This window comes from Arvicola amphibius, chromosome 6 (genome assembly GCF_903992535.2).
Source record: "Arvicola amphibius chromosome 6, mArvAmp1.2, whole genome shotgun sequence".
Classification (NCBI taxonomy): Eukaryota; Metazoa; Chordata; class Mammalia; order Rodentia; family Cricetidae; genus Arvicola; species Arvicola amphibius.
In genome coordinates this window covers 88,449,988-88,521,673 of record NC_052052.2, presented here as the reverse complement: position 1 = coordinate 88,521,673, position 71,686 = coordinate 88,449,988, and the positions used below count along the sequence as shown (strand labels likewise).

Here is a 71,686-nt window from a genome sequence, read left to right as displayed (position 1 = left end):
TTAATGCTAAGCATCCTACTCCTCAATCGGATAGATTTTCCTAGCCAATAACAAGATGAATGCTGCATGGTTCTGGAGAATTGGCCAAGAACGTATTCAAAGAAAGGGAACAGGAGGATGCTGGCTGAGTATGTTTAGCTCTTTGTCTCAGACTTGTCAATCAGGTGCCACTGGCCCCCTTGCCAAAAATAGAAAGAGTGGAGAGAAGTCTGGGACATTTCTCCGCTGCAGTATGCTATTCTTCATGGGAAGAGCTAGGATCCTCTCCAAGGCTCCCATTAGTCAGTTTTCCATTGCTGTCATGAAATACCTGAGACAAGCAAACTTTATATAGAGAAAAGGTTCACATAACTCAGCGTTCCAGAATTTCAAATGCTCTCATCTGGTGCTGGTATCCTTGCTGGCAGAGTCCCTAAGCAGCAGTTCATGGCAGAGATCTTTGCCTGTGTATGTATATGTCTTCTTATAAAGCCAATATGATTCAATCATGAGGGATCTGTCCTAATGACCTTATCTAACCCCAACCAATTTCCAGAGGTCTCACCTCTGAACACCACAGACAGATTGTGTTTTCACACTCTTAATACCTCATAATGGAGATTTGATGTCAATACATGAAGACTTGGGGGACACAATCAAATTCTATCTGAAACATTGCCATCCCAGCCCCACTTTTAAAAACTTGAGAGCCATTCTGCTACGCTTATCCCACTGTTATTTTGACAGATAGCGGGAATCTGCTGTGCAACTTGAAAACAGAGAGATGAAAATGTATAACTCACCCATAACACTGATTCTCAGGTTCATCCAATTTGTCTACCAGGGTCATACAAGTATTCTCATGACTTCACCATTGCTTCACACAGCATACAAGAGACAGAAGTTTCCCTGGTTACAAAAGCTATCAATTGGAACAAAGCGACTTCAACATTGGAGTTGGATTTTCACATAGGACATCACATGATCAGGGCCATGGATCTGGCAAGCAAAATGCACCATTGAAACCTCAAGTTAAGGATACTGGTATACCCCAAACAGACAAAGCTTCGATCTGGGCCCACTAACATCCTGGACACATCCACAAACAGACAGACCCAAGCTTTCAGTTGGGCCATGCAGCGCAGTTCACCCCAAGCTCAGGAGCAGACACTGGTCCCTGCTCTGAGGAGAGCTCCTTTTGTCAATCACACCAATTGTCCACCAGCCTCACGGGAGGAAAGGCTCAAATCACAAGAGGCTGGTAGAAATCCGGTTCTGTGTTTACGTTTCCTCTTCCTTGAGAGTGTGTATATGTGTATATACACTATAGGTGTGTGCGTGGGCGTGTGCATGAACACGTGTTACTGTACATGTGGAAACCAGAGGTCAACATCAGAGACTAGATGAAGAAAGAGTACATATTACATCAATCTCTAACGTGCAGACACACATGTAAGATTGTTAATGGACGTATTAAGCGGGACTGCATGAGCACACGTGCACAGCCACACCGATGGCAGTCGCAGTGCGTGCATCCTGCTGGGAAACGGCTGCTCAGCGTCGGTGGAGGTGAGAAAGGAAGCGGATCAGGGACTTGACTCCCAGTTCCTGCTCCTGGTTGAAACAGTTGTCTGGCCTTGGAAAACCCATTGCCTTTATCTGTAGAGATGATAAAAGCTTCTCTCGTCACAAAAAGACTCTAATAAAATGGGAGCTCAGCCTCCCTTTTGTGAACGGAGACAGGAAAACTATACTTATCTGGAAGCTTGTGCCATTTGGTCCCAAGTCAAGTATACCACTTTGAAATATGTGGTTTGAATTAAGTTTCACATCATTTGATCAGATAAACATTTTCTTTTCTTTTTTTTTTTTGTAGTTTGTGACATTCATTAATTGTGAGCCATCATAGGCCTCCCATGCCATTTTTTTTAAACAGGAGTACCAGTACTCTAAGGTATTAGAATAAGTGGAAGCTTTTCTTAGCGCCACCTGAGAACCCACTCTATTTTTCATCCTACGGAAAACTGAATTTGACAGCTAATGGATCTGTTTTGTTCTAAAACTACCATCTGTTTCTAGGGCACTTTTTAAGGTTTCTATCACTTCTATTATATGTGAGACACATAAATATGTATTCATAATTACTCATTTCCAAGAAAAAAGGTAAAAGCACAATTACAGTTAAACACAAAGAGATAATATTTAAGACTGTAGCTAAGTTTAAATTTCAGCAAAAGAAGCAATTCCTATACACACTGACCCTGCAGCTAGACACACAGTTATCGCCTCTGTAAACAAAGGATTGCCTTACTGCAGCAGAGTCATAGGCAATGCTGGGGTGATTGCATGATCATAGCTTCTGAATGTGTGCCCACTCAATGCACTCAATGGGAGCCACTGCACTCCAGACGGACACCAAGTCTGCAGGGGAAGGTCTTGGGGTACTCGAATCTTGGCCTCCACTAGCTCTGTGCTTTGGTTTACCTGGCTTGTCTCTTCAACTCCTTCAGTTCGGTGATCCAATTAAATATTCAACCAAGGTACCTTAAATCAGCTTTGTCATTTGTAGACATCCTGACTGCTTACTGTATAGAAAATATCAAAAACTAGCTGCCTTTTGTTGAGCTTCTGTGCTCTTTGTTGTCCAGCGTACCTAGTCACGGTATGGGCTCATGAGGAGCCAGTTACGGTTTATTACCCCTGAGCTACACCGATGCCCTGGAATTAAGCTTGGCCTCAAAGTGTAGGAGTGCAGCTGCCTTCACCAGGGGAAGCCAGGGTGCGCAGCTGGAGGCCCATTGTTCTCCAGGGATTTGAGTGCTGCAAATCTAACTTGGGGCTGCTCTTCTAGAAAGGAGAACCTGTTCTCTTTTCCTGAGCTGAGAGCAAGTTTTGGAAGACTCCTTGTGTCACATGCAAACGGCACTTGGGAAGCCAGTCGGGCATCAGGCACCAAGGGCAAAGAGTTGCTGGTGCTTCCATGGCTGGGCAGCCAGCCAGAGGAGAGCACGCTGGGCCCTCATGCTGGACCATTGGAGGGAGCTCAGCAGAGCAGTGCAGAGAGGAAGAGTCTGTGGGGGGCAGTGAATGGCTACAGAGAGATGGGCTGTCCTCTGAGAAGGGAGGGGCTGGTAGTCTGTGCGGCCTTGGGTCAAGAACTTCACTCCAGGACTCTTGGGAGCTGGAAACGTGGATGGACAAAGTCTCTCTGTTAATTTGCGGAGCAGCGGGTGGTTCAGAACAAGATTTCCATCAGACCGACTCAGCTCTGCAGGAATTATAAGATCAAGTCAGGAGGAATGAAGAGCAACCTCCAGATGGGAAAGTATTGCCAAAGTTGCAGGGATGTGTAGGAAGAGGTGGCTGGAAGGATGTAGACACCGGATTTAGCCTTCTCTGGCTGTGAGAAGAGGAAACAGCAGGAGGATGAGGGCTGAATTTGCCTCAAAGCTGGAAGTCTCAGACGTGGTGTCCTTGGGTCACATGACCCATAACATGAAAGAGTAGAGGGCAGCTGGGCAGACTGAGTATCACATCTATGATTGATGGCTGTGATATGCTTCTGTTTCCATAGACTTATGAAAGCCAGACCACACTGGATTTCATGTCTGCCCCACTTCCTAAAATTTAAAAATGTTTCTACAGCTTATGAGAATAGATAATGAAAACAACTGAGTTCAAATCTGACATCAGATTTGGTTATTTAACTTTGCAAATAGCCCCAAAGAGAGAGGAAGAATGAGAAAGGACATCTTCATAGAACTCTTGGCAGAAAACAAAGGTGTGAAGTGGCTCCTCAAGGAGTTCTCGGAACTGAGCGGCTGATTCCTAGATCAAGGCAAGACAGAATGAGTCCTGACACTGCCCAGTGGTTTGCTCAAACACTTACTGAATGGGAGGAAAAGTCAGTTTTTACCCCTTCAGAATTCTTGTCTTTTGCCCCCTCAGAATTCTCATCTGTGAAGCTGCTGTCTCTCAGATTTTGAAGTACTGTTTGTATCGGTGAGCAGCAGCCTGGAAGAAGTTCTCTGGAAAGTTCGGTGAAGACAGAGATGATGGCAATTAAAAAGACCATCCATATTTTATCTCTTGCAAATGTTATTTATTAGAGACCATGATGGTTTGGATGTGAATTACCCTGCTTGGGATAATATTTTCATGCCCTGTCTTCAACTTGTGGTGTTACTTTGAGGGCTGTGGGAACATTTAGGAGATAGGAGCTGGTTGATGGAAGTGGGTCATTAAGAATAAGCTTTTTTTTTTAAAAAAAAAAAAAGCCTCTATCTATCTCTCTATCTCTCTATCTCTCTATATCTCTATCTATCTATCTATCTATCTATCTATCTATCTATCTATGGTGTGTTCCACCACACCCAGTCCAAGTGGGGGGGCTTTCAAAGATGACATCGTCCTCTCTGTGACTCAAAGTTGGATTCTACCTTTGTAGTCTCTGTAAATATCACTCTTCCTGATCCCTTGACAAGGTAGATCTGGAACCTGGGCCAACACGGCAGGTAAAGGGCAATTTCATTGCTGTTGGTCTGAATTTGTATAAGACGTGAAGCCTCAAGCTAACTTTGAGGAACCTTTGCCTCTATTGATTTTCTTCCTCTACCTCCATGGCATCAAATAAACCTCCCAGCTTCAGGAGCACACGTGCACAGGCACGAGGCATCTGGGCATCTTTTAGGGAACTACTTAGAGCATGGGCCGTGACCCTTCCCTCCTGAAGGCTGCCACTGTCAGCCCCAGAATCGGAGGCACCCTCCACTGGAGCATCAGCGAGGAGCGATGGCGGCAGCAGCTCCGTTATAGTTCATTCTACAGAGAGATGCGGTCTGCTCTGTAGCCTTTTTAAGTCAAAGCATAAAGGAGGCCTGTTGCCACGGGCCAATCATTACAGGAAGGGCTCGTGTGATTGATGCCTCCAGATCCATCTCTTTCTAGTCCCCTAGGTATAATTTACTGATCTTGCTGTCAGCCCAGAGCAATCAGCTGCTTCCTCAAAAGGCTCATGGCCTAGGTGGGCGCTTTTTTCCCTCCGTCAGACAGTCATGAGATTGTCTGCCTCTACTATCTCCACAGGCTTGATGGAAGAATTGCCTGTTTGCACTGGGACAACTTTCTGAAGTGGCTATATTTAAAAAGGAGGGTACCCCTTCATCCTGTCTTGTAATTGAGGCAGGGTGCCCTCTCAATTAAGTGTCTGCCTTGCTTCTGTCCTACTCCATCTTTGTGTGGTTCTGGACCTGACAGTTACAAGTTGACATTGCAGCACTGCAGCCCTGAGACCTGGCAGGAAATGGGCTGCACCCACACCTTGTGCCAGGGGAGCTCCCAGGAGCTGAGGAAAATGCAGCCTTATCCTTAATGATTCAATCATAAAAAGTATGACAATGAAAATTGAACCCCACCTAGCTCTCCTTCCCACCCATCCCATTGGCTGTTTAAAGGACAGAATACAAGACAACCAGCGCTGGCAGGAATGGGGGCGACTGGACCCCTCCAGGGCTGATGGGGCTGTAAAGGGATGCAGCCGCTTCAGAAAGTTAAACATAGAATTAACCATATGATCCAGCAGTTCCTCTGCCGGTATATACTGAAAGGAATCACAGGCGGCACTTTTAAACAGACACTTTCTCAGGACAAACAGGGTGCTTATATAATTGACATAAAACACAGTGCATACGGGAGTGCCAGTCACAATACCCGCCAACACGGGCAGAGAGACTGTGGCTACCAACAGACAAGTGGATGGATAGGACGACATATTATTTAGCCCTAAAAAGGAATGATTACTAACACGAGCTGTAGCAGTACACCAAACAAGACACCAAGGCAGAAGCACCTGATTCCACTTGTATGAGAGATGCAAAAGAGGGTGTGAATGGGGTGGGCAGGAGACGGTGGAGCTATGGGTTAATGGACAGAGTTTCTGTTTGGGAAGGTGAGAATTTTCTGGAAATGGGCAGAGGTGAGGGCTGTACAGTACCGTGAGGGTACTGAGCCCAGCACCATGAGTGTACTGAGCACAGCACTATGAGGGTTCTGAGCCCAGCACTGTGAGGTTACTTACTGGTGAAATAGTTAAAACAGGATAAAACAGAAAGAATAGACATAGCTAAATTTCCTTTGCCCAGGTCCTTGCCAAGGTTTGAGGTGTCTCAGCTCTGTCTGGAATCTTCTGCCCAGGGAGGGGTCTGCCAGCCTGTCCTTACCTGGTCAGGAAGTCTAAGGATGCATCAGGACCTCACAGCAGGGAAGACTAGATGTTTGTTTCCTGAATGGGGATTTGCTGAACACTTTAATGTATGCAGCTGGTCAAATGACTTCATAGACTTTAAGTTCATTGCTGCATGAGCCCATTTTTCTGCCTCTGCTGGGCTAGTGAGTTGTGCTAGGCCTGGGTTTCCTGCTCTCCTGGGAGAAAGCTTTTAAATGACTAAAACCTGCCTGAGCAGTCAGACTTCATGCTGGTCCTCCTCCACCTCTGCAACCTTTTGTTTTCTCCTGCGCTTGACAGGCATGATGACTTTGCTCACAAGCCGGCTCTGATTCCTGTGAAGGCGAGGACAACGTGCTGTCAATCAATCCCATCTCACCAGTTTAATTTAGGCTCTAATGATTAGCAATGGCATGCTACCCAGGACTCCACACGGGCCCTTGTCCTAGCTGCACACAGACAGATCTTTACAATGTCATGGTTAAATTGGGATGGGGTAACCTAACAGCCCTGACAGGTATACACTCCTCACCAGAAAAGGAAGTCCCTCCTGAACTAGCAGGGTGTGGCGACCCACAGCTTTGGAGGTTGACAGATGAAGCTCAGCCTCTGCAGCCAGCAGTTTGCTGGGTGCTGTCCTCAAGCTGTTAGAGCAGCCTGCTGCGGCTCTCACTCTGGTAGGAAAGGACCAACATGCGTGAGCGTCGTGCCAGCCAGCTGTCTGTCATTACAATGATACATCTGACACAATTTGTTGTAAAAAGGTTTATTTGGGTTCACAGTCTTATTTATTTTTGTTGTTTGTATTGTCTCCCTGGGTCTCACTATGTAGTTCTGGTTGTTCTGGAACTCACTATATAGACCAGGCTGGTCAAACTCACAGGTACTGCTCTACCTCTGAGTGCTGGGATTAAAGGACTGTACTACCACACCTGGCTCATGGTTTGACAGACTCTGGTCCATCATTCTTTTTTCCTCTTGATTTTGGATCTATGGTGAGATGGCACATCTTGGTGGGAAACGGCAGAGAACACTCATCTAATAAGCCAGGGCTAAAAAGAAAGGACAGAGACAGGGCTGGAGCCCCTCTGTACTCTTCAGGGAGCCCCACCTCCTCAAGCGTCTACCTCTTCACTCTTCAATGCACGGGCCTGGCCTGAGAGATCCAAATTCTAGCTTGTACCGGATGTTCAAAGAGTCCCTGTTGAACCGTGTTAAGTTAGAAGTGGAAACGCGCATGCCCAGAAAGCATCAGGCAACGCGCATGCCCAGGAAGCTTCAGGCTAACTCCTAGTTAGGAGACTAAAGGCGGGGACAGCATTTGGAGGAAAGTGTTGCGCTGTATTGAGACCGCTGCAACCACAGCTGGAGGAACATCAGGCTCTCAGCGTGGCAACACCTGTGCCCCTGTTTGCTTCTTCCAAGGGACTTCTCACTCACAAACCCTCACCAAACACAACCAAACACTTCCGTTTCCAATGCATTCTTCTTCCTTCTCATGCCAGGTTCTTCCTGAGCTGCTCTCTAAACTGACAGCGTGATCCACACAGGATGGTACCAACTTGTATTTGGTATATGGTGTTTCCCATGAGATGCTGGCTTTACTTCATATGGGGATTTTTGTCCAGAATGAATGTAGGCTCCCAGTGTGGGCTCAGAGCATGGCTATGGATGAAAATCTGATAAATGGAGGTGCCTGGTAATTGAGCCTGTGAGGAGTTCACACAGAAGGGTTTCTTCCTGGCAGCCATGGCATCAACTCTGCATTACCAAGGGACACTTACGTCAGAGGTCAGAACACCCCAACCTTTCCTCTTCTACATGCCAAGGCCTTTTCCTCATAAAGAAGATGATGTTTCCTAGCAGTCTATATAGAGATACAACAAGGTGTGGGAATGTAGCTTTAGGGTAGAACATTACTAGGCATGGATGAAGTCTTGGGTTCAATTCCTTATAAAGCTAGAGAGAAGGGGGGAGGAAGATAGTAAAGTCTGTTCTTCCCATGATCCCCTGTAGATGAGAGAATAGCATTGAAAGTGTCATTTAGTCACTGGAGAGCAGCAGTTCACTTCCTCCAGCACTGTGCTGTGACATGCCAGCTGCTTCACTCTTCTAGCTCTTTGTCCTAAACCCTGGGAAGGTGCTACATAAAGATGGCCACACTTAGGGCATATCGGCTCGGTACTGAGGGACTCTGTGTAATGTCTGTGGTTTGTTGTTGCATAGGGAAAATGAGGCTCAAACATCTAAACTGATTTGTCTAAAGACCAACAGAAAATGTCAGCATTGCAACCCAAAGCAAAATGTATGGCTCCGGAGTATGCATGCTTCTCCTACAGGGGATGTCACCAGAGGTGTCTGACAACCAGGGAAAATGGAAAGCACTCAGCTCCTCAGGTAGGACAGCTGGGGCGCAGGGGTTGAGGAGCAACTGCTGAGGTCACAAACTGCAAGTTACATGTATATCAGAATTCTAGAATTCATTTTAAAATATAGATTTGTAAGACTTTAGTACCTAGTTAGTCACCGCTATTACTTTTGCCAAATAATCCCTACATTTGCTGATCCATTTTTTAGTAGTTTGACTATGGCACTGCCAGGCTCTCTCTTTTTCTTTTAAACATTATTTGTTGACATTTTCATATATTTAAATAAACATTATATTCACCCCATTGACACCTCTTATCTACCTCCCACTGCCTTTAAACTCCTTCCTCTCCCCAGTAAACTACTCTACTGTCTTGCCCCCACCCCAAGTAACCGACTGAACTTAGCTGTGGCTACTGGCATGAGCATGGATGTAGGTGGTCTGCTGTAGAAGGAAGCGGCGGGCTGTGTCCCGCCAACCGGCTAGCTTTGCCCAAAATAATTACACGGAAACTGTATTCTTTTAAAACACTGCCTGGCCCATTATCTGTAGCCTCTTATTGGTTAATTCTCACATCTTCCTTTAACCCATATTTAGTAATCCGTGTAGCACCACGAGGTGTGGCTTACCAGGAGAGATCTTAACCTGCGTCCATCTCAGAGAGAAGAATCATGGCGACTCACTATGGCGACTGACCTGAAGCGTCTCCCCAACTCTGCTTCCTTTTTCCCACAATTCTGTTCTGTCTATTCCGCCTACCTAATTTTCTGTCTCTTAAAGGGCCAAGGCAGTTTTCTTTATTAATTAACCAATGAAAGTAACATAGACAGATAACTCTCCTCCATCAGTCTGCTACTTCACAGACAACTTACATTGGCTGACCCACTCAAGAAAAACCACTTCTCCTTCCCAGCAGCCACCATCTGCCAAGGACTCCTCAGTTAGGGGTGGGGGCTCATGAGCCCTTCCCAGGACCTTTCTCAGTGGCTTAATGTGCAAAGGCAGGATGTCATGGGTCTCGTGCCTTTAGGACACTCAGGCTGGACAGCAAGGGAGGTCTTATGCCTTGGAGAACATTTGCAGGGCATGCGTGCTTGTATCAAATCTTACGGCAAAAGTGTCTGTGGTGGCGGGGACACAAGATGGAGCACATTACTGAAAAGTGCGAAGGCTTAAGTCTTATTGAAGAACAGTGGTCATAACTGCAAAGTTAAAGATGCTTCGTGATATTTCTTTTAAACTCTGGATAAGGCAGGCACTTCTAATACCAGCGGCAGGTTATCTGCCTTTACGGAAAAGAGGAGATTTTGTTTCCACAAAGCAGTAAAGCTAGTGTTTGTGGGGTTCCTTTTGTTGTGTTTATTTTAGTTGTTGTTCTTTTTCTAAATGCTATAAAGTCCCAGGCGGCAGCTGTGGGCAGGCAGCGGACTCTGCGAGCAGCCAGTCCCAAGGAAGAGGCAGCTGCCAGTCCCAGAGCGGGTCACCCAAGATCCCTGGGCGGTTGCGGCGGGTCCCAGGCAGGCGAGCTGGTCCCACCATGTGGCGAGCGGGAGAGACAGCTCTCGGCAGGTTTGGGAGAGCTGGCTGCAGGTGTGCACATGCGGTGGGTAAAAGGCACATAGACACAGTAGGCAGACATAAAAGTAGACTTTTTTAACTTAGAGGAGAGAGAGAGAGAGAGAGAGGAGAAGAGAAGAGAAAGGGGAGAGGGGAAGAAGCGGTGAACACCTGTGCTCCAGGAAGAGGACAGCAAGAGAAGAAATTCAAGATGGTGACAAGAGATCAGAGGTTGCTGGGAGTGGGCGTGGAAAGGGGCAGGTGTTGTTCTTTTAAAAAAATGCTATAAACGTCCAAGGTGCAGCTGTAGGCAGCAGAAATGCTGTAGGTCCCAAATGGTGGTAGTGGGCCATGTGGCGGCAGACAGCAGGCCCTGAGAGCAGCCAGTCCCAGGCAGAGATGGCTGCTGGTCCCCAAGCAGTGGCTGGTCCCAGGCAGGGAGACACATGGCGGGCAGGCAGAAGACAGAGACATGGATAGAAACGTCTTGCAGAGTGAGGTTGAATATTTATTCAGGGGGTTATGAAGGGGGAAGGGGGAAGGTGGTGGGGGTAGAGAGAGAGAGAGAGAGAGAGAGAGAGAGAGAGAGAGGGAGGAGGGAGGGAGGGAGGGAGGGAGTCTGGAGGGAGGGAGGAGAGAGACGAGTAGCGAGCGATGCGAGAGCGAGAGTCTAGAGAGAGAGAGAGAGAGGAGAAGAGGAGAAGAGGGACAGGGGGAAGCGGAGAAGTGGGGAGAGAGGCAGAAGCGAAGCTGCCTTTCTGAGAGGAAGATCGAAAAGAGAGCGAGCTCAGGCCAGAAGCTGAAGATCAGCCTGCCTCAGCGGATTGGGAGGGAGTGGGCGTGGCTTGTCTCTTAAAGGGACCAGGGACCAAACCATAACAGCGGGGACCAAAAGAATAACATTAGTGTCTAAAGTTACATGTAAGAGCTGACCTGTCTTGGATCAGCAAAATGGCTCAGCAGGTAAAGGTACTTGCTGCACAGCCTTGAAAACTTGATTTGATCCCTGGGACCCATATGGTTGAAGGAAGAACTGACTTTCCCAGGTTGTCCCATCTCTGTACTTGTATGTGCCACGGCACATACATCTATACCCACACCCACAGTAAACAAATAAATATGAATTAAAAACTTTCAGGGAAGGAAAATAAATCTGGATTTTAATTTTTGCTACTATTATTATTGTTGCTGGAAAGGGAACCCAAATCTGTATGGTAGCAGCAAGAATTAGTAACTAGGAAATTCATTATATTTCAAGTAAACCTTTAAAATATAAACCCCAAAGGCTTCTGAACCCTCATCTTTCCCAGGGACACTTATACCTCCAACACACATTTTTAAAAAATAATAGATAAGTCTTTAAAATATAAAATTTATGATAACCTCAAATTTAGATGAGCCCACTGACTAAATAAAGCAGGACTACCCACAGAAAAGGTATCTGTTTGGCGGTGCTATGTCCAAGGTAGCATCCTATGATGGCTTCACAGTCTGATGCCTAGTGAGGGATGAGAGGTGGCACTGGGTTTAATACCACATCTGTGGTTCATTAGTTATGGTAAACTCTAGGTATTTGGTGGTTTCAGCAAAAGTCTTAATTCACATTCCAGGCATCAAAAACTTTAGGGAAAATGTCATAGACCAAAGAATGAATGCACACATTGGTCAGGGTAAAGCAAGAATTGCTGGCAGTTCTAGCTGATCTGGGAATTGCTCTCAAAGCATCCTTTCAGGAAGTTGCTACAGGTATCTATGTACAAATGAAGGCTGAGTGCAGAGAGGAGGCACCCATTAGGAGCTTATCAGTTGCTGATTGGGAAGAATGCAGCCAGTGGTCAGAAAGAGGGAGGGGCACATAGCAAAGGATACATTGCCCCAGCTAGCAGGAACTCAAAGATTCACTTTCAGCTAGAAAAGACTGTTACTTTTAGTTCAACAGTACCTTTTCATTTATTTATCACTCTTGCCCAATCATATTCCATACATATCAGCTATCTTTCTACAAACTGCTAATCTTGTCTTGTTCATGCAGTATTTTCTTTAGAGAACGTGATTTGTTGTTGTTATATTAAACAGAACACTGGCATGTGGTCTGCTTGATATACAGAGCACCCAGGCTCACAAAAAGCTTAAGAAGATGACATTTGACTGGCTTAAAGCAGAACATAACCCCACAGATTTGCTTAAATTTATTTTAAATTTATTTTTATTTTAAATTATATGAATATGTCTGTGGGGGGGGGGGGGTATATGCGTACGACTGCAAGTTTCCAGAGTCCAGGGGTGCAAATGCCCTGGGAACTGGAGTTACAGGTGATTGTGAGCCCTTTGATGTGTGTGCTGGGAATTGAACTTGGGTCCTCTAAAAGAGCAGTATATGTGCTTAACCACTGAGCTATCTCTCTAGCTCCTCACCAGCCCCTGCCACTACCACCAAAGATTTAAAGTGAGTGGACAAAGAATTCAAAATCTAAACATTTCTGAAAGTGCTGGTTATTTGGGGCTTTTGCTTGAGTAACCTGGTTGGTGGCTAGGCAGTACCTTAAGAATGTTTGTTATTGTTTTTTATTTACCTGCTTATCTTGGTTGTTTTCCCCTGGTTTTATACTTGGGATTGAATCCAGGGCCTCACACAGCAATCATGTATTCTTATACTTTCTGCCCTGGCTCGTATTTTATGAAGGTGACTGATGTTGATACCAAGAGGTTAATGTCACAGAAAGAAAGGATTCAGGTGACAGGAAGAGTGAGTCATGCAGGGTCATGGGGGAAACTCTGGGTCAGAAGGTGGAGTTCTAGGGATGACCTCATCATCACCCTTGATTGGGGCTTCCTCCTAAGAGGCCTAGCCAGGCAGGGCATGACTCCCTGATGGCTAGTCAGCTCCATCTCAGAGAGATTTGCAACTGACTTAGTTACCCTGAGCTGTCTGTCACCTGACTAGCTTGATTTACTGCAGGGAAATACTCGGCCAGGCAGGGTGTGCAGGTCAGAACAAGACGTGGCTCGGAGTTTGGGTACCAGTCAACCACAGGCAGATGTAACTGACTTTGTGCTTTTGGTTTGATCTGTGACTAATGGCTGCCAAATAGATACAGACTCAAACACAAGAGGATTTAAAGAACTTTCCTTTTTTCGGGGAACCCAGATTTTAACAGTTGAGTCAGGCATTATGACAATTAAGAAAATCCAGGACTAGGTTAAAATGCTTCTAAGAAAAGCCCAAGTACTGGAGTGTGGTTCTCCAGAAATGCACAGAAGGGCCCAGTAGGACAACCCAGACAGGGACTCCCCAGAGCAAGCTGGCTAGTAAAACTAGCTAAAAGGTAAGCTCGGGGTTTGATCAAGAGACTCCTGCTTCAATAAATAAGATGGAAGAGTCATCAAGAATGACTTTCAACTTCAACCTCAATCAATTGCCATAACAAAATCACAACCCAAAGCAACTTGGGTAGAAGGCGCTCATTCAGGCATATGCTTTATAGACCATCACAGAGAGAGGTCAGAGCAGTGACTCAAGACAGGGCACTGCAGGCAGGAACTAAGTAGAGGCCATGGAGGAGTGCTGCTTGCTGGCTTGCCAAGCTTGTTTTCTTACACCACCAGGACCATCCCACATCAATCATTAATCAATAAAATGCCCTACAGACTTGCCTATAGGCAATCTGATGGAGGCATTCTTTTCAGTTGAGGTTACTCTTCCCGGATATGCCTAAGCTTGTGTCAAGTTGACAAAAAACAGCCAGCACACTCAGGTCTCCATATGCAAACATGTACACATGTGAACATGCACCATCACATATGTGACCACACATTTGCATTCATATACATTCATACAAAAATGGTAAAGAAATAAAAAAAGGAAAATCAAAAGTGGTTATCCTGAAATGCTAGTGGCTTGTTATGCTTGGACCTTAACTATGCCCCAAAGGCTCGTGTGTTAAAGAATTGGCCACCAGCCAATGGTGCTGTTGGGCCATGGTAAAACCTTTGGCAGGTAAGGCCTGGGAGAAAAAAAGTTGGGGTATTGTCTTAGTAAGGATTCTATTGTTGTGAAGAGACACCATGACCATGGCAACTCTTATAAAGGAAACATTTAGTTGGGGCTGGCTTACAGTTTCGGATGTTTAGTCCACTATCTTTATGGCAGCATGCAGGCAGACATGATACCGGAGAAAAAGCTGAGAGTTCTATATCTTGATCCACAGGCAGCAGAAGCAATTCTATGCCACACGGAGCGTAGCTTGGGCAAAGAAGATCTCAAAGTCCACTCCCACAGTGACACACTTCCTCCAACAAGGCCACACCTCCTAATAGCACAACTCCCTATGGGGACCATTTTCTTTCCAACTACCACAGTCATCAAGAGCAGGACTTTGTGGGGGATATTTAGGCCTGACCCCTCCTCTCTCTTTTGACCTCTGGTAACCATGAAGAGGTTAGGTTTGTTTCAGGGTGCACTTGTCTTCACGGTATTATCTCCTTTCCAACACAAATAGAATAATTACTTCAAAATCAAACAATCCCATAAGCATTCTACCCTCATGAATATGGAAGGAAAGAGTCTGGCCAATGAGAAAGACTAAAGGAAAAGTGTTGCGGGGCAATTCATTCAGCCAATAGACTTTTGGATACCAGCCCATTAGGGCGTGGTCTGAGGTATTATAAGTGCAGACAGAAGCATGTACTTGCTTGGTTGGCGGTCAGAGTTCTATTTGCTGTTTCTAGCAGCCACAGAGGACCACAGCTCTCTACCCTTATTGTGAGTTTGTCCCCCAAATTAATAAATAGTTGTTACCTTTTATTCCAGGCTCTTGTGGATCTCCTTAATTACAGCTACAGAAAAGTAATTTCTACTGCCTCTCCACCTTAATGTCATTTTGTCTTGCTTTATGCCACAAATTTAACAAAAATCTATCTCATATTCTCTTATTAACAGAAGCTTTTACTTTATTTTATTTTTGACATGGAGCCTCATGTAGCCCAGGATGGCCTCAAATTCAGTATATAGCAAAAACTAGCCCCAGGATAACCTTGAACTTCTAATCTTCCAGTCTCCACTTCCAGGATTACAAGTAAGCCTCCTCCGCAAGTTGCATGCAGGGATAGAGATGGAATCCAGGGTAAGTTCTCTGTGAACAGAACAGCATTCCCAACCCTGGGGTGTTCTTACTATAATATTTGGTAAACAGCTTATTTTTGTTTGTTTGCAGTGTTGGGACCACAAGAATACTAGTAGGTATTTCACCTCTGCATGCCACCCTTCAGTTGTCACATGATTCCTGCTTTAATTTTATTTACATTTGTTTACCTGGTTGTGTGTGTGTGTATGTGTCTGTGTGCATGTGTGTGTGCGTGTGTGTGCATGTGTGTGTGCGTGTGTGTGTACGCGTGCGTGTACGTGTGTGTGCGTGCGTGCGTGTGTGCGTGCGCGCGTGTGTGTGTGTGTGTGTGTGTGTGTGTGCACGTGTGTGTGCATGCCATAGTGTACAAACTGAGATCAGAGGGTAACTTACTGAAGTCGGTCCACCCCTTCCACCGTTGGAGCTCTAGGATCAGAACCAGGTTGTCGAGATTGACAGCAGGAACCTCACCTACTGAGTCATCTTGCAGACTCCCACGTAGTTCCCATTTCAAAAATAAAGTCACGTGGAATTAAAAAGTACTGAACTAATTTTGATTGATTCTTGATCGACTGGTGTTAGAAAGGAAAGAGGGAGCCTGAGGTCCCCTCTACTGTTGGTCATACCTCTGTCTGGCATCTCTCTGTCCTAGGGAGATACCAGCCAGCCACAATCATTCCCAGGAGAGGCCAGCACTCAAGAGTTTTCCTTAAGAGTCTGGCAAGGCATGACTGAAGGCAGGCCAGGGGTCTTTGGACTGTGGTCCCCACCACCAGCCAACAGCAGCTCTGCCATGGTGAGAGCTGACACCGTCTGGGAGGTGGGGAGTAACTGTTCTCCCATGTAGCCCAACATGGGAAAAATCTGACGCATAGATAGCCAATAATTAAAAGTGGCTTTTCCCCTCCTGCCAGTAACCATGCGGATTTTTTTAAAGTATAATTGAAAAGGTTTATCTCTCTTTAGTCCCAATGTTTGTGAAATATGTTTCAGTGTTAAGTCTAAGCCATCATGGAAGACAGTGCTGTGGACTCTGCTTGTTCACACAGTGATGCCAATGGCTACTGCATTCCCAGTGCATGTTAAACTCCAATCATTCTATACTCTCAGCATAGGTTATTTCTATTTGGTTGGAAGTGTCACCCCAGCACCCCAGCACCTCGCATCCAGATATCCAAAGAGTCTGGAATGTTCAGGTGGAAGTTCCATCCCAAGTCTCCTCCCCTGGGAGTTGCCTCAGTTTAGACTCCAGCCCCGAGAAAGCCCGCCAAAAGATGACCTCTCACCAGAGAAGCTTAAGACCACTCCAACAGGGTATTTAAGCTGCACCTGAGAACAATCACAAGGTTTTCCAGTCTTCTTCCCTGGCTCCTCTGGGGGTGGGAGGGGTGTGTGGGGGGGGTAGGGAGGCGGGACTGGAAAGCCACCCTGGAGTGTTGGTATCCATTAAACCTGGGCTTTTTCTAAATTGGTTTAATTTGATCTAATTTGGATTATTGCATCGCTGGAGAGGTTTATCAGGATGCAGAAACTTTTCAATTTCCAGCACATTTTTTTTTTTCTGGCTCTGTACATTGAACCTAGGTACTCTACACATGGTAGGTGTTTCCAGTTTTTGTGCTTGCTCTAGTTCTTGCATCTCAAAGTTTGCTGTGTTCAGGAATGGTCTGGATATTTGGAGGGCAGATTTCAGAAACTCACACACACAATGAGAACTCTGATCATGTTGTTTGTTAATAAAGCCAGGAAGCTACTAGCCAAACTCTTTCCGTGGCTTCTGGACTAGAGAACACTTCAGGAAAACTGATTCTAGTTTATAGTAAACTAACAAGGGAGTCCAGTGTCTGAATGGCTGGAACACATATCAATATCTAATCAAGCATTATGGCACTGTTGACACAACGCCCTTTCTTTTCTGTACATAACCACCGTTGCCTTTCCACAACAAGTCAACAAGCAGGAAACAAGCTTTTATCAAGAACATTCATCTTTTTAAACAAAGATGACAATTGGGAATGTTTTACAGACTAAAGGCAAAAAAAAATCAGAGACTATCTAAATTAACCAAAGGACGCTTTGTGGTCGTCAAAGAATCTGAAGGAAGGGTGCACACGGGTTGCTCTAGAGCCTTGAGAAGCCATCAAGTTAAAGAAGCCAGGGCTTCGTCTTTTTTATTTTAATTTCCTTAAGCAGACTCTTAAGTATTCTTTCCCTAGTCATTTGCACATCTGCCCCATGACTCAATAATCTAAGTTCCTTCCTGAGTCTGTGAAATCTCTTCTCCAGGATTCAGAGGAAGGTGGGGACACTGAGCATCCGGGCTGGGACCCGGCATGTCCTCTCCAGCTTATGTTTCTAACATTATTGTGACAAAGGTTGTTTTCCACCATATTCTATATCTTACAATATACAAGCAATGGGTATTTTCCCTACGATTTAACCCTTCAACATCAGTGGATGAGAGGAAAGGAACTGAAGATTTCTGGAGAGCGCATGGCGACTGTGAGCCTGGGAGGTTGGAGAAGGCATGCTATTCCTCTATGGACAGATTAAAATATATGCAGGTGTTTTCTGTATTGCCACGGCCTGCCTTATGAAGAAATGTTTTCTAATATGAAACCATAATTATAAACACGTGTATGCGTATAAATGTGCATATCAAGTAGACTGCATGCATATATGCTTACTTTTATAAATGTTTTCGCAGACTGTTTACATTTTACTTATTCTGTATTTATGTGTTTATTTATCTTTGTAACAGCGTCATGTTATGTAGCAGGCTGACACGAACTTGTCATTCTCCTGTCTCAGCCCTCTGAGTGCTGGGGTACAGGCTCTAGATCCTTACTGATGTGTGTCTGTTTTCACATATGTCTGCACAGTGGTGACAGGTGTCTGACAAGTGACTTTCCCTCCTACCTTCCACCTTCACCTGTCCTCTTACACCTGTTGTCCAGGTGATCACATTCATCTGTTCATTTGAACATTACTTTCCAGTTCTCAGATCTTCAAAATCTCCCCACCTCTGTTCCTGACCTTCCCCCTGTAGCTTCAACCCCTACCCGTGCTACTACGGTCTCCTTTTCCAATAGTTTGCCTCTGTTTCTTGTGTGAAACCTAGCCTTAGATATTGCTAAAATGCACTGGAGCCAGGTATGTGCTACACCAATCCTGAACAAAGGGGAGACCCAACACTTAGATAGGAGTCGAGGAAGGTCAAGGAAACAGAAAAATTCTCAAAATTGTGAAGTTGCCTTTTTTTGAATGGGAGAATTTCAGTATCACTCCTTTTCCTGATTGATTCTGTCTTGCCTATTTTTTTTTTTGCTAAAACATTATTATTTCTTCTTTTTTGGCTCAGCTTCTTAGTATCTCATCAGTGTTGCTTTCTGATGAAGCTGTATGGCATCCTATTTCATTATGGAACTTTGGTGTGATTGATCCCGAAACTCCACAACATGACATTGTTCTGTCGGCAGACACGTTTTAATCCCAGTTCAATAGCTGATTGCAGGAATGTTTGGCTGCCTGTGGGGAAGCATACAAGGACACAGATACGTGGAGTCTATGGAAATAGAGTCTATGTGATTGTACTTATGGGTATCTTCAAAGGCTAATCTTGGTTGTCAACTTGATTGTATGTGGAATTAACTAAAACTCAAGCAGCTGGGCACACCTGTGAGGGATTCTTCTTGGTTGGATCACTTGAGGACAGAAGGCCCACCCTGAATCTGGACACAGCTTCTGGTAGCAGGTGGAATAAAGGCCACGGAAGAAGGAGGGTTCTGCTCTTCGCATGCTTGCCCTCCCTCTCACTGGACAGTTCTCTGTTCTGTTCTTGATCTATTTCTTCGCTGGTGTTAGAACCCACTTCTTCAGAATTCCAGTGTAGAGCAGAAATTTGAAGCCCGTGAGGGCCTCCCTGGGACTGCTGAGACATCCAGTCTTTACCAGAACCTTTCAGTCAGGAGACAGCCATTGTTGCGCTATTTGGGTCACAGCATGAAAGAAACCAAATATATATTTATGGAACTTTTTAGATTCCTTTAGAGGTTTATCAGGTACCTTTATAGAACCCTGACTAAGGCAGTGTCCCACAACAAAAGTTTATTTGTTCAATGAGTTGGCAGTGGCATATACCACCGGAGAAACCCATCCCTTTAGACAGACGTGACAACACAATGGGGTTTTGCCTTGGTGTCTCTGGGTTAGCCAATGTTCCTGAACTCTTTCCAACTCCTTGGCAAAGTTTACCATTTTATGTCCTCTTTGTGCCCTCCAGAGCCTGAACTTCAGCACGTCTGTACAGCAGTTTGAGCTCTCTGTCCTGCTGTTGCAGGAGTGAAAATGGGGGCCAGGCTGGTGTCAGGAGTGTTCAGGGGGGTCTGACTTATCCTGGCGAGCACCTTCTATGTCCACACCCTACACGTGGCAAATCCTTCCCTACATACACACTACCCCCATCCTTGCCCTCCTCACCTCCCCCAGGAGAGGATGGAACAGTGGATCTCCACGGCTCCTAGTCCATAAAAGACTAGTCTGCTGTCTTATCACTGCTTTCTGCCATAGTGTGTGTGTGTGTGTGTGTGTGTGTGTGTGTGTGTGTGTGTGTGTGTGTGTGTACATTTTCCTAGGATTGACATGGTCCAAACACAAGTGACAGGAAAAGAGGGGAAAGGATGGGCAGTCCTGTGCAGGCTGTTCTGTTCTCCAACTCTGTCTCTGAAGCTCATGCAGCCTGGGTCCAGGTGCAGCCTTCTCCCTAAGCCTGTTCTCTCCGAGGACCCAGCGGGGTCGGGCGGTGGGCGGAGCGATACGGGGCGGTGGGCGGAGCGATGTGGGGCGGCGGGCGGGGCGTGCGGCTGTGCTCCGAGCATGCTCCGCCGGGTAGTAGCAGGCGGGGCGGCTCGTGCTGGTCCCCGGCCGGCCGAAGCGGCAGCGGCTGCTGCGCGGGACAGTATGCGGGGACCGCTCGGTAAGTCCTGGCAGCTGTGCGTTCGGCTCACTCCCCTGGCGTCCCACGGGCCCCACCTCAGCCTCCCGCGCGCGCCCCCAACTTCTCTAGCCCGGACATTGTTGGGTCCCTGCCTCGGCGTGAAGGGACGCCCGCGCCGCGGGTGGCAGCCCGGCCCCACGTCCCGCGGACTGAGATCCCCGTTCAGGTGCCCGGCGCGGGGAGGAGGCCGGGCTGGCGTTGGCTCTCGTGGGGCGCGGGTCTCGCGTGGGCCTCTTTCTCGTCCCGTGCCGCGATCTGGCGGACCCTCCAGCCCAGGACTGACAGTCCCGGTTCCCACGACGCCCTGGCCCGCGGGACCGGCGGTGGGACATCGGGAGTGGCCGCGCCCGCTCGGGTCTCCGCCCGGCCCCACCACCCGCCGGGGAGTGGCTGGCAGTCCGCTAAGCGGCTCAACGGGACGGAGCCGCCCGCGTCCCCACGCCCAGACCAGCCAGCCACAGTCTCCTCGCCCTCCCACCCCCCCGCTCCCCCCGCAGCCGGTGACCCGGGACTCCGGCCTCCACGCATTCCCCCCCCCCCCACACACACACACACACTCCCGCCTCCGGTCTCTGGCCGAAGAGGCTGAGAGCCTCGGGTTCTTCTTAGGGAGGAAAATATCTAGCGGGGAACTTAAGCCAGATCAGCCTGGCCGTGCCCCAGCCGGGTCTCATCTGTGCTCCGCTGTGGTCTCTCTGCCCAAGTCTGCGTGGTTGGCCCCGGCTGGACCACACAACTTCCAGGCTTTTCCTGTCCGGGACAGTTAATCTGTTTCTCCTACAGATTCGTGTTTTCTTTCTTTGGAATTTTGTCTTTTCAGACTCAGAAAGGAAAGATATCTAGGGATTGGGAGTGAGCCTTAGAAGATGGGAGGAGCCCTGAGAGGGAGGTGAGTGGTGGGATTCTGGCATCCTGAAACGCTTTGCATAGAGGATAGAAAAGATAAAAGTAGAGTATATTTAGCCCAAGTAACTAAAACTCAGGGAACCAGTCTTTTGTCAGGTGGACCGAGGCCATCTAATATAACAAGAACACCTACAGAAAGGACTTTGGGAGTTTTGTGGAGGTTTCTTTTCATGGGAGTTGTGTTGGACTTTTTTTTTGTAAAATGGGGAGTTTGAAATTTTTCTTTGGTTTTTCCACAATGTCTGTATCTTTGGACGTACCTTGATAGTAGGTCTAACCTTCCTCATCGTTTGGGCAAACTTCCTGAAGGTCTCTCCCAGTTACGCTGAGCAGACCACAATGGGGCAAACTTTCACTCCTACTGCAGTGGGCAAGCAAATATTTGCTGAACAGAGGCCTTTAATCTGTGGGACCTTCCTGCTGCAAACTCTCTGCTGCCAAGACTGGGAGGTGAGGGTCCAGAGGGCGCTGGGGACTTAGGGAGATAGGGTAGTGGGGGAACTCAGTTGTAGAGAGAGGAAAGTTTGTTTTTCCAACCTCTTGGAACATTGGCCATGCCTGGGCAGCCCCAAGCTCTGGACGGCTTGACAGGCTCATCCAAGTTATCTGGTAACTCATCTGAGAGGTCATGGCTTCCAGAGGCCTGCTGGATGTTGTTCCTTCACTAGGAGAGGTTAAATAGCCTTTGGAGATATGCAAAGAAAATAGATAATGGGTCAGTTTTTCAGTTTAAAAAAAAAGCAAATCTGAAAAGATACTAGAAATCTGCTTTGTGGCATGCAATTTAAAAATAAACCCCGTCTTTACTGTTAGCACCAAAGCCCAGGAGTTAGTGGCTCCTGCAGGTCCCCTGTCCTTGCTGGGAGAGTCATCTCCTTTGGAAGAACAGCAAACAGGGAGCATGGTCGGAGGCCAGTTTCTGTGTTAATGAGCTTGGCGAGACTTGATGGTAATTAATCTGGAGAGTTCAGAACATAGTGTTGGGCTGAAACGATTGTTCTGTCGTGGGTTTTACTTGATAAGCCAAGACTTTATCTCTGAAGTCCCCCCTCCCCCAGACTGTGGCCCAATTCTTGCTGCAGTTTCTCTTGGTTGTAACAGATGTTAGTTTTCACCTCTTGGGTGGGAAGGGTTATCTTCCTTGTGGAGCCTTGACTTCTAGAGCCTGGCTAGCGTGATGAATGCTGGGAGATACTAGTTTCTTAAAGCCAGGGAAAGGAAGACCCACCTTCTGACTCTACTACATATTTTAAACACAGCCCCCACCCCCTTTTTATTAATTTGCGTTTGGAGGGTCTTATTTAAAATGTGTTTATTACCTTTACTTTCTATAACTATATTTCCTGACGACTTTTAGAGGATGTGATTTAGATACACAAAGATATCTTGTCAGACCACTTTCTTAGGAGTCTTTGGCTGTGGTTGGCTCTGCCTTTATAGCATAACTCATGAAGCTTGGCTCTTCTACATGGACACACAGCTATGAGCAGGCCCTAAGGTACTCATTGAAGAAGTCAAGAAAAAAGAATGGAAGCAAGCATATTCTGGGGGAGGTGGGGCATCCATGGCTCCATTGTTACGGCGAGTTCACCAGGAACCTTTTCTTTCTTTTACCAAATCACTTAATTTTGTAATGTTTACTTTTGAAATAACTTCATGACTTTTATAATTAGTAGGTAAAAATTACATAAAATAATTTGAGCCTTCACATTTTTATAAAATGGTGACTTTTTATTCTAAAGGTATTTTAAATTTTAAAAAAGTAATAATAATAAGTATAATAGAAGCTTGTCCTGGGGAAGTTGGCTTATGATAATGGGATAAAATTAGAAAGTTTCAAACTGTTGCAGATTTTGCATTCCCCTCTCAAACAGAATATTAAAAAGAAAAATCTTACTTGGTTTTTATCTTTTCTTAATAACTTGTAATCTTACAGAAATGTCAATGAGGTACTTAGAGTATCATAAAAATGCAGTGGAGTAACCAAAGTACTGATCGTGTGACACAGAATTTGGAGGTGTGTGTGTGTGTGTCCCCGACCCTAGTGGAGATAAAGGAAATGGGATTAGGAGAGGCAATGCTTGTTTAAACACCGAAGCACATGGCATCTGACTCTGTGTTCCCCCTACCACCGTTAACCACCATTAACAGTGTGCCAAGACCGCTTGTTATTTTAGCCTGGTTTCCCATCTGTTCTGTTGCCCTTGTTACCTGAAGAAAAGTCAGGTCAGTGATGCTTGTCTTACCAAAGTGATCACTTCACAGACTGCATCTGCTCCTCATGGCTTCCACAAGTGGAACAACATGGGAACAAGTTCGTGAGAACGTCTTGTCTCAGGACTTAAACTGGAGCTGTGTGGTTATTTATTTAATAGTTGAGATTAGAGAGGGAAATGACAGCCCATTGTTCGTGATAAAACACACAGTTCTTCCACTGGGGAGAAAGCTCTATACGTGAACACGCCGTTAACAACATACTCCATTCTGGCTTGGTTTCTGGCTTGGCTATTTACCCCTTGTTTAAAGAAAGCACCTTGTTCTATATTAGTCATAACATTAGACCTAACTGTTGTCAATGCAGCAAATACTTGCACTGAGCTGCCAGTAGTTTAAGGGACCAGTGACACCTGATGCATGGAATGTCAGTGGATACAGCTGTGGAGTTTGGGGGATCGTTAGAGAGGAGCATCGTCTAATAAGCCATTAGAATGCAAGTTGTGACCGTGTGCTGGATCCCATCATCAGAGCGTGTGACTGAGGCTTCAGGAGCAGGTCAGGAGCCTTTGGCAGGTGGGACCTGAGCCTCATGTCATTTACCAGTCCTTTATTCTGTCTACAACATTCCTTTGATGACCATCGATTCTTCCTAACAGAAACTGTGTTTTCAAAGGTGCCTACCTGCACAATCCTACCTAAGACAGCCTTTGCTTGAAAAAGGGTTTAAACTAGAATACAAACCAAAAATCACTAGAAAGAGACAAACAACCATCCGCATACCCAGGTTATTAAAGCTTTGAAAAATCGACATTGTCAGGGGTAAGCTGCCTTAGGAATTCCATTATTACTTGTTGACAATATATTAAACTAATAGCTTATACTGATAAAATTTAAGTTACAATGTAATGTACTACTAAGTTATGAGTGTGATAAATGCTCATGAGTGCTGATTAATGATAAAGTAGTATATTGGGCTGGAGAGATGGCTTGGTGGTTAAGAATACTTACTGTTCTTGCCGACGATCCAAGTTCAATTCTCCACACCCATGTCAGATGTGACATTTCTCTGTGCCTGTGCAAACTTCAGCCCCCAATGTACTTAATGTCCCATCAAACAAACATTTAATTCAACATGTTATCATGAGTAAAACTATATAAATAGCATTAAATTTATATGTATGGGCCTCTGCTTATGTCATTAGGATGGGTCCCAAGAAGTGAAACTCAGTCCATAGAATTTCAGAGCTCTTACTGCTTATTATCTCGTTTGTTTTGTTTTCCTGGGATAGAATCTAGCTGTGTGGTCCAGGATGACTTGTCAAACCTCTTGGCTCAGCCTCCCACTGCCGTGATTAAAGGCAGGTACCATCGGTGGGGCTCCTAAGCTCTGTTGAAAAAGGAACTATCCATTTGCACACAACCCTCCCACACACTCAGAACACACAGATTACTGTACCCTCATCAGCAGCAAATATCCTTTCACAAATGTTCGGTGCTAGAGAGATGGCTCAGTGGTCTAGAGACTGTCTTGCTCTTGCGGAGAACCCAAAGTTGAGGTCAGTTCCCTGCAGCCATAGCAGGTGACTTGCAACTACCTGACAACCCCTTCTGGTGCTCTAAACGCACATACGCCTAAATAAAAATATGTACTTTTAAATTTTGGTAATCTGGAGTGTGAATGGTCACAATTTGGTTTAATTTTTATATCCTTAGCAATTTGGTTTGGTTTCTTTGATTTTGATGAGTGAATTTCAGATTTGTATTTGGGTATTTGTCTCTTCATGTTCAGGTCATGTTCTAAGCAAATTTTTAAAAGAAAGGTTCTTGTTTTGGCAATGAGTTTATTGATATTTTATTACCCTTACTGTCTTGGGAAGATTTATGACTACAAATATGAAAATAAAAATGTTATTTTTACAAATGGGAAGGGAGAAGAAATTGATAACAATTAAATGACATCTGTTTACTACTCCAAGTGATGGGACTTGGCATACTGAAAATAATATCATCACCGTGGAGGGTGTGACCGCGTGGGTTTGTCTCTATATTCTCCAGTGTCCTTCATATCCAGTGCTAAACACAGACCTTGAGGAATAAGGGCTGGAACAAGTGTGTTATTTGGAACGAAGAATTGCTGGTTGTAGAAACAATGTTCTGTTCACTGTGTGGCCGTTGCCTCTGTTCTCTTGGGTGGCCTCTGCATGGGTGCTAATGAGGCCAAGGTCAGAGATTTTAGCTGCACATGACCTATTTAGCTATTCTTTTTTTTCTACTTTTCTGTGGTCAGCTGACTAGGAAATAATGTAATGTTCCTCATATGAGAGACAGGCTGGAGGGAGGTCTAGCTTTCCAGAGCTGCGAATAACCTCAGTATATCAGCTTGCTTGTCCAGTGTGCTCTGTTAGGGATCCAAAGCTCTGCTTTTCAGGCTCCATCTGGACACACACGCATCCCACACATACACATACAACTCAAAGACAACTCACACAGCCAAAACACCCAACTCATATACATACAACTCTCTCTAACAAACCAAACGCATACACGTCAAAAAGAAAAGCAACTCTTAAACACAGACACACTCTCTTATACAGACTCTGTCTCACACACATGCACTGATACACAGCTCACATACCGGCATGCAGTCCCCCCCCTCTTTACCCACACCCCACTGCATGCTCAGGGACAGTGGGGAGTGGGAAGCACAGCTCCATCCTAATGCAAGAGCATTGTTAACAGCGGCTTCTGATTTTATAATTCAGTCATTTGACTATTAAGGACACAGGTGATATAGAACTCAGAAATCTGGCACAGTAAGTTGGTCTAAGTCAATGGTTCTCAGCCTTTCTAATGCTTCCACCCTTTAATACAGTTCCTCATGCTGTAGTGATCACCGAACCATAAAACTATTTTGTTGCTACTTCATAACTATTTTTTCTACTGTTTTGAACTGTACTGTGTACTGTTAATGAACTGATATGCGACCCCATAGGAGTTGTGACCCATAGAAGAATGACTGACTGGTCTAAGTGGCTTCACTCGGGTTCTTTGGAAGGGACAAAACTGGTCTTTTGATAAATAATAATAATCCATAGTGATTTGGGGGAAAAGGAAATTTTGGTGAATGGGTGGTGCCTTAGTCAGGGTTACTATTGCTGTGATGAAACACCTTGACTGGAAGAAACTTACTTCATTCCCAGTGCATCAGCTAAAGTAGTGAGGGCAGGGACTCAAGTGGCGTGGGACTTGGAGGCAGGAGCTGATGCAGAGGCCATGGAGAAATGCTACTTACTGTCTTGCTCTCCATGACTTGTTCAGCCTGCTTTCTTTTCCTTTTTTTTAAATTCATCTATTTATTTTATATCTCAGCCCCAGGACCACAGGGATGGCCTCATCCACAATGGACTCCCCCATCAATCACCAATTAAGAAAATGCCCTACAGGCTTGTTACAACCCAACCTTAAAGAGGCATTTTCTCAATTGAGACTTCCTCTTCTCTGATGACTCTAGTTGGTGTCAAGTTGACCTAAAACTAGCCAAGAAAGGTGGGTTGCATCAAAATCAAATTATTTGTTGTCTTCTGAAACAAAAATACTTTCTACAAACGGGTTGACTGTTGTCCTAGCCACACCAAGTCATACCTGGCATTTTTTTCAGAAGCTTTCTTCTTTGCCCTCTTTCCCATCCTTTTCTCCGCCAGCTCCCCTGTATGTCAGAGGGCTTTCTAACTCTTCCTCTGCTCTTCCCTTTCCTATCAGGTCCACCAAAGAGCAGCCTTATCCTTCCCCAGTAGCTGTGCAGAGTCCAGATTGTCAGCGTTGCAGGTAGCAGTTGTTCTCTTTTTCTTTAAGAATGCAAGGTCTTTGTTGCTGCCCCTTGCTCATTTGGTTTGGATGTTCTCCTGGCTTATCTGCTTTTTGGTTTTACATAATGGGCTACTTAGGAAGAACCTGAAACGCACAGTGACTTAGCGCCTGTGAAGGTCACCATACAGTTGAATGGTGTGTTTCTGAGTAACTCGCTTTGTCGCTTGCCTAAAAATTAATACTAGTGTTGCTGTGGTGTACTCAGTCAAATGGACGGCCTGTGTAAAGAGTGGCAAAGCCGCCTTCACCTAAACAGTAAAACAGGATTTCTTGTTAAACACAGGTGTAAGCTTGAGGCCACCACATCTTTTTCTTTCCTTGTTTGTGTTCATGCATTATTTTGTAAACCGGGAAACTAGTTAGTGGGTAGGAGAGAGATATATGTGGAGGGATCTGAACGAGTCACTGGGACTGCCATCCTAGACAGACCTGTGCAGACGTAAGAGCCGCCATTTAGACTCTGTGCAACCTCAGTGCTCTCACCTGTGAGGTGGAAATAGCCTGCGTCAGGGTCTGCCTGGGGATTCAAAGGGAAACAAGTTTCCCAGGCAGCTAACGTGACCTCTGTCACCTGGCAGACACACACACAGACTGTCCACTCTATCCCTTAGATTGCACACTTACTTACAACGCAAATCTCTCTCTCTCTCTCTCTCTCTCTCTCTCTCTCTCTCTCTCTCTCTCTCTCTCTCCCTCTCTCTCTCCCTTTTTCCCTCTCTCCCCCTCTCTCTGTCTCCCTCTCTCCCTCACCCTCTCTCCTTCTCTCCCTCTCTCCATCTTCCTCTCTCCCCTCCCCCACTCTCTCAGATTAATTACTACTTTTAAAAGTGTGTCTGTTTTTTAACTATGTGTATGTATGCTTGTATGTGTGGATGGGTATATGCATGTAAGTGCAGGTTCCCTTGGAAGCCAGAGGTGTTAGATCCCCAGGAGCTGGAGTTACAGACAGTTGTGAGCCACCTGACATGGGTGCTGGGGACTGAACTCAGGTCTTCTGGAAAGTCAGTAAGTGCCCCTAACTAGTGAACCATCTCTCTCCACCTCTAAAGATTTATTATTTTTTAGTGTGTGTGTGTGTGTGTGTGTGTGTGTGTGTGTGTGTGTGTGTGTGTGTGTCTAAAAGAGAGTATCAGACTTCCTGGAGCTGGAGTTCCTTGCAGCCTCCTGATCAGGGTGCCAGGAAGCAAACTCGGATCCTCTGAAAGAACAGTAACTGACTATTAAGACATTTCTTGAGCCCCATAAAGCAAGGTTTTCTTGTGATTTGTAGAGAGAGTTTATTGGGGTTAAGGGGCAAGGAGAGTAAAGAATAAATTAACTATGAATAGAAATGTATTGTGGACCTACAGGAGGGTGTTTTGAACAGTTCCTAGCTGGTTACAAACATTCCCAAGGGGGAACAGTGGGATAGTAAGATATAAACTAGATCTCATGAGTGAGTCACAAAGCCCAGAGAGAAAACCCTGACTCCTCAGCCCTCTTGCTTCTCTGGTTTACCTCCTTCTCCACCTAAATGAGAGCCTGCATGCTAATAAGCATTTCTTTTTTGGTCCCATCTCATGAGAGCATAATTTAAACCAGACCAATAGAGGTAAACAAAGGGTATTTGGGACTGAACCTGACCTTCCTTCCCACTCAGTGTTGTGTTTGATTTCTGGTTTTTTTTTTTTTTTTCATTGAAATGTAATGTTTGTTCTCTGGGAATCTTGCTTGTTCTCTGTCTCTCTTCCTCTCCCCCCCCCCCCTCTCTTTAGGTCTCACTCTAGTTGACCTTGAACATGCACAGATCCTTTCGCCTCTGTTTCCCAAATTCTGGGAGTTCCACACCTGCCTTTATTTTTTTTTAAGTTTTTTTAAAACTGTTTTCTATGCACGTGTGTTTCGCACATGTGTGTGCAATGTCAGGTCCTCCGGAAGAGCAGGCAGCACTTCAGCCCACTTTACCTGCCTTTAAATGTTTAGAAGAGAGGAATGACATTCCCAGAGTTTGCATTATCTTAACTATTCTTAGAATGTTAATTACATGCTCAGCATAAAACCTTTTATACAAGAAAAGAGACTTTTTATAGACCCAGTTTTTCTTCTTTGTGTATGCTGCCTTACGAAGTTTGTTTTAATGGAAGGACTTGTTTGGCTTAGTCCAAGTTGTACAAGGCCAAACTAGGGAAGAGCTTATGACGGAAGCCCCGTGAGGCATTCCCTGAGTCAGCTTGCCGGGTTCCCCTTGAGTCCTCTGATCTACACGGGGTGCCATGACATCTAGCAGCGGTAGTTAAGTCAGCAGCATCCTGCTTGGGGGTCACCTAGCCTCTCTTGGGTAAGTAGCAGATCCGTGTGCATATGAGAAAATGGGCTTGCTATTAAGGCACCCTAATACATGATGTCACAGCCACTTCATATCTGCCCTCCACCTCAGCTACTGGGGCAGACCATCTGCAATAGCTTCTCTTTGGACTCCTCTTCCCAATGACAGAGCCCTCTGGGACACAAGGCCCTTCACTAAGTGGTTAGCTCCTGTTGGGGTGCAGGCCTTCGAAGAATGTGGGAACGACAGAAAAGCTCAATACGCGCAAACACACAGAGCTTCCTGATGGCCTCCTCCAGCAGACGCCTAGAGCCAGAACGGCAGCGTGGAAGGTGTACTTCACTTCCCAGGCCCCGTGGGTTCTACTGTGTGCTGGTGGTGCCAGTCGGTGGTGGTCAGGCACCCTCAGGTTCAAACTCTAGTGGATCCGGAGTGAGGGCGGGAGGAAGTGATGGTGCTGTTCTTTGGGAGAAGGGTTTGTTCTTCCAGTGGTGCTCTGAAGACCAGAAAAGCAGCAGTATGTCGTGGCTAAGACCTTCCTTGAAAAGCCAAATTCGAAAAGGTAGAACAGCTTGATTTGCTATTGAGATCAAGGGACTTGTGAGACCAAAAAATTTCTCATAGTGTAATAGCGTTATTGAACTTGAACATACTTCAGAGGTCATTTTGCTTTACACCCTGACCATTAGAGGGATGACATCTCCATTGGTGTTTTTCAGACTAGTGCTTCGTGAAGTTATTTAGTAGGTCACGGCCAGTATTCTTAAAAAGTGAAATAGTAACTGTCTCGATCACTTTCTTGGGTATTTCCTTATCAGCATTTAATTCAAAAATTAATAATAAAATGTAGCCAAATGCATTAGTTGCTTTTCTCATGGCTGTGACCAAATATCTAACAAAGAATGACTTTCATTTTGATGCATGCATGAGAGGGCACATCCCGTCCCGGCAGGAAAGCACACAGCCACAGTCAAATGGACGAATGTTCATATTGTAGTGGGCGAGGGAGCAGGGAACTCAGGCCAGAACCATAGGGCTGACTCCAGAGTCTTCCTTTTGCTTTACAGGCCCTACAGCCTCTCAAAATAGGACCAACAACTGGAGAACAAGTGTTCAGAACACATGAGCCTATGAGCAGTATCTCACACTCATATCCTAACATGACCCCTCCCAAAAAATGTCTTTTTTTTTTCCCTCTGAGACAGGGACTCAACATTGTATCCTGGCTGACCTGGAATTTACTAGACATCCCAGGTTGGCCTTGTGCTTAGGACAGTCCTTCTGCCTCAGCTTCCCAAGTTTTGAGAAATGAGCTACTATGTGTGACTAAGAAGATGTTTATTGAATGAACTGACTGCAAAATAATATGGAGTGAAATCTGGGAAGAGGTTTTGTTTTGCTGAGACTCTTCCAAAGACCATGAAATGGGATAACATCTCTTTCCAATCATCCTGTCTTCACCCATGTACTTCAATCCCATGGAAGAAGTGACAGGCTCCCATCATATCTCTGATGCCTACTTTTAATTGCCCACTGTCTGTCCATCCAGACGGTACAAAGAATGTGTTCTTCATTATTAGTTCAGAGCTTGGTGCATACTATGCTCCTAGGAAATGTGTCCTATTGTTTTGTTCTTACAAAGAAATGTGCCGTTCGTGGTTACTTGGACGGGCTGAGTATCCGGTCAGTGGTGACACCTACCGAATATGAAGTTGGAGATGAAGAGCAACACAGCACCCCATGATACCGAAGGAGACAGAAAATGGCAAAGGCACAGGTGGAAAATCAACAGCGTGGCATAGTGATCTGCCATGTGATGTGCGTGCGCTCTTTCTCACTGGGCTTTCAGAGCGCTGCAGTCATCTGGATGATTGCTGCCATTTTCCATGTAGGAAAGCTCGAGGTGGCTCCTCGCCCACTTCAGGGACCACACCTGAAGAGTAGCTCACCAGACCCTGGGTCCTGCCTGATTCTGTGTTGTTTTAGCCACACTCTTTCCTTCCCAGTTACAAAACAACGTTATGACAGTGACAACCTCGGTGTGTGTCAGCCTTTGACATGTGTTTATCGTAACTTCCTCTGAAGAATTAAAAGCCATTGACTTCCAGTGTTGCTATCTTAGAACTGGAAGGAAATGAAAACTCCGTGGATACCCGAGCTCCCTCTTTGGTCCCTCATTGGTCCATCTTGGCAGCCACTGCAGTTAATGTGTCTGTAGTAAACTGCTACCTCTTGAGGCAGCCCATTCCTTTTTCAATGGAAAGCGACTTCAAAGAATCAAGCCAAACATAGGTGTTAGAATAATAGCGTACAGGGACCTGTAGGAGAAGGGTCAGTGCCTCACATGGATGTGGAAACAGCAGAGGCCACGCTGGGTAAAGGTGAAGGGTACATGTAAGGGGAAGAAGTCTTCCATGAGTCCGCTTGGCATTTGGGGTTATGGGTAAGGCCTGTGGGTCAGCTGGGGGCTCAGCTCTGAGCACTGAAGCCAGACTCTACTCCTTCTCCTGTGTGTTTCAGGCCCCAGAGTAAAACAGGTAAGACTTTCAACATCAGAGACCCCTTGACCTCAGTCATTGAGGTCACTTGGAAAAGCTGGAGCTCTTCTGAAGGACACACATGCCTTAGTGTGGTTGTCAGCCATTGAAGGTTTTTTCTGAATTGTGGGCACATACGGATGTTGGGTTTATTTACCAAACCCCAGTGGGACAGTGACCCACATGGATATTTTTTGAGAAAGGGATACATATAACCATCTCTGTATGAAGACACATATTCATAGGTATGGGCCTTTTATCCTGGGTCACCAGGAGTCTGTCTCTAAGACATGGTTTTACTCCTGAGGTCATCATGCCCAGAGTCCATTTTAAATGCCCAGTTTCCCACTTCTGTATTAACAAATGCAGTGTACCTATACAGCTCCTAGCTAGTCTTCAAAATGTTGCCCAGGTGCCCTGTCTCTCATTCATGCATCCATTCTACAAGTATTTCCAGAATGTATATTAATTGCTGGATGCTTGGGATATAGGCAGCAAAACCCCTAGCTAAACAGTCACCTTCCATATTCACACAGCCCTGAGTTGTGCTGCAACCTATTTTCTCTAGTGCTTAGTCAAGGCCCTTGCTAAGCTGACTTGAACAAATACTTGTTCCTTGAATCCTTCCTGATTGTATAAGTGAACGTCCTATCTGTGAATCCATGAAAGTCACAAAGTAGTTTCAGGAATGGTGACAGGGAATTTTCTCTGAGGTCACTAATGCCCAGAGCTTTCTGGCTTTCTACAATCTAGAGGGACACCATGCAGTTATAGACCTACAAAATGTGATCACCCCCAAGCTGACCACAGAGATATCTCTGTCTGTGTGTTCTAAGGGCATGTACCCAGTGGTCAGCAGAACAGTGTGGGATCCAGGGAGAATTCCCACTGGCAGAAAGTGCAGGCAACTTCATCACATCTGCATGCTGGCCAGATATATTTCCTAACAATTGCTTCTGTGGCCACAGTGAGTTTCCCTTCACCAGTGGAGGCCTGGGGAGGGTGGGTGTCTGCTTTGGTGTGGGCACTCATAAAGGCAACTCTTGGTTGCCCTTCCAGGGATGGGTCCTGCTGCCATGATGGTTCAGCCGCCTGAGCTCTGATGACACTGCGCCATGTACAGCGTGGAAGATCTCCTGATTTCTCATGGATACAAGCCAGCCCGAGATGTCTCAGCACCGTGTGAGGACAAATCAGAGGGATGCCGGCCGACGAGGACAAGAACCCGAGCTGACCAGCGCCTGTTGAATGGATATGAGGATGGCCCTACAGCCCATGCACACAGTAGGACATACCTGGGGACAGGGAATGTGAGCAGCTCTGAGAGCTGCAGCAGCAAGCCAAGAAGCCACGGGGAACGCCAGAGCACTTCTGCTTCCAGAGCTCCTGAGGCAGGGTAAGTGTCCTGGTGGCCCAGTGCTTTCTTTTGACTTGGAAGTTTGGCATTGGGTTATATGTAAGTAAATCATCTATTTCTGTTTGATTGAGTTGCGGGAGGGATGTCAAAGACGTTTTGCTTGGGCTGCATTTGGGGTCTGAGTTCTGGCTGTGGTCAGCCCAGGGCTGGGGTGCAGACCTTCATTCTCCTTGGTGTGTAAACAGATTCACCAAGGCCAGCAGCACATCTCCTGACTCTACTTTTCTTCTCTTGTGAAGTGGTTAGCTGTATAAGGAGCATCCTGGAACTTTGTAGAGCTCATTCATGCCCACCCCCACACTCCAGGATAATTGGCTTGCTCATGATGTATTTCAGTAGTTTGTAAATTCAGTGAATTGGAAAGGGGTTTGTACTCCCTATATTTGGCCCAACCTGTATTTATACCTGTGTTATCCTTCAGTGGTTGTCCTATCTGAACACAGGTCTACCTGTGGGGGTTCCTTAGGATAGAATAGGAGGGTGAGTTGCCTGGGGAATCTTGGCGAACATGAGAATGAGCCCCCAAACCCTTCCAAACAATTTTAGTTCATGCCATCCCTCCATCAAGCTGGGCTTATCTCAGGACAGGAAAAGTCTACAGAAACAGAGCTCTAGGTAGACAGTATGCTGTGAAACTGGCTGTAACCAGCCAGAGGAGAGGAAGAGACAAGTGAAGCTGGTGTCCAAAGAAATAAACAGTGTTGGGCTAAGAGAATGGGCAAGAACTGGCCTTCTGTAGTCATAGGTCAATTTTCCAGAGAAGAGCTGGTTTGTCTCCAGCTTTCAGACAGCAATGGAAGGACTCTAAAGAGCATTCAATACCATGAATGTCGGGCTATGACAAAATGTGGTGGGTTCTTCTTGCCTTGTGTCTTAACGGTGAACTTTCTTTCCTAGCCACTTCACACTGGGGCCGGGCTCAGGGGGACTCCATGCTGAAGTCAGAAAGCCCTTCAGAATTCATGCCACTTCTTAGGCTTGTCAGCCACAACCAGAAGCCTTCCCATATCAGACGAGTTGGTTGAGGGTTATGAGAATGCTGCTGGCTGGCAAGCGTGGGATGATTTTCTCCTCTAGTTTTTGTTCTGCATCTATTTTTCTTTCCGCTTAGATCACAAGACAACAAGGTTGGCCCCATCCTTGTTTCTTCTGTGTTTCCTACAGAGTTTGAACTGTATACCCAGTGTTTGTTGGATGTACAGAAACACCTTTGAATCCTGGACTCAGGCTGTCTATCCCTTGTGTAGGATCAGGCCCTGAGATACAGCAGGTAGCCCTGCCCAGTCTGTGCTCGAGGAGGCGCAGTTTCATACAAGCTGTTGCCTCTCCTTGTGTTCAGATGAGTGGCCGTGTGACACACTGGCATGTTTTTATATGAATAACAAAGATGCCTCTTCTTTGTGATTTTGAGATTTGCTGATAGTAGATAGTGGCTTTTGGGTAGAAAGGGTAGCTTATAGAGTGGAAAGAGAAGACATACCTGATTGCAGAAATCCATGCCAGTGCCTAAGCCTGGGGACCATGTACACGTATTCTCTGAATGACTGGGAAAGGTACTTTCTTCCTTTGACAACAAAATGATACTTGAAGCTAGAAGGTCATCTGTAGGAGGCAGGCATGGAGGGAACTGTTTCCCCTTAGGAGAACTTGCTTTGGGGGGATAAACAGGTGTCAGTGTGAACAGCTCCAACAGTTGAACCTAAGGTGAAACCAAGCACACCCAGCACATGCGCATCCTGGCTTGGAATGAGTAAGGTGTTCTGCCAGCTTGCAGCCTTTGGTTCCTAGACCAGTGCAGCTGTGGGCTTGTAGCACATCCTGTCCCAGCAGTGGCCTCTGATGGCCTGGACTCCAGGTGTGCAGGGCACCTGGGGACTCAGAATGTCCTACTCCAAACTATGAGGAGACTAGGCAAATCGCAAGGCTCCTTCAGTGACGTCTCTCATTCTGAGGTCTGACCTGCAGGTGTCCCCACATGTTGTCTACCATTCCGGGAAAGGTGAAGGTCGGTGCGAGTGGAAAGCCATGGAGCAAGGGGGCGACCTGCTTGTTTTATTCTGGCAGGTTGTAGAGATAGTAATGTTTCCTAGAGGAAGACTTAAGGTCCAGAGAGTGTTGGTGGCTTGCTAAGGCTACTGTGGGTAGCAGTGGAGGGAACCTAGCTTGGCCAGAAGTCAGGCGTCTAGCTGCCACCCCACAGAAGTGAAGGGCCTGGCCACACTTTAGCTGCTGAGCTCTTCTTCCAGCTGCCAAGCACTGGACTGTCGTTTCCTCTGGCAGACATGTCAAGAGACACTGAAGGAATGCATGATACCATACCACACCACACCACACCACACTGCACCACACCACACCATACCATACCGCACAATACCATACCATACCACACCATACCACACCACACCACACCATACCATACCATACCATACCACACCACACCACACCACACCACACCACACAATACCACACCACACCACACCACACAATACCATACCACACCACACCACACCACACAATACCATACCACACCACACCACATAATACCATACCATACCACACCACACCATGCCATACCACACCACACCACACCACACATTACCAACACCACACCACACCACACAATACCATACCACACCACACCACACCACACAATGCCATACCACACCACACCACATAATACCATACCATACTACACCACACAATACCATACCACACCACACCACACATCCACACATGACCAGATCCACCACCACACCACACAAGAACAGACCAGACCCACAACCACACCACACAGACCACATCCACACCACATAGGGCTTGACCACACCACCCCACGGCACACACCACACAATACCATACCCACCACACCACACACACAATACCATACCACACCACACCACACAATACCATACCATACCACACCACACCCACACACCACACTGCACCACACCACACAATACCATACCATACCACACACACCACACCAACCACACCACACAATACCATACCATACCATACTACACCACACCACACCAACAATACCACACCATACCATACCACCCACCCACACCACACAATACCATACCATACCACACCACACCACACAATACCATACCATACCACACCACACCACACCACGCAATATCATACCATACCATACTACACCACACCATACCATACCACAACACACCACCACACCACACAATACCATACCATACCACACCACACCACACAATACCATACCATACCACACCACACCACACCACGCAATACCATACCATACCATACTACACCACACCATACCATACCACAACACACCACACCACACCATACCACACCACACCACACAATACCACACCATACCACACCACACCACACCACATCACACCACACTGTGTATGTTAGATAATGCAAGCAGCTTGCTCATCTGTGGACCTTGTTCGCTTACATACAAATGCAAGGAATGTTGCCTACGCCCTGGTGCTCAGCTGGAACATCAGCCAAGAGTTCTTTTGAGGTATTAGCAAGCATGCAGGGTACTTGTTTCCTAACCTTGAAGACATTGCCCAGGGCTCTCACCATCATTAGATCAAATGATACTGAGCAGCCAAGACAAGAATGATTAACAGTTCCAGGGAAACAGAGGTGGAGGAATGTGAAAACTTGCTAAAATCATTAGTGCTCGAGTGGCAGAGACGGGACCAAGAGCCACTTCTCACTTGTATACAGTTTATCCAAATTAATGACTAGAGAGAACTTGCTCTCTGGATCTCTATGTCTGCAGCCACTCTATGGATGGACAGCACAGAAGATAGGCTCTGAACCCGACTGTGTGACCATTCCCCAGGGCCTAGCTTGCTTCTCTTGCCTGTGTGATTACCTGGTTTCATAGCAGGCCCTGCAGGGCACCACCTGTGCCTGACCAGTCTGCCTTAACTACTGCCAATGGCCCTCCCCGTCCCCCACTCTGTCTCCAGGGTCTCCAGTTGTCCGTCTGGTGACCCTGCCTTCTTAGCACCACCACTGCAGGTCTACCCCATAGGAGTTCCTGTCCCTGAATTCTCTAGCATGTTTTCTTGGCCTCTGGGGTTGCCATGTCCTGAAATCTGATACCCTACTGATATATCAGCTACTCAGCTAATTCCAGTTGCCAACACTTTCACTTTGTTAAGTATTCATTCTTTAATAAACTCACCGTGCCAGTCTGGCACCCAGGCATTTGTGGAAGTACTAAGTATTTCAGTGTGCCGGGTTCTGGGAGTGGTGAAGCTCTTGGCAGCCTTGGGGTTGGCTGGAGAAAGGTTCCATGGTGAGGGAGAGGAGTGTTGGCCTGCATGCTAAGCTGAACTGACCGCCTTCCTCATACCTGTGCCAGCGCAGCTTAAGGAGAATGGGCTTATTGTAGGCCACAGTTCCAGAGAGAGCAGGTTTATATCATGGTGGAGAAGGAATGGAGGGAAAGGCTGGTCCATGGCAGTGGGAGCTTTTCACATCATGTTGCATAGTGCACAGAGAGACCAGGCCAGAACCTGGATAAGTCTAGCCTTCAATAAATCCCAACAATCGTCTGCTAGCTAGGCTTTACCTTCTGAAGTTGTAGAACCTTATTGGAGGAATAATTCACCCTGTTTTTTCTTGTGGATGGTCTTGACTCTTTTGTGTGTGTGTAATCCCTTTGCTGGACAGCACTCTCCCTGTGTGGACAGTGACTCTGCCCCAGAAACAGGTTCAAGATGATCGTATTCTTCTCTTCCATGATATTGTCATAGTTTGCTTTCTGTTCCTGTGATACAACTCCATGAGAAAAACAACTTGGGGAGGAAAGGGGCTCATTACATCATCAAAGGAGGCAGGACAGAGGAAAGGGGAGGCTTATTACATCATCAAAGGAGGCAGGACAGAGGAAAGGAGGGGCTCATTACATCATCAAAGGAGGCAGGACAGAGGAAAGGAGGGGCTCATTACATCATCAAAGGAGGCAGGACTGGCTCAGTGCAGACCCTGGAGGCAGGAACTGAGGCAGAGACTGCAGAGGAGCACTGCTGACTGGCTTGCTCCCAAGCCCATATTTCAGCTTCCCTCTTGTACAGCCTTGGCCTACCTGCCCAGGGGTAGCACAGCCCACAGGGGGCCAGACCTTTTTGCATCAATCAATGATCAAAAAATCTGTCACATAGACACGTCCACAGTGCAGTGTGATGGAGGTGGTTCCTCAGGTGAGGCGGCTCCTTCCCAGGTGACTCTAGGTCTGTTTCAGATTGACAGCTGAAGCTAACTCTGACAGGTTTAACAGCAGGGCACCCTGCTGCCTTACCCCATCTCTCAGAAGTTGTGACACAGCATCACGTACCTCAGGGTGTGTCTCCTGCACAGCCGGTGAGCCATGGATGTTGTAGCTCCCCATAGAGGGTTGTGCATCAGGGCAGCTTCCAGGCCGTGAGATGTTGAGCATCCAGCCCTGCTGTGCTTTGAACGTGGAATGTCCTCTACAGACTCATGAGCTGAGCTCTCAGTCCCTAGGTCCTGGACTTCTCATTGGTGGAGTCTATTTGGGGAGTGGGCCCCTGGGGAGAGGTGTAAGTGGACACTACCCATTCACCATGCTTACAAACCCTAGCATGAACCAGGAAGCCGTCATTTCTTAAAGAAGCCACGCCTCTGCATGTAGTCTGCAAAGAGTCTATCTGAAAAAAAAATGCTGCTACCAAGAAGTTGTGCTTAACTCTCTTCTTTTATGTCTAAAATCCCTTCTCAAGCTGTCTCAGTTTTATGTGGATGTAGTTGCCCATGTTGGCACCATGGAAGCTGCTCATTTGTTTCCTGGCCGCCCAGACACAAATCGTCACACAGAAACTATATTAATTACAACACTCAGGCATATTGCTAACTAGCTCTTATATTAACCCATTTCAATTATTTTGTGTTTTATCACAAGGCTCATAGTTTGTTAACTCTTGCTTCTTGGCCAGCTAAATGGCATCTGCCTCCTTTGGTGTCTCCCTGACTCTGCCATAGGCTGAAGCAGCTTCTTTATTAACCAATAGTAATAAAACTTATTCACAGTATACGGAGGGGAATCCCATATTCGAGAGGGCCATGAGAATTACAGTCCTATGCTTCTAGCCTTGAGTGTCTGCTTCCTGGTCATCCTCTGAGATCAGAGCAAGCCACCCCATGCCCCCGCTGCTGCTCTGAATGCTCTCGTGCCTTCCCCACGATAAAACGGTCAACTGGGAGAGCTCTGTGCCTTTCAAGTGGTCGTTGTCAAGCGTTCTGTCATGAGTGGTGAGAAAGTGAGAGCACAGCTCAGACAGGAGCGTCCACCACTCTTCACAAGCCTGGCCTTTCCCTGTTTACATCAGCACCCCTCCCCCCAGAGAGCTGGCCTGGGGGCTTAGGGTCCCCCAGTGGCCTTAGACTGTCTGTGAAACTGGCAGCAGGTTCCACATGAAAGTCACTTAAACAGGACAGAAAAATCAACAGGCCACCTCCAACGCTTGCTTGCCGTCACCCACATGAATGATCACACATGTGCAGGAACATATACATGTGAGCACAAACATGGTGCAGTATGCAAACATACATGTGCATGAGAACACACAAGCACACATGCACAAGCACACACGTATAGTCCACACATATGAGCACATGCCTGAGTGCACGCACATGAACACACAGAGAAAGTAGATGGGACGCTGTGGAGGGAGCAGCATGCTTCTAGTGAGGTTGATCCTTAGCTCCCATTAAAATATGTGAAGAGCTTTATCAGCCTTCATGGGCTTCCTTAATGTGTTTCCTGTGGGCTAGCGTAATCAGAGGAAGCTGTAAAGTAACTTAACAGCACCGAGGCTCAGATCTGGAAGTCACCACAATAGGCTCCGCTCTGCCTTACCCAGGGAATCCAGGTTTGTTTTTGTTTTTTTTTTTTTTTTCTGGTCTTGTCAGTTAACTTTGAGGCTAACTTGTAATTATCCATCAGTAGCAGCATCATGACTAATTAGAGACTGAGAAACTGAAGAGCCTCTGATGTGGTGGCTCCAGGCTCTCATCCTGGGTGGTTTATATCAGGTGGATAAACATCCCTTCTCAACGGTGCTACTGGCTATGGTAAACAGTTCATTTTGGTTTTTTTTTTCAACTTCTCTCAAATCATACCCTATTTATAATGGTTTGCTAAAAAAGGGAGTGTGTAAATGCATAAATTTGACATCAGTTTCTGTATCTCTTTCTCTTTCCACAGTTCTAAGCCCACACACTTTATTTATCTTTGGGGCTTGCTTCATATCCTCAGCACAGGGTACTGTATCTTGGCCTTGTCATAGGAGACGATGCAGATTCCTGAGCTAGCATGCTCTTGAGCAAGCAAAGCCCAGGCCTCTCCTTCCCTCTCCTCCAAGGCACTTGTTCTTGTTCCGGCGACTCACCTAGGTCCCCAGTGTCTCCTGCTCAGTATACCACATTGGCTTCTGCTGCAGAGTTTGCTTCAGCAGGAGGCCAGGTAGATCCTCAGAACAGAAGCAGCGTGGTGAGGGAGGACTTCCGGAGACCTTGCTGTGTCTTGGCAGCTGTGGCATCACCAAGAGGCTTGTCTATGACGAGACTTGTCTTTAGCTAGAGATCTGGGTGAGTTTGAGAGGTAGGGAATCCACTGGGCAGTCTGAGCAGGAAACGGGAGGCTGAGCAAGAGCTGAGTGAATCCCTACGTATCGTTGCTTTGCCCCCAAGAGGAAAGCAAAGAAAAACCCATGTGTGCAGCTCAGTAGTGGCCATAGGTGGCTTCTGAGATGTCCCTCAGGTCTGTGTGAGCATCTCCAGTGCTTGCTTCCCTATGCCGCCCGCTGTGAGCTCGGCTGCTAGAGAGCAGTAGGCCAGACACATGGTTTGAGTGATCAAATTCATGGAAGCAAGGGGCTGGTCTAAATGGGAGTGGGAAGTGAGAAGCTAGTTTAGCATGTTCTTTCATGGCTTCAGTGGCACTGAGCAGACTAAACCGGTCAAGAAAGTTTAACTTGGTAAAAATGAATTAGTTCCTATTAGAGGAAGTAGGACACCCTAGAATAGTCTGTCTTACCTGTTAGATGTGCATGAGAGCAGATGGGTGGATGCTGCCCTTCCTGTTTTGTTTTAATAAACCAAACACTGGTCTGTTCTGCATTGTCCTGTGGAAATGGGTGTAGCTTCTTCCTTAGCGAGCAGCTGTGCTGGGAGGAACAGCATCTTGTTATGACACTCAGCTGGATCATCAGTTCCTGCTATTGTCAAGGTCTGTGGGTTACAACCTAGAAGAAAGAAAATGTGTACTCAAATAGCCATCACATCTTGACAGGCTTTCTGATTTTCCGCTTTCCTTTGTCCTTGCCTGTGCCCCTTTCTCTTGGATGGGAAGAAAGAGTGTTGACATTTCCTGCCCACCGAGAACTTGTCATAACTAGTTAGCAACAGCAAAAACAACATTCTCCATGTTCAGTACCACTTGAAGCAGTTTGCATTATTTCACCATTTCTCTCCCAACAAACTCCTGAAGGCAGAATTGTTATTGACCCTACTGTAGAAGGGAGGCATTGGAGATAGGGAGGTTAAGGATTCAGCAGGAGGTGTGCACAGTCAGCAAGTTGTGCTGTTGACACTTAAAATCCATGCTGCCCTTCTATGCCAGGGTGGACGTGCTCACACTCCTGGCATTGTCATCTTGGTTCACATTTCCTGTCTGGTCACCTCCCTAAAGCTAAGTCAGAAAGGTGCCAGCAAAGGTTGCTTTGGGTGCTACTACCAGGCACCAGATGTGAAAGGCCATGCCACAGGAGGGAACAGCCTCTGCCCTGTTAGTTCCTTGCTGGTGTGACTGGGGAGTCAGTGCTCTGGTGCCTCTCTCCCTGAAAAGATGCCCCGAGGCTGGTTATACTGTGGGCATGTGTGGGTTTATTTCTCCCCGAGAGTGAGGTGATCTGCCATTAGCATGCCTGTGGGCACAGGAGCCCCGAGAGTGAGGTGATCTGCCATTAGCATGCCTATGGGCACAGGAGCCTCGACACAGGTCCTCACAGCACGGCTGCCTCTAGAATTAGAGACTCTGAAAAGTGTCTCCTTCCCGTTCACTCCAATGTCATCAGTATGACCTTGTCACTTAATCAGTAAGATGAGGGGGACATCTATGAACATCTGACACGACTCGGAGATGGGGCATGTGTAGAACAGGCTCTCGTCTCACGTGCATTCTCAGGAAGATGACATATGTAACACATGTGCACTGAAGCCCACCCTGCACGGCAGCCACTGGCCCCTGGTGGCCTGCTCCTCCAAATTGTTTTTATTTTGCTGCCACTCAGGTCTTAGGTCCTTTTTGTGCCTGTTTTCCTGCCCTTCCTACTGCTCCTCTATCTTCATATATTAAAAATATGTTTAGTTGTAATGTCTCAGCACTACATGTCATGGCATATGAGTGGAAGTCAGAACAGCCTGTCAGTTCTGTTCCTCGACCATGTGGGGTCCCAGGCACCAAGTCAGGTGGCTAGGCTCAGCAGCAAGTTGAGCCATCACACTGGCCCAAGATTCCCCTTTGCTTGTTACTGCTCCAGTAGGCAGTGAGGTGATTCAGAAAAGTCTTGGCATTCATGTGGGAGCAGCTGAAGCCCAGGGCTAGCTCAGCGTGGAAGAAACATTGTGGCCCTATAGCATTGTGAGAGGGATGGCTTTAGATGCCTGTTTTCTTCCGAGTATGAGCTACTGTCGGTGGAGCCCAGGCCCCTGTGCAGACCCACAGTCTGGTGGTGCTCACTGACTTCATAGGCTTTTGTGTAGGTATTAGCAACCTGTGTTTCCCAAAGTTGTCACTGTGCACACTGACCACCTGAGTCCCTGAGTAGATTTCCCTCACTCTTCATTTAATGTCTCCATTTAGCATCTTTTCAAGGTTCAAATATATACAGTTAAAAAACAATAAATTCTTGAAAATACCATCAGGTACTCTGTGATAGCAGCCATTGGTGACATTGTGAAAAGCGGGCTCCGTGATATGGAATCAGTGGTAGCGTTTCTTGGTAGATCACTGCCTCTGCAGCCTCCCAGGCACACTGGCTGGGTAGTGTGATGCTGTTGGTCTGTTGAGCAGCTTTATCTGTCCCATGCTAGCCTCTATACTTCCTTTGTCTTGGTCTTCTCCCACTTCCTGTTTTTCTTTCCATTTGTTCTTCTGTATCAGAGGGATGTTTGCTGTGTGGTATACTGAATGTTTACATGCCAAAAAATGGAATAATAGGCTTCCAGGCCTGTAACAGATTCCACAGGGAAGATGGAGGACCCTGCTGCAAAAGCTTGTTGAGCACCTGACGCTGGGGCTAGTAGATGTGAGCAACTGTAAAGAGATGCCGTGCCTCCTGCCACTGCAGTTTAAGGAAGGAGTAGAAGGTGCTGGGAACCCATAGCCTTTGTGTTTAGCTTATCCATAGAGCTACAAACCACTGATCCCTTGGGAAGGACTAAGCTGTGGCAACAGCCATCCTGGTCCAGAGCACACAGGTGATTACAACAGAAAGCATCTACCAGGCTGCATACTTGGAAACCAAGAAGCCACTGATCCAGGAGACCTATGTATGACTTCAGGACCTCGCATCTCCACCCTGACCTCCACGTCGAAGGACAGCTGACTGGACCTTGGTCACCCCATGGGATGACCAGGTTCAGGACGATGTTGATGAAGCAGGGGAGGTGACTGCAGTGCCTGTGTTTCCCTTTGCAGAGCCCCAGGTCAGTCTGCAGGCCACACTCTTGGCTGTTTTACTGGACCACACATACGGCCTGTGCCCAGATGGTCACAGGTTAGTCATAATGACCCTGGCCTGCACTGAGGAGATAATCCTGTCAGAGCATGTGACAACAGTTAAAACCAGTGCTTTCCATTCTGAGTACTAGACTCATCTTTTGTGGTTAGCTTGTGTATGTGGTGTGTGTGAATGTGTGTATGTATTTGGGGGCGTGTGTATGAGGGTGCATATACATGTGTATGGAGAAGCTAGAGGGTGGTATCATGTGTCATCCTTGTTTGCTCTTTACCCTGCAGATCGAGGCCAGTCTCCCTGTGAACTCAGAGCCCACTGACTCTCTAGTCTGATAGCCAGCTTGCCCTGTGCATTCCTCCTCTGCCTCCCAACCTGTGGGGTTGCAGGTGGGCTGCCACACCCATCCTGAATTTGTGTGTAACTAGTCCTAGTGCTCACTCAGCCCGAGCTTTACCTAGATGCCAGGTTGTTCTCCTAACCTCTAGACTTGCTTTTAAAGAAGGCAGGGTGCCCCAGCAAGATGACTCAGTGGGTAAAGGGTAGAGATCCCGGTCACCAAGTCCAGTGACTTGAGTTTAAGCCCAGGCACATACATGGTAGAGGGAGAATAGTGACTCTCACAGGTTGTCCTTTGATCTCCACACATGCACTGTTACATGTGTATTACCCTCCAACACAATCACACAGAATAAAACATCTTAACTTACGGGGCTGGGGCTCAGGCTAGCATGCATGTATAACACTGTAGGTCTGATCCTAGACACTGCATGCAGAAAACAACAAAGTAAAAATTAAAAAAAAAAAAAAAAGAAAAAAACCCAGTCTTTTCTCTGGTTGAAAAAGAGCCGTGTGATGGAGCACAGGTTCCTCCTAACTTTCTCTTAGTTACCTTACAGAACCGGGGAGCAGGTCTGCTAATTTCCTTGAGATGTGTTATTTTTCTAATGTTTGTATTTCAAATCCTTTCCAGGCAGTTAATCAGTTACGTTGTTGGCTCCATCACTCTGGCCCATGATAATGCTGGGCTGATAGCGTCCTGTCTACCATGTGGGTTTTAGGAATCGAACTCAGGCCATCAAGCTTGGCAGCAAGCACCTTCCTTACTGAGACGTCTCCTGCCCCTTGGTTTGATGTTTTGAGGCAGGGTCTCACTATGTAGTTAGATCTTACCTGAAACTCCCAATTTTGGGGGTTCTAGGTGTGCACTGCTATGTCTAGGAATGCATCACAGTTTTCTGTATCAATATGGACTGATACTTAAAATAGATTATTTATGGGGCTGGGAGATGGTTCCATAGTTAGAGCACCCGTGACCTAAATCTGTTCCTAGCAGTCATATTAAGCTACTCACAACTGCCTTGCTCCAGGGGATCCAACACCCTCTTCTGTCCCGTGGACACTTGTACTATTGGCATGCATGCACACAAGTAAATGTACACATAAATAAAATGGATCTGGATTTTCTGTAACTTGGAATTTGGATGTATTGTGCAAATAAATTTAACCCGGGATACTTAGTGATGTTGATTACTTTTGACAAAGTGAAGATAATAGCATTTTTTTTTTTTTTGCACCGAGCAGAAAACTGTCACAGTCTGTTGATATTCTCACCCTGTTTATGTCATTTTTGTCTGTTTTCTGGTCATGGTCATGGCATATGCATGCACAAACAGCACCTTGGGTTTTCAGCTTCCTCCCCAAGCATGCCCACCATGAAGCCAGAGTCACACTGTGACTTCCTCCAAAAAGTCAGCAAGCCCCATATAAAGTGGTCAGACCACTGAGGCGTGAGAATGGTAGGAGACAGAGCCCACTCCCTGCCAGAAGTGAGACTGCTGCCCTCCAGCCAGGGTCACTGGACTGAACTGGCTGTCTCCTGCAGGCTCTAGAACTACCAGGCTGGCTTCCCTGTATGGGTAGGTGGTGTTCAAGGAAACCACTGGCGATGGCTTCCAGAGTGATGAGTCTTATAGACCCTAATCCAGGCAGTTCTCTGCTGAGGATTCAGAAGCTAATGAGAAAAACTTGAGAAGGCAGCAGAAAGATTGACGACTTATACAAGCAGCAAGTGAAGCAGCAGTAGACCTCTCAGCGAGGCACACTCGACCTCCAGCACTGATGAAGGTTTGCAGACAGCGGCTGCTCCACCTGTTGTTTGGACGCCGACTCTGTCTTTGAGGGAAATCAATAACTTCAAGGGAAGAAGAGCAGTGATCAGAGTAACGTATAACTTCACCAAGAACCCTGTGCATAGCAGCTGTCTTCTGCCTGGTCCATTCCCAGACCTTTATGTGCTGGTGTACTGTAGTCACCAGAACTGGTGGCTTTCGGGTCTTCACTCTGCAGCTGCACCTCCAGACAAGGGGTGGGAGAGCACATGAGGGGGGGGGGGGGCGGGATTTACCAGCAATCAAAACGATGGAAGTTGAAATAGTGAGAAGTTGATTTCACTTATCTTATGAGGAAAAAAGTGATTATAAGCAGAGCCAAGACAGTTCGGCAAGCCCATCTGTATTCCACATACCAGGACGACTAAATTGGAGTGGCTTATCTAAGGTGGGTTTGACAGCGTGTTCCATGATCTACTTATTCCTTTTGTAAGAATTCATTCTCAATGAACTGAGGCTTACATCAAGTGCTAGTGGTATGTACCTGTAATCCTAGCACTTGGGAGGAAGAGGAATAAGGATTGGGCATTCAAGACCAGCTTGTGCTACCTGAGACCTTGCATCAGCAAATTAATAATCAAAACAGCAATAGAAAAACTCTAATGAATAAAACAGAACACAGTGGCCAATTGCCTGGGCTTTCTCCTTTCATTTCTCTGAATAAACAGTATTCCATAATATACTAAGATACTCCTGAGCACTAGGATTTTAAAATCCCCTGGATTCAAATGTGCAATCCCTGTCAAAGTAAATTCCCAAGACTACAGTATCATCACCCTGTGGGAACTTAACCCATGTATAGTATGGTATCCTATCCAGTAGCACTGAGCTAGACAGGAAAGGTACCCTGGGACTTGGTGGAGTGCCTCGTAGGTGTCCCTCAGTGGTTCTGTCACGTGCTGTAGTGCAGTGCTTTAGAGAGCAGACCCCCTCAAATTGCTCAGTTGGTCCGGGCTATGCCTAGCCTGAGCTGCAAATGACCTAGGCTGCTCCTCTGGGGTGCTCCCTTCTCTGGGGCGCTCCCTCCATCCAGGGGTTTAGGAGTTGTGAGATTTGTGTCCTCTCTCGTACAGCCAGAATCCCTGGTGTTCCTGTGAATAGCTTGCTGCTGCCACTTGGCCCTTGGTGACAACACACAGGTTATCCTCCAACTATGACTGGTGAGACCTGTTTTCTTTACAGTTGGCAAAGTCCTGTGACTGGGGACTGTCCTAATCACTGTCCTATTGCTGTGAAGAGACACCATGACTCTTACAAAAGAAAGCATTTAATTGGGGGCTGGCTTACAGTTTCAGAGGTTTAGTCCATCATCATTATGGCGGAGAGCATGCTGGCAAGTCAGCACTGGAGCAGTATCTGCGAGCTACATCCTGATCCGTAGGCAGAGACACACTTCCTCTACCAAGGCCACACCTCCTAATCCTAATCATTTCACATAGTCCCACTCCTTGGTGACTAAGCATTCGGTTATATATATATATATATATATATATATATATATATATATATATATGCCTATGGGGGCCTTTCTTATTCAAACTACTGAAGGGACCAGTTTTTCAAAGGTGGTAACCCAAGCCTGACCTTCATTGTCCATCGTTGAAGTCGACAAGGGTGTGTTTTGCCTCACATAACATCTGCCTCTCTGTTTTGCAGGTTTTTAAATCAACCCTCTTTAGCATGGTCCTCTCAACCACGTATTGGTAGCGACCACACCTACAGGAGCAGAGGAAGGCAGGAGGGTTCCAGGGACCGAGAAGACGTGGAAATCAGAGGAATGGCTCAGGCGCACAGTCTACCCATCCATGTGAGAGAAAGTCCATGGGAAGTCGCAGGAAGAACAGAGCATGTGATGAGAAAGGCTGTTTGGGAAGAAGAGCTGCGGATGCCAGCTCCTGCCAAGTGGCAGAATGTGAGCCCGGAAACCTGGAAGCAGCCAAGGAAGTTAGGGAGGCAAGTGTCTGATGGTGATAGAGAGAAAATGTTCCAGGATCTGTACCAGTTCGTTCAAGGAGATCATATGCCCATATCTCAGAGCAAAAAGAAATCCCAGTCATTGCCTCGAGTTCTTTCTCCTGAGAGCCTGAGTTTCACAGAAATTCCTGTTCCGCTGCGTGATGGGCACTTAATGGGTATCCCCAAAGCGCCCCCATACCCTCCCAGCTGCCCACCACCTCTGGAGCCCACGAGGAACCTTGAGAAGTCTAGTTTTCCCAGGCCTAAGTTCGGGAAACCCCTTAAGACCCAGAGTCACCGCTCTCAGCCACAGCCCAAGGACCCCCAGCACGGGGAGCCACGTGGCTCCTACCCAGCAAGAAGTAAGGATTCCAGGCATGAGCTGGGTATGCTGGATACTGGCTTGGAGCCTCCAGTGTATGTGCCTCCACCTTCATACAAGTCACCCCCCCAGCACATTCCAAACCCCTACCTTGAAGATCCTGTGCCCAGGCATCTGAGCAGCAGCCAGAGTCAACAGCAGCAACTGCCTGAGAAGGCTGAGGCCAGTTGTCCGCTTCCTTCTGGCTCCCTTGCAGCTAGGAACCTCTACAGTGCCACACCTGGCTCTCCCCCTCAAGGTCGTCCTCCACACCCCTACGTTGCCACCCAAGGGGCTTCTGTTCAGTACATCCCATTTGACGACCCGCGGATCCGACACATCAAGCTCACTCAGCCCCCGGAATTCTATGAGGAGGCAAAGATTGATGACAGACCCTACAGCTCTCGCCTCGCTGCCGAGGAGCCAGCACCCCCATCAGTCATTGAGCAGGGCTTAGCCTTTGCCCGTTCCAGTTCCAGTCCACGGTGGCTGCATGGCCATGTCCCCATGGACACTGAACATGGAGGTTTCCCCAGCCAAGCAGAAGAGCGCGTCGTGAGAGAACTAGGAGCTGATGTAAGAGACAGGCAGGCAGAGAGTCATGCCTCTTCCCCACAGCCACAGAGTGAGGGTACCTGCAAAACCTACACTAAGATCAGAAAGTTTGAAACTGGGATTCAGACCAAGAAAAGTTCAAAGAAGAAAACCAATGCAACCATATTTTGTTTGGTTTCTGTCCCAGTTAAATCTGAGTCACTTCTGCCAGATACGGATACGAACAACAATGGCTTGCAGTTGGGGCCCGGTAAGACGCATGGATTGTGTCAGGGTGCAGCCCTGGAAGAGCAAAGTATGTTGAGTATGTCTTCCACCGACCTGGAGCTGCAAGCCCTCATGGGAAACATGGCTTGGAGAAGAACATCCCCAAGGCAAGGTCTGGCGGATCCAGAAGACTTGAGTCAAACTGATGACCTCAGAATCCTCCACCTCACCAAACCCAGCCAGCTCCAGCCTTCTGGCTCATGGCCAGGCTACCAGTGCAGAGATCAGCAGACCCAAACCAGTTTCCCTGAAGACACCAAAAGCTCACTTCTCCCTCTTGCCGTAAAAGCGGGAGAGCCCGGCAATGCAGCCCTGACCCCATCATGCCCAGAGCCCACTGTTTCCGAAGTACGTGTGCATGCAGCCTCAGCATCTAGTGACCAAAATCAGAAGCCCAGTGGCCCTCACCTCCGAGGCCAGATGTCCCTCAGCCCGTCTCGAAACAGTGCTTTCTCAAGGACTTCCTCAGCCTTAAACCAGGCTTCTGCGCCAAAGGGGGCCTCGGGTCAGCCCCCTAGGGCCAGCCCTGCACCCCGGCCAGAGGTGGTGAAGGGGGAGCCTACTGCAGGCCAGTGCAACAGCACACAGCTCTTTGGTCAGTTTCTCTTGAAACCAGTTAGCCGCAGGCCCTGGGATCTGATAAGTCAGTTGGAAAGCTTTAACAAGGAGCTTCAGGAAGAGGAAGAAAGCCATGGTGCTAGCGGTGGGAGCAGTAATGAGGGCAGCGAGGTGGAACAGCCCCAGGATAGTGCTGACTCCAGAGCCAAGACCCGAAGCCGCCATGAAACCAGCCAGGAAAAGAGAGCGGAGCCGCAGCCTGCAGCACTGGTGTTCGAGGCAGGGTTCCAGGCAGAGAGCTGGAGAGAGGAACCAAAACCTGGCTCCCCAAGTGCCCATCCTCAGTCCCTGGGCCGGTCACAGGAGGAAAACAGCAGAGGCGAGCTAGTCCAGTGGGCAGATGAGAGCCTGGTTGCAGAGCAGCAAAGCCGGGAGGTCCCGAATGGGGTATGTGAGCGGGACATTAGCGTGAGTCCTCTAAGCAGGATGGCTCCCAGTGACACAGAAACAGCCCCCTTTTTCTATCTGGCAGAGCTGAGAGGAAGTCAAGAACTCACCAAAGTCAGCGATGCTTTAGGGTCCATGCAGCTGGACAGAGAGACCCCTCCAAGAGTGAACACTGGTGAGGAGAGAGACACAGAGGCCCTCCTGCCTCTCGCTGACAAGTATGGAGGTTTCTCAACATCAGACTTGCGGTCTTTGGGGCTCCCACTGGGACAAGAGCAGAGGGTCTCCAAACCAGAACCTCTGGATGTAGAGAATACAGTGGAAGTCCTCCCAAGTGAGTCTCTGCAGGAGAGGGCGGAGAGGATCCTGGGCATTGAAGTGGCTGTGGAGTCTCTCCTGTCAGGTGCCGGGAGAGGACAGAGGCAGCTCCCTGAGCACGGTGCAAGTGCCTGCAGCCCAGAGTCGTCCAGAGAGGACTCATCTCCCAACTTGGCCCCATCAGGGGGCTCTTCCGTGAGCACTGATGCTTTCTATGGCAGGAGAAAGTGTGGCTGGACTGAGAGTCCCCTCTTTGTAGGGGAAAGGGCCCCCCAGACTTCTGTGTGCTCAGATGTAGACGGTTTCCTGGGAAGCCAAGCCACCAGTCCTGAGCCTGAGAAAAAGGACGGGGAGGCAAAGGCACCCTTCAAGTCCACTCTGTTCCATCTCATGGAAAAGACTGCAGGCACGGCAGGCTCCGAAAAGAGGCTCAGAAGCCCTTCCAAAGTGATTGAGAGTTTACAGGAGAAACTGGTATCGCCCCCAAGGAGGGCAGACGCAGATCGCTTGGTGAGAATGAGGGAGATCAGCTCCTTGTCTCGGATGAGGTGTCTAAGCTCCAGGAGTGCAGACTCCACGGAGGAGCCCGACCACCTAAAGGCCACCAAGAGTCTTGTCTCTCAGGGTGTGATCCCGCAAGAAGAAAATGGGCATCCGGAAGTGCTAAGGAAGAAGCTGACTGATCAGGACTTGTGGTCTGCAGGTGAGGAATTTGGCTGGAGGGTGCTTGGTGTCAGTTTGGAGCCATGTGACCATGACTAGCATGACTAGTTCCTGGGTATCCTAAGCTCAATGCTGGCAAAGGTTCCATAGAGAGATCCTTCCTGCAAGGGTGGTGGCACACGCTTGCCGACCCAGCACAGAGGACACTGATGTGGGAAGAACTTGAAGGCTTGAAGGCCAGCCAGGGCTACAAAACAAGGTGCCATCTTCTTTAGGAAGGAAGGGAGGGAGGGAGGGAGGGAGGGAGGGAGGGAGAGAGAGAGAGAGAGAGAGAGAGAGAGAGAGAGAGAGAGAGAGAGAGAGAGAGAGAGAGAGAGAGAGAGAGAGAGGGGGGGGGGGAATATATCTGGCCAGGTGGCCAGCAGATCAGGGCACTTGCTGTGCAAACTTTACCTGCGTCTCTGAGCCCCAGGTAAAAGCCAGGAGAGAACCCAGTTCATAGGGTCGCAGGTCTGCAGACGTGAACAAGAATAATGAATACATGAAAAAACAATCAAATTCATTTTTAAAAAATTACCCAGAAGCTTTCTCAATTAAGAATCAAGATCTTGTCCTGTATTCTGAACGATTATATTATTCTTTTAGTTGGCTAAGAACACACTACATGAAATGGTCCTTGTAAACAGCTTCCGAGTGTGGAGCGCTCCAGCCTGGGCCGCAGCAGCGCAGGGCCACATGCTGGATCCAGAACGTTTGTGCACTTGTTTTCTGCCAGTGGCCCTGCCTATGGCTCTGTCAGCTCATTATTTTACTTGTTGTTGTTGTTTTGAGATGAGGTCTGTCTTTGTAGATGAGACTGGCCTCCACTCACGGAGATCCGTCTGCCTACAGAGGCCAGAAGAGGGCATAAGATCCCCTGAAACTGAAGTGATAGACAGTTGTGTAGATATAAAATACACACCGAGCTTTCAAAGTCTCAGTACGGAAGAACCTGAAATATCTTAATACTTTTATACTGAAATGTTACATGTTGAATGATAATATTCTGGAATGATTAATATAATATATTTTAGGTATATTTGGTGAAATAAAGTATGTTATTAAAGATAATTTCACCTGTTTCTTTTTGTTTTAATGTGGCTATCAGAAACTGTAAAATAACATTACGTGGCCCACACTGTTTTTGTTGGACCTAGACTGTCTATGAGCTAAAGAACTTATTGTTCTAGAGAATTCTTTCCATGACTCCCCATATTTGAGTCCTTAGCATCAACTGTGGGTCTTGGGATACGGGTACATTGTGTACCAGAAACTGAAGGGAGCCGTTCAGTGCCCAGTGCCTGTGTGACTTGAGGCTTGGTCCCTCCCAGGCCTCCCTCTCCCTCGTTAGGGTGTGGCACTTCACAATCTCTGTCATTAGCAACCCCTCTGTATTCTCAGGACATGAAAGGAACCCCACATATAGTACTGAGCTGTAACTGTCTTCTAGTGTGGTTGTGTGGTGTTACTAAGGGCAGGGTCAACACGTGTTAAGTTGTGGGAACTCTACTTCCTTTAGCCAGGTGGCCTTGGGGCGCTCCATCACGTGAGCAGGCTCGGGTGTCTTCCCTGAGTGCCTGCCCGTCTCTCTAGCATGTGGCACCTGCAGTGTGCTTCCAGCACAGTCTTAGTTTTTGCCCCCGCAGTGCCTGGCATGCAGGTGCGTGCCAGTCAGGGAAGGGACGTGGTGTGGCTTTAGGCTGCAGGCGGCGGGAGGAGGCCCTTCACATGGCATCTTTCTCCAGGTGCATTTCAGAGCCTTCTTTCCTAATTGTCTTTCTATAAAATCGTGCCATCCGGCAGGCTTTTACAAATCACCGTCTAGGCTATGGTAAGCCTTGCTGTTACTTTTTCTCTATCCTTGTTGAGGTATTGACATTAAGTGCATTTTTAAGATGCACATTGTGTGTGAGTGACCATATTGTGTATGCTGAGTAAGATGATCAAGTTCATTAGCATATCCTCTTATGGAGTCAAGAGTCCATGCGCTGTGAACTGCATCCACCCTGATGTGCCAACCTCAGGCACCTGTGCATCTTACAGTTGCAGTTTATACTCTTCCCGTGTCTCCTCCCTTCCCCAACCCCAGCTCCTGGAATACAGGCGTCACTTAAAAAATTCTACATGTGACATGCAACGTTGTGTTTCTCAGCTTAGCACAATGTTCCCGAGGTTCATCATGTGTCATTTTGAGACTGAATAATGTTCCACTGTGTGTATATTTATGTATAGACAAAAATTTTCTTTACTTGTTCGCCTGCTGTCAGACACATGGGTTGTTCCCACCTCTTGGCATAAGCCGTGCTGTAGAGACGGTACAGAGAGCATGGATGTGCGGTCATTTTGATTTCCTTTCTGGTAGTGACATTGCTGGACTATAGAGGACTTTTATTTTTGCTTATATGTTTTGAGGAATCTCTATGTTTTAATAGCTATCTTGTACTCATAGATTTATCAACCATTTTTTTTATAAAAATTTATAAATGCTAAGGCCGGGAGCTCTGAGCTCAGGAAGCACACAGGTGGGCCTTAGGTGGGCCTGGCTTCCAGAGCTCTGCTCAGCAGCACGTGTTTCCCATTCCGTGGCAGCTAGGCTTACTGTCCCGCAGTACCTGCTCCATTTGGGAGACCAGGTCACCAGAGCTCAACGTGAGATTTTCCAGTGCAGGCTGTGGAAGGTCTAGAAGGTGTCGACAGGCGAACGACCGTCCCAGTCCTGCCTGCTGGCTGGAGCAGCTAGAGATAGGAAACCTCTTCCTTCTGGCCATGCATTTGACATTTCAGGTTCCCCAAGCCTGGAAGAAAAGGATTTGTCCATAAAGATGCTTTCATTTCCTCTCAAGGAGGGATAGGCATGCAAGGTTCTGAGTTCACATCTCTACAACAGAAAAGCCAGCCGTAGCAGCATGCCTGAACTCTCAATGCTGAGACAGTCAACACTGGACTTCAGGAGATTATTGGCCAGCCAGATCAGGCAAGTGAGCTCCAGGTTCAGCAAGACACATTACCTTAAAAATAACGTGGACACAGAGTGGAAAGCAGTTGAGGAAGACCTCCAATGTCAACTTCTGGCCTCTGTGCACACTTGGATGCACACACAGGAACACACACAAAGAAAACAGCAGAAAGAATCAGCATTAGGCTAGGGCATTGCTGATGGTGGAGGGCCAGTGAGTTTATTATTTATATTGTACTATGAGCACCAGGAAGGGCCGTCAGTATACTGAATAACGCAGCTTTGCTCGCCTGTGTTTATTTGATAATGATTGTGCACATTCCTTGAAAACACGTTTCAGCCATAGTTTCCTACTCCCTGGTGAACAAAGTTTGCTGAAATGTCTAAAAATCAATTTTCTATACATGTGAGTTTTGTTCTCCAATTTATTTAGAGTCAGAGGATTTAAACATAAAACATGGCAGGTGAATGTCCCTCTGACCTTCCTTCCTTCTTGTTTGCAGATTCCTATGATCCCAGCCGTGTGGAGAGGGTGTGACGGATGCTGCTGTAGCCCCCACCACCTTGGCTAACGGAGTGATCTCTGTGAACTCTGGTGTCTCGTCCAGGCTAAGCTGGAAGCTGTGGGTTTGCGGTGTCTCAACTCCTCCTTCCCCGCCAGTGGGAAATCGGCCATCCCTACAGAACTGTCATGGAGCTAAAGCAGTGGGGTGCTGACATCACATGTCTTTAGAGCATGGATATAGAATTCCTAGATTAGAAAAGAGTTTTCACATCAGTTCCCCTTCCTGGTGGATCAGGCCGAGTGGGTGTGAATAGCTTGGTGTTAATCCAGTTTTATGTGAAGAATCAAATATGGAAGATGCGGTGGGTGATTTTGATTGGACCATAATGTCACCCATTCCCTGCCGCATCTGCCCAGCCCATGCTCATGTTTAGAAGTGTGGCCTAGGCAACTGCGTGGTATTTGGACACTTACAGTTTATGAGGAATATGAGTGAGTGTGTATGACCCATTTTTATGACTCGACCTTCGGCAGCTTGGGGTAACTTGTAAGTAGCTGCGACCAGAGCTTCTTTGTGTTCCTGAGGGGTCACATTCACGCTGTAACTCACCCCAAAGTGATTCACTTGGCACTGAAGCAAACATGCCGCACTCTGCTTTGCACTGTATTCCCTAGGTTTTACTTTCTGTGTGGATGTTTAGATATTCTTTATATGAAAAATAATTGCTGGTTTAAAATAGACCATGGTAACAAAGTAACTATATTTCTTTTTATAAAATTGCTATTTTTCTATGATGTATAAACAGTTCTTAGGTGGCAGATTTTTAAGGAAGTGCTATTTTATTTAAGAGTCTATACCTGTGTGTGTGAGGGACCCAAGAGGGCCCACCTTGGCTCTAAAGCCGTATCCCTGCTCCACCCTCAGCTCTGTTCCTTGTGACTCAGGTTCACAGTGCTAGTGAGGACTGATCACAAGCTCATCAGACTCGCAGAGTTTCACAGTGTTAGTGAGGATTGATCGCAGCTCATCAGACTCGCAGAGAGTTTCACAGATGGAGCTGTGGCTCACATTTCAAGTCACTCCTCTCCAATTGACCAACAACTTCCTGGTCGTTCTACAGCCATGTCAACGAGACTTGCCAAAACTCCATAGTTTCATCCTGTATTTCTGTGGGGAATCTGCCCCAGAAAGAAACTTTTCTCTTGCCCGCCACCTTGCTCCTTTACAGAAAGATATATTTTTGTCTAGAATGATCCTGATGAACTAACTAATCTTGCATATTCTAACAAGTGCTTGGAAACAGTACCTAGGCAGCATTCTCCTCACATATGCCATGTTGGAAGGGTCAGGAGGCCCAGGGTTCTACTCCCGCATCTGCCTGCATACTTCATGCATTTTATGCATTTCACCCTTCTGTCTGAGGAAGGTATTCTTGCTAGCTAACATTTTCCAAAGGTTTTAGCCCCTTCTTTCCTCTCCTCCCTCCTTCCCTCCCTCTCCTTTCTTCTTTTTTGTTTCCCTCTTTCTATTAATTTTTGAGACATTTTGTTAATCTGTTTTCAGACGCGTCATATTCTTCCAGTGTGACTCCATGGCTGGTTTCCTCTGGCCCCGAGACAGACTTTCATGGCCTTGTATCTACATAATATTATTTTATTTCCTAAGAACTTCACATGTTCTGGCTGGACCACACAGAGCAGAATCCAAGTCCACACCATTGCTCATGCTCATCTTAGTCCAGAGCTTGGCTCTCGTGGAAGCAGGTATGGGACATAGGTCTCCCTGAGGCAGCGGGCTAGCAGGTTGGTGATGTGCAATGCCACACATGCAGACCCCAGGGCATGTCTGTGTGCACACTGGTGCTGTACTGACTTCCCGTCAAATGATCCGATACCATCTAAAGACTGTTGAGGAAAAACAGAAGGATCCTGAAGGAAAGCTGTCGTGCCTTACGTATCTCAGTCTGGAATGGGATGCTCTTCCATTTTGTCTTGTTCAAAGTCATATATGTCATGTTTCCCTGCAGCCATTCAGTCAAAATAGCAAATATTCATACTTTAACCTCAATTTTTCCAGATTTAAGCCCATATGAAAATTTTTTTGGAAGAAAGTGGTAACATTGAACTTAGTAACTTGAAAATTTGACCTTTAACTTTTCGTATCCAAGGTAATGAATATCTGGCCAAAAACTGTTTTGCTGAGGTCTTGAGTTCAATACTGACTATGATTCCCTTTGTAAACTCCACGCGTGCCCATGACCGTTGGTGGAAAGTTTTTTGTATTCTGTGTTTGTCAATTGTTTTTCTTATTACACATAATTTGGAGCTTATAAAATTAAGTTATAATTTTGACCATTTTATCTAAAAATTATAGCAGGAATTGTGCCTGTGTTGTTTCTGGAATTGCAGAAGGGAGGGGGAAATGGTGGTCTTTGGCCTCTTTGGGGAAAACTTTCTGAAAGATTGAAGATGAAGTAGCCTTTACCATATTCAATTGTGTTTCTGTAATCCCAGGAAACCCTCTAGGGATGCAGCCGGTCCCTGGATGGGACCATCAGAATTATTTCCATAATTATAGACATTTATTTCCTTTATTAATAAAGGTAATGTGCATCACCTTTGGTAGTGTGGCTCCCTTACTGGGACAGTAGGTGTGGGTTCTGATTGAGCTGAAAGCTGGGGAAGGATTGCTAGCTGTCAGCCTGTGGCGCCCAGAGTGTCTGCCCAAGTGAAATGTTCACTGTTCATTTGAAATGACTAAGTAATAAATACATCATTGACAGCCCAACACCTCCTCCAGAGTGACCAGGGGAGTAGACATCTTGTGAGCTGTTAGTGTTGGGAATTGGCTGTGGGGGGCACCTGGAGTCAGGGTGAGGCATTGCCAAAGCTGTTACAGCAGGGGTTCATCTGCTTTCTGCTTTGTTTTTGACTGTACCTTCTGCACATCTGTGTGGGAGGACAGGATCTAAGAGACACATCCCAAATAGCCTTTGAAGAGCCTGAATAGTGGAGGGTCCTTGTCCCAGACTGTGGGTTGGTTCACTCTGTGACCCTCAATTGGAAGAAGGGGGAAATGATCAAATACCACCATAGAAAGACGGCTCCCAGCCTGTATGTTTTGTTAAAAGAACGGTGAGGTCAAGTCTATACATTCAGACCGCAGCCCCTTGAAAAGGTCCCTGCGGTGTGACTGCCTGCTCACTACAACAGTCAAGGCTTCAGCAGCATTGTGGAAGGCAGCCTAAGCTCCTGCCTGTTGGTGGCCTTGACTTTGAGAGCATCTGTCTCAATTGGAATTATTAATGTAATGGAGGCCAGGGAGGGGCTCAGGAGGCTGCAGACAGCCCAGTCTACAGTCTGCAAGCCTTCTCACAAGACAGCTGTCCTGCTGCTGCAGCCTCTACCCTGTCCTCCTCCCTGCACCCACACCTCACAGCAGAGCCCAGGTGTGTGACACTGAACAAGAGGGAGACCAAGGCAAGTTCAGGACGAGAAGCAGGACCAGGCAATGAAGACCACATGTCAGAGTCAGGGAAAACTGTGACCTCTATCCAGATGGTAAACATCCGTGAAGACCTTACCATCTGGGTCAGCTGCCACTCCAGTCTCCACTGAGGCCTTTCAGACAAACTGAGCATGCTAAAAATCATAAAATGTGGTATGGCCCTGGAACCCAGAAAAACTGCATGCTCATCCTTTTGCCCAGCTTCCTTAGCTCTTAAGGCAAGTGGAAAGGGTTCCAGAGACTGCCCTGTGGTCACCTCCAGATGGGGCAGTCCAGGAGACTCTTGAGTAATGGGAGGTCAAGGTAGGCAAGAAACAGTCACACAGAGCAAAGCAAAACACAGCAAAGCAGCAGGTGGGATGGCAGGATGGAGGCCTCCGAAGAGCATGCTTCTCTCTACAGTGTCTCAGGATGGCTAACCCGTCCTCCGGATGACTTTCACAAAGCTGTGTCTATGATCTGACTGGTACAGAGCTGCCTGGATACCAAGTGCAGTGGCTCAGGGTATGGGTGCTGCAGGGACAGGTGACAAGGCGCCTTTGCTCTCCACCAGGACTCATTAGGGCTGAAGGTCCTGAGTGTGACTTCTCCCACAGAGACTCACCGATGAAGTGACTTATGGACCATTCCAAGGACTGGGTACAGTTTCTAGTCACTCATGGATCACTATCAGTTCTTGGCTTTCTTATCTACCTCTCTCACAAGGGTAGATCCATCTGACACAGAGAAATGACCCTTGCCTGAATGGGTATCCAAAGCATGGAGAATGCAGCCAAGCTTGATATAATGGAGAAAGTTCTGCTAGGGCACTTTGTGGTGTGGAAGGTCCTTCTGTATATGTGTTGCTTTTATTGGTTAATGAATAAAGAATCTGCTTTGGCCTGTGATAGGATACAATAGAGCTAGGTGGGGAAAACTAAGCTGAATGCTGGAAGAAAGAAGGTGGAGTCAGGAGATGCCATTTAGCTGCTGCTGGGAACAGACATGCCTAAACCTTACTGGTAAGCCACAGCTACGTGGAGATACACAGATTAATAGAAATGGGTTAAATTAATATGTGAGAGTTAGACAATAAGGAGCTAGAGCTAATGGGCCAAGCAATGATTTAATTAATACAGTTTCTGAATGGTTATTTCGGGAGTCTGGGCAGTTGGGAATAAATAAGCGGCCTCCTTACAACAATGGCACCAACATGGACAATTACATTCACATAAAACCCGAGAGAGCTTGGGAAGTAATTCTAGACACAGAAGAGCAGTGTTAAACACAGCTTCTTGGTAGCAACATTTTCTTGGGTGGCCTCTGTATGCTAGAGGCAAGTGCTCTCATGGAAGAGAGACTTCCTGACTCAGCTTTAGCTGCAAAAACCTTGCAGTTCTCTTTTAAGAGGCTCTACCACAAAGCACTTAAATGGTGTTTATGAATAGCCTACAGCGTGCTTCTTGGTGATGGCAGGGACCTTGAAACTCTATAGAGTTGTGGCAATAAACATGGCTCTGGCCAGTACTTCCGCCATGAGGCTAGACTCCCAGAAAGCTAAGGAATGCGGTGGATCCAGCTGTCACAGTCACAGCTCTAATCCTACCCGTATTGCTTAGCAAATTAAAGACTCATGTGGTCAGAAAATAAAGAAATACAGTAAAGATAGATTCAGATAAAAAAACTCTAAATGGTTTAGAGTGTGTTAAAAATATATGTAGGCTTGGGAGAGAAAATAAAAAGGATAGAGTCCTTAAAAAAGGTAGAGAGTAGTTGGATGTGGTGGTGCACACCTTTAATCCTAGCACTTGGGAAGCAAAGGCAGGCAGATCTTTGTGAGTTCAAGGACAGTCTGATCTACAGAGTAAGTTCCAGGACAGCCAAAGATACACAAAGAAACACTGTCTCAAAAATCAAAAAGAAAAAGAAAAAAATGACTTTAAAATAAAGCCATGCAAAAATGGAGAATACACAGAGAGTCTGGATAATGTATATTATTGTGTTGTCTTTGAATTATATGACTTCTGAGAAAGGAGCAACAGCTTCTAAAAAACATTTTATTATAAATGCTACTGGATTAATCTAACATATGTATTTTGAAAATGCCTTGCCTTCAAAATTTAACTCAAAAGATATGTTACTTTGGAGAAGAGGTTTTTATTTTATTTCCACAGGAAATGAGAAGCTATGGATTCATTCTGGGTTAAGGAAAATCAGGTTTGATTAAGGATGACCCCCTGAGAAATCTCCAATAGTAGCAGATGGCCCAGATGTCTGAGTTCTACATCCAGAACAGTTTCAAGACTGCTGGCTGAGTTAATCAAGCTTCACAAGATACTCCAGTCAGGGTTGATCATAATTCCCAATTTTCTTTAGGTCCCCATAAGATTATCAGTGCCCCCAATCAGCAGGAAGTAGCCTAGAAAACTATGCCCACAGTCCCAAAAAATGGATTATGGATGTTTTTCTTTGTTTAGAATGTTGGTTACAAGTTGTTATGGTTAATGTTATGATATGTCAGGAAGAAAGCTAAACAAAGGAGATTCGATTCAAAATTATTGTTTTGAAAAAAGGGGGGAAGTATTATGGGACAATGATCTTGTACCCTGTAAAGGTTTATCAGTTGTACTGCTTTAATAAAATGCTGGTTGGCCAGTAGCCAGGCAGGAAGTAGAGAAAGGATGACCAGACAGGAAGTAGAGGTGGAGCAACCAGAACAGGAAAATTCTGGGAAAAGGAAAGAGTTTGCAGTCATCACTGAGGAAGTCAGACACAGAGGAAACAAGATGAGAATGCCTCACTGATAAAAGATCCCAAGCCACATGGCTGACACAGACAAGAATTATGGGCTAATGTAGGATGTAAGAATTCATTAATAAGAAGCCTGAGCTAATAGGCCAACCAGTTTGTGATTAATGTGACCTCTGTGTGTTTCTTTGTGACAGGACAGTTGCAGGACCTGGTGGGACAGAAGTCTCTGTCAACAACTTTGCAGGCTTCTGCTAGAGGATCCTTGTTTTCCAGGGGCTCTGCTTGTCCATCATGACTGTTTTGTAATCTCAGAGAAACTCCATGTCCCATCATGCTCTTGGCTTGCTGTTGCTACTAATTAGAATAGTAAACCAAGCTGCCATTCCTGGCTTTTTAAAAACTGTGGCCAGTGAAATGGCTCTGTGGGTAAAGGTGCTGGGCCATAAGCCTGATGACCCAACTTTAATCTCTGTGACCAAGATGGTGGAAGGAGAGGGCTGACTTCTGCTTCCCACATGTGTACTATGGGACAGATGCACAAAACACATACATCAGTGAATCCACATAAAGCTTCTTGCACACACACACACACACACACACACAAAAAAAAAAACAACTTTAAACAGAAGTGCACCCTTCCTTCCAGCTGGAACTTCTGTCTCCTCCATTGGCTTTTATAGGCTGGTGTCCTCTCTGCCCAGATGCCATGTGTGTGTGGTTCAGGCTTGCTTGTTTGGGACCTTGGAGGCCATCCAAAATTTCAGTTCACATAAGATATCAGTTTCAAAGTAATGACTTTCCCCTACTTGGTTGATAATTTAAATCACAGATTAAGGTACAAATGAAAAGTCCCCTCTCCAAAGCAGCACTGTAAAATGAAACACAATTCCTAGGCCTGGTGGTCCCACCCTAGGCCTGGCTCTGCTCTTAACCAGCCTCGAACTTGGCCACCCACCCTGGAATGAAAAAAGGGGGTTGAACTTTCTATGGTCTTTTTTTCCAGCTCCGGGATTGGATGACTAGTTTTTGGCAAGCCTGGAATTCATAGAAATCCTTGCCCTGCCTGCCGGGCAGAAAGTAAGATAGCTGGAAGTTGTGGCTATGTGGATCTGAATCTGGATGTGAGGACTGGAGCCCTGCTATTGTTACCTCAACCGGGGTGGTCCTCTTCCCACTTCTCTTGCCTCATTGTAACTCTGCATCCACTCAGGGATAGTGGTACTGAATTTTGGGGTAAGACATGGGGTGTTTACAAGCCTGGCTGCAGCCCCCAGCACAGCAGTCAGTGATCCCTGCAGATGGCCTGTCCTGCAGTGTGGAGTTAGAGGTCTTCACAGGTTCTCAGCAGCAGAGTTGCTCCTGTCAGGTTTGCTTAGACCACACGTGTGACCTCTTTTCTGGGTGCTCAGTCAGTCGTGAGCAGGCTGTAAATATTGTCATTATTGGATTTACAATAATGCAGGGATCTGGAGACAGCATTCCATGGGGACCAGTGTTGGTCCATGGGTCCAATGGCCACTGGTTTGGTTTCAGTGGGAGAGCCCAACTGTAGTTTGAGTTTAAAGAGAGTCCAGGCCCTCCATTTGCTGTTTCTTTTCTTCACTGACTCTGTCCTGTGCTTCCTGCAGCCTTGACTGCTAGTGTTTCTGCCCAGCTCAGCCCTGCTGGAATACTCTGAGCTTATATTTGTGGAGGGATACTATGCCTCTCTTTACCTAGCATTTGTTTGGGGCACTCCAAACACACAGCATGAAGACAGAAACAAACATTATCAGTTCCTTGCTCTGTGCCATGTCTTGTATGTGTTGACTAGTCTAATGGGCACCAAGTGGGCTGGGGGGGTGTGAGTGACTGCTTGGGGCACATAATTTGCAGCAATCCAGGATCCAAACCATTTCTTTAGCCAAGTGCATGCTGGTCATCTTAGCTTCCTGTATCCTGAAAAGATGAGAACCCTATTTAATTAGAAAACACAAAGGTAGACTTCTTACAATACTGCATGTTTGTGAAGATCAGGTGCAGTTATCCATGCCAGTACAGCATTCAACTTGTTTAAGCAAGTTGGGAGCTTATTTTTTTAATCACCATTTGAATGAACATAGAAGTAGGCAGTCCAGGCCTGGCCTGTTTGTAAAATGGAGATTCTGTCTCAGAATCCCCATGAAGTCACTTCCATCCTGAAGGAACCAAGGCAGATGTTGGAGTGCCAGCTATCACCAGCACTTCCTACTTAGCTATTGAGAAAAATTCTCCCCCAGACAAATTTATTCCCTTGGAAGAATTTTCCAGGAAGTCATACATTTATAAACACATATTCTATTTCTAAGAGGTCAAATGGTCAAACTAGCTTTAAGGAAGTTCAGAGACTTATCTGTGCAACTGAACACCATTAGAGACAGTGACCATAGGTATTGCCTGGCATCCAGAAGGTTTGGCATTCTTTTCCTGGGGCAGATGGACACTGGTCAGGCAGTAAGGCAGAGGAGCATGTGTAAATGGAGACTGTACTTTTGTTTCCTGGCTGCCCAGACCCAAATAATCACACAGACACTATATTAATTGCAACACTGTTTGACCAAAGAATAAGGCATATTTCTAGCTAGCTCTTACATCTTAAATTAACCCTATGTATCACCACAAGGCTGTGGCTTACTGGTAATGTTCTGACATCTTCCTTCTTTGGTGGCTACATGGTGTCTCCTTGACTCTGCCTACTCTCTCTATCCCTGTTTGGATTTCCTGCCTGCCTTTACTCTGCTAAGCCGTTGACTGAAACAGCTTTACTCACCAATCAATAAAAGTGACACATATGCAGAAGGACATCCCACATCAAGCATGTGTGTGCCAGATTTTGGGGAAAGTTGTTGAAACAGGATTCTTCCACCCAAGCACACTGAAGATACATCTCATCAAAAACTGAGTATGCTCAGAGACAAGGGCACTTTCAGTAGTGGTTCACTGGAGCCAAGGACCAGCCATGGGGCAGCCCTGGCTACCTGCTGCTGCAGTCTACAGGGACTGTAGAACACATATACAGACCCCGGGACACATGTGGACTGGGTGTATTGGCCAGAGAATAAATCTAGGGGTGGAGAAAACCAGCACAGCTCACACAGCCCTGTAGACTGATTTTTCTTCGGACTGCCAGCTCACAAATAATGACATGGAGACTTATTATTAATTGTGACAGGTCGGCCTTACCTTAAGCTTTTTCCTAACTAGTTCTTACAACGTAAATTAACCCATCTCTTCTGATCTACATTCTTTCATGTGGCTTGCACTGCCCATCCTGCTTCCTCCACGTCTGGCTGGCAACTCTGCCTTTCTTCCTCCAAACATACTAGCTCTGCCTGGAAGTCCTGCCTACCTGTTGGCCATTCAGCTTTTTATTATACCAGTCACAAGAATATGCCTACACGGTGTGCAAATATCCTAAAAACAGCCCCTATTCCCATCCACTCCCTGAAGGCACAGACCTCTCCCCCTCAAACACTGCTGAGTCCACAGGAGTTTGCAGGAGTCCTTGCTCCTACAATAGTGGCTCAAGGTTCTCCCAGTGTGGGGTGAGGCTTTTTAATCAACTTAGAGACAAAACCTAGTTTTGTAAACCTAGTTTACATGAGTTCCTTGAAGCCACTAAAGTCTACATAAATCCTTGATAACAGAAAATCATTAGGGTTTTTAGGAAGTGAGAGGGTCAATAAAAAAAAATCTCACTATCTAGGCCAAGTTGGCCCTGCATCTGTGTTCCCTCCCAGCCTCCTGAGCTGGGATTGCAGGTGGGCACCACCAAGCCCCCATTATTCACCCATCTTCCTTTCCCTTCCTGGTTTTTCTTTATACTTCTCTAATTACCCCTCTTCTGCCTCAAGTCTTTTTGTTTATTTGTTATTTTTTTGAGGCAGATCTTACTGTTTAGCCTTGGCTAGAATGGAATGTACTAGTTAGAGAAGGTTGGCTTCAAACTCACAGAGATCTGTCCACCTCTGCCTCCAGACTGTAGATGTGCACCACCGTGTCTGACCTCCTGTCTTCTTTTATTCATATGAAATAAAGCCTGTAATACTTATTCATCTTTTATTCATCTTATTCATATTTATTTCACTTATGATGAAATCCCATACACCTTGCTTTAAACAGGGCCTTATTCTTCTTTACGGCTGAATAATACTCCATTGTGGAGATATACTTCATTTTATCTGTGCAGCCACTAATGGACACCTAGGCTGGTCCATGACCTGGTTACTGGGAACAGTGCACAAAGCCAAACTTTGCAAGTGACGAGAGATTCACAAAACGATGGTGTGTGAACTCTAAAGGCGAGCAAAGCATGATTTAAAAAAAAAAAAAAAAAAAAAACACTTCCACCCTGCTCACGCCAGAACGTCAAGCTAAGGGAAGCCAGCTGCTGTGTCCCAAAGACTCCCACGCAGTCCCGTGGGGACCCACACCAGCCCCAGACAGACCTTCACATAATAAGTCACATGTTGGATGCCGCTGCCTGACGGTGGCCTCCAAGCCACAGTCCCACCCCACTCCCAGAGCAATATGGGTACTAGATGATGCCTGTGCTTTTAAATGATGAATGGCCTAAGTGTGATGACAACTTAATCAGAAGAATTCGCTGGTTATTAAACTGCTGTGTCTAGCAAAGTAGAAACTGTATTTACGATGTTGGACCTCGAATCTGAGAAAGTTAGAAAACCAAAGGAAAACTCGTTGCTGCTTTTTTTGAGAAAAGAAGTATAGAACTAAGTCACTGCAGGTCCTCACATGGGCTTTCCTCCTCCCCAGCACTTCCTACCTCTTTCTCTGGGACCCCGAGCCCTACACTGGGCAAGCACCCATCACTGAGCCGCCACCCGAGTTGCCCTGAAGAACACACATGTTGATGGTCCCACCATTTTGACCTGGTGTCCACCCTTTCTCTCTTGAACTAGGGAAGAATGGCAAGGGACTAGTGAGGTGTGACCTCTGACCTCTGTCTTTGGGAGAGGCCTTTTATGCGTGAACTTAGGTGGATGAACACGGGGCTGCACAGTTCACACCAAAGTTTTAAAGCGGCTCTTCCCTGCAGAGGTGTGTCTCCCTGAGGATGGCTTGACAGCTGTAATTGTACCCATCCCATGCATGTAGGGACATAACCTCTGTAGAATGCTTCATTTCCTTTTCACAGTGACTGAGTTACATACTTCCAAAGGACACCTCAGTGGCTTCACTAACCTCTTAAGCAACAGTTCAAATGGCAGACAGAGCTGTTGCTTAGTGAAAGGGTCACGCACCACACACTGAAGGAGTGTCATCTGAGCACAAGCATCCGCGTGGCCAAGTAGGGCTCATGAGTACACCTTGACAACCTTGCATATGATCTGTGATTCTTCCGTTGCCATTGGCTTGAGAGAGGGATGCTATCTGATGGGTTGCTTCTGAACACATACACATACATGCTTTGTGACAAAGTCTTGTTATATAGCCAAGGCTAGCCTCAAACTCAGGGCCATCCTGCCTCAGCCTCTTGAGTTCCGCCGTACCATGAGCACATTAGACCCGGCATTATAAACTATTTGGTTCTTATGAAGATAGAGAGCAGGCACGCACTGGAGTTTGTGAAATGTGACTTGAAACTGCAGCCACATGTCGATGTATGGAGAGTGTGTGGTTGGGATGATAGATACCCAATCCCTGTCATTTAAGTGCATGTCCCTTGGTTGGTGGCCCTGTTTGGGGGAGGCTTAGGAGGTGTGGTCTTGCTGGAGGAAGTATTGTACTGGGGGCAGGTTTTTGGAACGTAAAGACTTGTGCCATTTGAGTTTGTTCTCTTGCCTTCCTGCTTGTCATTTGAGTTATACTTGTGGCCATGCCTGCTCCTTGCTGCCCTGTGTCCCTGCCAGGATGGTGATGGACCCTCATCCCTCTGGATTACTAAGACACATGGCCACTATGGTACCTTACCAGGTTTCTTTTTCGAGACAGTGTTTCCCTGTAGTTTCTAGAGCCTGTCCTGGAACTAGCTCTTGTAGACCAGGCTGGCCTCGAACTCAGAGATCCGCCTGCCTCTGCCTCCCGAGTGCTGGGATTAAAGGCGTGTGCCACCACCGCACGGCTCTTACCAGGTTTCTTTAAGGTTTCTGTTGCTGTGATAAATCATGGCCAGAAAGCAACTTGCGGAAGAAAGGTTTTTTTTTGTTGGTTGGTTGGTTTGGTTTGGTTTGTTGTTTTGTTTTGCTTTGCTTTGGTTATTTGAGACAGAGTTATTCTGTGTAACAACAGACCTGACTGTCCAGGCTGTCCTGGAACTCGCTCTGTAGACCAGGCTGGCCTTGAACGCACAGTGGTCTGCCTGCCTCTGCAACCCTAGTACTGGGATTAAAGGCATGTGCCGCCACCACCCTACACTGGGGCAATGGATTGTTTGGCTCACATTTCTTAGTTTACAGTCCATTGAGTAAAGTCAGGGCAGGAACTTAAAGCAGGAACCTGGAAGCAGGAACTGAAGCCTAAGTCACAGTGGAATGCTGTTTCCTTTCGGCTTGCTTGTCCTGTTTCCTTACACACCCTAGGATAACCTGCCCAGGGGTGGCACGACCCTCAGTGACCTAGGCCCTCCCTTATCAAACATTAAGTAAGAAAATGGTCCACGGGTTTGTCCTTAGGGCAGTCTGGTGGAGACACTTCCTCTATTGCAGTTCCCTCTTCTCTAATGAAGGACACCTGGCTTCAGAAATGATAAATACAGAGGAAAGATAGGAAACATCCCGTCTGTAGAACAGAATTGCTGAAGGAGCATGGAAGTCCTGGGTAGCACAAGGAAGCCAGGTTATTCACGAGGGGCCCTTGTCATGTAAGAGAGGCCTCTGAGAAGCGGAGAGCTCTTCAGAGTTGGATGGTCCTGGGCCCCTGCAGTCCTTGAGGAGAGGAGGACAGACAGAAACCTTGAGCACTCAGCATAGGGGAGGTGGCCTGCATCATCGAAACACTAGAGGGCAGTGTATGCTTGTGCCAGGGAGGTTCTCAGGCGAGAAGCACTGTGGCCACACTGTTTTCCAAGGACCCAGGCCTGCTGGCAGTTGGCCACAGCAGCCTGGCACAAAAGAGAGGCTCTTAGGGGTTTGCTCTTGGACTCTGGCCTTTGGGAAGTGTGCCTTACAGCCAGATAGTCTGCAGCAAGCGGAACCTTGTGATGCAGGGAGTCATCTGTAGAAAGGACGTCTAGGGATTGACAGGCTGCATGGGAGGGGCTTAGCACAGTGTGCCAGCAGGCAAATGCTCAGTGCTAGCCAGTAGTCATCCTGCTAACTAGGACAAGAGATTTGCTGTTGTTTGCCTGTGTTGCCCCCAAAGAACCATGTGGTAAAATTTGGTCCCCAGCTGGTGTTGTTGGGATGTGCTGTAGAACCTTAAGTGGTGACTTCAGGAGGCCGGGAGTAAGGTCATGGGGCTAACCTTGGCTAACCTTGTGGTACTGAGCTTGATGCCATTCAGCAGTGCTGTCTCACAAACCAAAGCATTCTGGTGTGCACTCTGTCCCAGGAGTCTGCCCTGTGAGTGCAGGGCACAGTGAGGCTGGCTCTGTTCTGCTCGTACAGGACTACAGGGGTTCATCTCCCAGTGTCCACACTGAAAGCACTGCCCTGGAGGGATAGCAGTGGAGGCAGGGGAACAAAATGACAAGAACCTCCTAAGGGATGTTTGCAAATGTTCTGGGCACAGAGGACAACAGGGACCCATGAGCTGGGGTCAGACTGTCACGACTGTCCCATGTCACTGCCTGTGTTTAGTAATAAAAGAGACTCCGTGAAGAAGATTCTTACCTCAGACTGCTCTGCGTGCGTGCATGTGCATATCACGATGCATGTGTAGATAGGTGTCAGAGGACACCTTAGGGGTCAGTTTTCACCTTCCACCTTGTTTGAGACAGGGTCTCTTGTTGCATATACCAGGCTAGCCAGCCTTCAAGCTCCCAGAGATCCTCCTGCCTCTGTCTCCCATCTCACCACAAGAGTTCTAGGATTACTGATACACACTATCCTGCTCAATTTCTAGATGGGTTCTGGGGATTTGAACTTACGTCCTCATACTTGCCATAAGGGCAGCAGCAGGCACGTTGCCTACTCAGCCTTCTCCCCAGTCTTTACTTAGGTCATTTTAAAATAGCTCCTTGAGATGAGGCTAACAGACTGGAGTCTGAGGTTGGAACTCCGGTTCTGAAGCACCCAAAATGGTAATGACTGTCCTCCCCCGACTCTGCAGTGTGGCCAGCCCGGCCAGAAATGTGCTGACTGTGCAGCCAGTCCTGGGGCCACTTCGTGGGAAGAGGGGATGTAAAATGGCTCCCATGTTCACACTGCCCCTGGAAATACTGTGTCCGATGCACTGGGGTAATGTCTGTCACTGAATCAATTTCTCTCCTTTACCATATGGAACGGCAATGCTAGAGGGCTTAGCTGCATCACACACTGGTTGTTTCTAATGTACTATGCTGCTCAGGAGGGATATCACGCGACAGAAAAGGGCTAGAGCCACGAAGCCCAGGACAGTGGTACGGCTAGAGAGAAGACCCCAATTAGGACGTGGCTACACAGAACTCTGGATGAAGTCTTCTTTCCTCTTGTTTGGATACTTTTAGTTTTGAATCTTAACAGTTTTATTTATTCTGTATTTAGCTTGTATTGTGCGTGTGTGAGCCATAGCAAGGTCATGGGACAACTTGAGGCCATAGATTCTACCTTGTGGATGCCAGGAATCTAACTCAAGTTGTGAGGCTTGGTGACAAGCACCTTTGTCATCTTTATCATTGCGAAGCCATCTTACTAGTCCCAGGTCTTACTATGGCCCAGGTTGGCCTAGAACTTTAAATTGTCCAGTCTCGACCTCCAGAGTGCTGGCATTACAGGCTTGTACCGCTCTACCCAGTCAGAAATTTAATCTTAGAAAACAAGACTATTTCTGCTCTCTTTATCACTGGAAGCTGTCAGACACAGTGGCAGTAGGCCATGAATGTCATCATGAATATAGCTAACCCTTCCTGCCTATTTATTACCTGTGGGTAGTAAGATGGTCTTTAAAGCCTTTGCAATCTTGTCCCCTGCTGGTTGGTTCCTGAAAATGCTTGGTAATGTCTCTCAGAAGCGCAGGGTGTGGTGTTTAGAGAGTGAAGACTGTGTGTTGTCTACTGTGCGTTGTCTACTGTGCTTGTCTGCTGTGCTTGTCTGCTGTGGTTGTCTACTGTTTGTTGTCTATTGTGCGTTGTCTACTGTGCGTTGTCTACTGTGTGTTGTCTACTGTGCTTGTCTACTGTGTGTTGTCTACTGTGCGCTGTCTACTGTGTGTAAAGACTGTGTGTCCCAGGCGCTTGCACTACACACCTGGAGGCTGTGTGTGCTGCACATCTTGTCTGTGTATACTGAATATTTGTGCTGAGGGGTACGTGTGTGAGAGTGCGTATCCACTATCATTTTTGCTAGTCGTTAACTCCATAGTGGCTCTCCTAGTTGTCCTGCACCCCCATCGCAGCTAATGCCCAGGCCCAGTATCAACCGGCAATATACGAGGGAACCTCAGGGTCACAAATCAGGGTCCTCAAGCCTCAGGAGGTCTTTGCAATTGTGAGCCTACTTCTCAACCCAAAGCTCCCAGTCACAGTACACACCTCTGTGAGCTTCGGGAAGCCTGGAGCAGGCGAGCTGGCTCAAGTCTGTTCTTGTGTCCTGGGCTCATGATGAGCAGCTTTTTTTTTTTTCAGGCTGGGGGCTAGCATTTCTCAGGAAGATTGTGGTGAGTGAGTGGGGGCCTCTGGCTGGGAGAACTGGATCCTCCAAGGTGGAGGTGGCCCTTGTCCTGTGCTGCTGAGAAAAAAGACGAGCCGTTGTGGGAGTAATGAATGAATCTCCCACAGAGCCCAAGGGATAGTGCAGGTGCTCTCCCACCAGAAATGTCTGCACTACTGGCTGAATGACCCTTCAAACTGGACCAGAAGTGGATGCACACAGAGGGATGTTCAACACAGCTGGGGCCAGACATGTAGTGTCTCCCTTTTTACTTTTGTAAGACTAGCATGAAATCACATTTCTCTAGAAGCCACATAAACAACCCAGGAATCCTCCATAGAGATTCTAATACCCAGCTTGTAGATAGCCAACCTGCAGGTGGACAGCTTACAGATGGCCTGGCTCGTCACATCTCCTGTCCTGAGACTTCCATTATCCACCTGGGAGGGAGAGGAAGACAGAATGAAATCCTGATCCTGGCCCCCATGTACCTTCAATTGGCTGCATTCCTGTCCATGCCCATTCAGAGTTTCTGCTCCCGGGTTGATGAGGACAAATCCCCATCTTTGGTGGTTCTCCGCGGAGGCCACAGCTGCTGCATAGAAGCAGCCCTTCAGT

The 71,686-nt window shown here is 46.9% G+C and overlaps 1 protein-coding gene across 7 annotated transcripts; it reads left to right on the top strand.

Annotated features, from left to right (window-relative positions):
• Positions 1-20,117: 20,117 nt before the first annotated feature.
• On the top strand, positions 20,118-57,679 carry Jcad (junctional cadherin 5 associated). Of its 7 annotated transcripts, XM_038332582.2 has the most exons (6): positions 20,153-20,225; positions 21,067-21,135; positions 26,739-26,915; positions 33,138-33,474; positions 48,095-51,603; positions 55,062-57,679. In XM_038332582.2, the coding sequence occupies exons 4-6, from the start codon at positions 33,194-33,196 to the stop codon at positions 55,094-55,096; spliced, it is 3,825 nt and encodes a 1,274-aa protein (XP_038188510.1). In that variant the 5' UTR covers positions 20,153-20,225; positions 21,067-21,135; positions 26,739-26,915; positions 33,138-33,193; the 3' UTR covers positions 55,097-57,679. The 7 variants fall into 7 exon arrangements, with proteins under 7 accessions (XP_038188508.1, XP_038188509.1, XP_038188510.1 ...); XM_038332581.2 differs by lacking the exon at positions 26,739-26,915 and having other exon boundaries at positions 20,150-20,225; XM_038332580.2 differs by lacking the exons at positions 21,067-21,135; positions 26,739-26,915 and having other exon boundaries at positions 20,118-20,225.
• The last annotated feature ends 14,007 nt before the right edge of the window (positions 57,680-71,686 follow it).

Coding starts and splice junctions, on each gene's coding strand:
- Jcad (XM_038332580.2), top strand. CDS start 33,194: ATGTACAGCGTGGAAGATCTCCTGATTTCTCATGGATACAAGCCAGCC. Junction 33,475..48,094: donor TCCAGAGCTCCTGAGGCAGG/GTAAGTGTCCTG, acceptor TCTGTTTTGCAG/GTTTTTAAATCAACCCTCTT. Junction 51,604..55,061: donor TCAGGACTTGTGGTCTGCAG/GTGAGGAATTTG, acceptor TCTTGTTTGCAG/ATTCCTATGATCCCAGCCGT.